The sequence below is a fragment of the Strongylocentrotus purpuratus genome, unplaced genomic scaffold (genome assembly GCF_000002235.5).
Source record: "Strongylocentrotus purpuratus isolate Spur 01 unplaced genomic scaffold, Spur_5.0 spur5_scaffold_21, whole genome shotgun sequence".
Taxonomy (NCBI): Eukaryota; Metazoa; Echinodermata; class Echinoidea; order Camarodonta; family Strongylocentrotidae; genus Strongylocentrotus; species Strongylocentrotus purpuratus.
In genome coordinates this window covers 43,387,264-43,459,352 of record NW_022145607.1, presented here as the reverse complement: position 1 = coordinate 43,459,352, position 72,089 = coordinate 43,387,264, and the positions used below count along the sequence as shown (strand labels likewise).

General features: G+C 37.7%; 2 long non-coding RNA genes across 7 annotated transcripts; both read right to left on the bottom strand.

Moving 5' to 3' along the window:
- Positions 1 to 24,682: 24,682 nt before the first annotated feature.
- LOC115928116 lies at positions 24,683 to 28,872 on the bottom strand. Of its 3 annotated transcripts, none has more exons than XR_004065892.1 (5): positions 28,554 to 28,872; positions 27,632 to 27,725; positions 26,874 to 27,004; positions 26,122 to 26,236; positions 24,683 to 24,978 (listed from the first exon to the last, which is right to left on the bottom strand). It is a non-coding gene; the product is annotated as an uncharacterized LOC115928116 (long non-coding RNA). The 3 variants fall into 3 exon arrangements; XR_004065890.1 differs by having other exon boundaries at positions 26,883 to 27,004; XR_004065891.1 differs by having other exon boundaries at positions 26,883 to 27,004; positions 27,632 to 27,722.
- Positions 28,873 to 53,396: 24,524 nt separating this feature from the next.
- Positions 53,397 to 57,944, bottom strand: LOC115928114. 4 transcript variants are annotated; one of them, XR_004065887.1, is made up of 5 exons: positions 57,629 to 57,679; positions 56,297 to 56,390; positions 55,613 to 55,740; positions 54,846 to 54,960; positions 53,397 to 53,694 (listed from the first exon to the last, which is right to left on the bottom strand). It is a non-coding gene; the product is annotated as an uncharacterized LOC115928114 (long non-coding RNA). The 4 variants fall into 4 exon arrangements; XR_004065888.1 differs by having other exon boundaries at positions 56,297 to 56,387; positions 57,629 to 57,678; XR_004065889.1 differs by lacking the exon at positions 56,297 to 56,390 and having other exon boundaries at positions 57,629 to 57,944.
- Positions 57,945 to 72,089: the final 14,145 nt, after the last annotated feature.

Sequence of the window (72,089 nt, the reverse complement as noted above, 5' to 3'; positions counted from 1 at the left end):
AACAAACCTAAATGTTTGGCGCATATAACGTCTAGAGTATAAAGAAAGTGGTGGGGGTTTATACATTCGTTGCTGATTTCCCATTTGCTTTAAATGTGCTGAAACTCACATGAAATGTAGATTATTATATACCTCATCGAATAAGAGGTGCAAAAATTCTAGCAGCCGACAATAAAAAGGTATTATTTGAGCGCATATCAACCAATGTCCAAAACAAACCTAAACGTTTGGCGCATATAACGTCTAGAGCTTATAAAAGGGGGCGGGGTTTATACATTCGTTGTTGATTTCCCAGTTGCTTTAATGTGCTGAAACTCACATGAAATGTAGATTATTATATACCTCATCGAATACGGGGTGCAAAATTTCTAGCAGCCGACATTAACAAGGTCTTATTTGAGCGCATATCAACCAATGTGGCAGAACAAACCTTAACGTATAGTGCATAACATGTAGAGTATATCGGTGAAGGGGGTTTCGGGCTTTAATACAGTCGCCGATATTTCCAATTTGCCTTAATTTTGCTAAAATCACATGAAATGTAGATTATTATATACCTCATCGAATACGGGGTGCAAAAATTCTAGCAGCCGATAATAAAAATGTTTTATTTGAGCGCATATCAACCAATGTCCAAAACATACCTAAACGTTTGGCGCATATAACGTCTAGAGCATATAGAAGGGGGTGGGGTTTATACATTCGTTGCTGATTTCCCAGTTGCTTTAAATGTGCTGAAACTCACATGAAATGTAGATAATTATATACCTCATCGAATACGGGATGCAAAATTTTTAGCAGCCGACATTAAAAAGGTCTTATTTGAGCGCATATCAACCAATGTGGCAGAACAAACCTTAACGTATAGTGCATAACATGTAGAGTATATCGGTGAAGGGGGTTTCGGGCTTTAATACACTCGCCGATATTTCCCATTTGCCTTAAATTTGCTGAAAATCACATGAAATGTAGATTATTATATACCTCATCGAATAAGAGGTGCAAAAATTCTAGCAGCCGACAATAAAAAGGTCTTATTTGAGCGCATATCAACCAATGTCCAGAACAAACTTAAACTTTTGGTGCATATAACGTCCAGAGTATATACAAGGGGGTAGGGTTAATACAATCGTTGCTAATTTTCCATTTGCTTTAAATGTGCTTAAACTCACATGAAATGTAGATTATTATATACCTCATCGAATGCGGGGTGCAAAAATTCTAGCAGCCGCCTTTAAAAAAGGTCTTATTTGAGCGCATATCAACCAATGTGGCAGAACAAACCTTAACGTATAGTGCATAACATGTAGAGTATATCGGTGAAGGGGGTTTCGGGCTTTAATACACTCGCCGATATTTCCCAATTGCCTTAAATTTGCTGAAAATCACATGAAATGTAGATTATTATATACCTCATCGAATACGGGGTGCAAAAATTCTAGCAGCCGATATAAAAATGTTTTATTTGAGCGCATATCAACCAATGTCCAAAACAAACCTAAACGTTTGGCGCATATAACGTCTAGAGCTTATAAAAGGGGGCGGGGTTTATACATTCGTTGTTGATTTTCCAGTTGCTTTAAATGTGCTGAAACTCACATGAAATGTAGATTATTATATACCTCATCGAATAGGGGGTGCGAAAATTCTAGCAGCCGACATTAAAAAGGTCTTATTTGAGCGCATATCAACCAATGTGGCAGAACAAACCTAAACGTTTGGCGCATATAACGTCTAGAGTATATAAAAGGGGATAGGGGTTAATACATTTGTTGCTGATTTCCCATTTGCTTTAAATGTGCTGAAACTCACACGAAATGTAGATTATTATACCTCATCGAATACGGGGTGCAAAAATTCTAGCAGCCGATAATAAAAAGGTCTTATTTGAGCGCATATCAACCAATGTGGCAGAACAAACCTAAACGTATAGCGCATAACATGTTGAGTATATCGGTGAAGGGGGTTTCGGGCTTTAATACAGTCGCCGCTATTTCCCATTTGCCTTAAATTTGCTGAAAATCACATGAAATGTAGATTATTATATACCTCACCCAATACGGGGTGCACAAATTCTAGCAGCTGACAATAAAAAGGTTTTATTTGAGCGCATATCAACCAATGTCCAGAACAAACTTAAACGTTTGGCGCATATAACGTCTAGAGTATATAAAGGGGATTGGGGTTAATACATTCGTTGCTGATTTCCCATTTGCTTTAAATGTGCTGAAACTCACATGAAATGTAGATTATTATATACCTGACCCAATACGGGGTGCAAAATTTCTAGCAGCCGACAATAAAAAGGTCTAATTTGAGCGCATTTTAACCAATGTCCAGAACAAACCTAAATGTTTGGCGCATATAACGTCTAGAGTATAAAGAAAGTGGTGGGGGTTATACATTCGTTGCTGATTTCCCATTTGCTTTAAATGTGCTGAAACTCACATGAAATGTAGATTATTATATACCTCATCGAATAAGAGGTGCAAAAATTCTAGCAGCCGACAATAAAAAGGTATTATTTGAGCGCATATCAACCAATGTCCAAAACAAACCTAAACGTTTGGCGCATATAACGTCTAGAGCTTATAAAAGGGGGCGGGGTTTATACATTCGTTGTTGATTTCCCAGTTGCTTTAAATGTGCTGAAACTCACATGAAATGTAGATTATTATATACCTCATCGAATACGGGGTGCAAAATTTCTAGCAGCCGACATTAAAAAGGTCTTATTTGAGCGCATATCAACCAATGTGGCAGAACAAACCTTAACGTATAGTGCATAACATGTAGAGTATATCGGTGAAGGGGTTTCGGGCTTTAATACACTCGCCGATATTTCCCATTTGCCTTAAATTTGCTGAAAATCACATGAAATGTAGATTATTATATACCTCATCGAATAAGAGGTGCAAAAATTCTAGCAGCCGACAATAAAAAGGTCTTATTTGAGCGCATATCAACCAATGTCCAGAACAAACTTAAACTTTTGGTGCATATAACGTCCAGAGTATATACAAGGGGGTAGGGTTAATACAATCGTTGCTAATTTTCCATTTGCTTTAAATGTGCTTAAACTCACATGAAATGTAGATTATTATATACCTCATCGAATGCGGGGTGCAAAAATTCTAGCAGCCGCCTTTAAAAAAGGTCTTATTTGAGCGCATATCAACCAATGTGGCAGAACAAACCTTAACGTATAGTGCATAACATGTAGAGTATATCGGTGAAGGGGGTTTCGGGCTTTAATACACTCGCCGATATTTCCCAATTGCCTTAAATTTGCTGAAAATCACATGAAATGTAGATTATTATATACCTCATCGAATACGGGGTGCAAAAATTCTAGCAGCCGATAATAAAAATGTTTTATTTGAGCGCATATCAACCAATGTCCAAAACAAACCTAAACGTTTGGCGCATATAACGTCTAGAGCTTATAAAAGGGGGCGGGGTTTATACATTCGTTGTTGATTTTCCAGTTGCTTTAAATGTGCTGAAACTCACATGAAATGTAGATTATTATATACCTCATCGAATACGGGGTGCGAAAATTCTAGCAGCCGACATTAAAAAGGTCTTATTTGAGCGCATATCAACCAATGTGGCAGAACAAACCTAAACGTTTGGCGCATATAACGTCTAGAGTATATAAAAGGGGATAGGGGTTAATACATTTGTTGCTGATTTCCCATTTGCTTTAAATGTGCTGAAACTCACACGAAATGTAGATTATTATACCTCATCGAATACGGGGTGCAAAAATTCTAGCAGCCGATAATAAAAAGGTCTTATTTGAGCGCATATCAACCAATGTGGCAGAACAAACCTAAACGTATAGCGCATAACATGTTGAGTATATCGGTGAAGGGGGTTTCGGGCTTTAATACAGTCGCCGCTATTTCCCATTTGCCTTAAATTTGCTGAAAATCACATGAAATGTAGATTATTATATACCTCACCCAATACGGGGTGCACAAATTCTAGCAGCTGACAATAAAAAGGTTTTATTTGAGCGCATATCAACCAATGTCCAGAACAAACTTAAACGTTTGGCGCATATAACGTCTAGAGTATATAAAAGGGGATTGGGGTTAATACATTCGTTGCTGATTTCCCATTTGCTTTAAATATGCTGAAACTCACATGAAATGTAGATTATTATATACCTGACCCAATACGGGGTGCAAAATTTCTAGCAGCCGACAATAAAAAGGTCTAATTTGAGCGCATTTTAACCAATGTCCAGAACAAACCTAAATGTTTGGCGCATATAACGTCTAGAGTATAAAGAAAGTGGTGGGGGTTTATACATTCGTTGCTGATTTCCCATTTGCTTTAAATGTGCTGAAACTCACATGAAATGTAGATTATTATATACCTCATCGAATAAGAGGTGCAAAAATTCTAGCAGCCGACAATAAAAAGGTATTATTTGAGCGCATATCAACCAATGTCCAAAACAAACCTAAACGTTTGGCGCATATAACGTCTAGAGCTTATAAAAGGGGGCGGGGTTTATACATTCGTTGTTGATTTCCCAGTTGCTTTAAATGTGCTGAAACTCACATGAAATGTAGATTATTATATACCTCATCGAATACGGGGTGCAAAATTTCTAGCAGCCGACATTAAAAAGGTCTTATTTGAGCGCATATCAACCAATGTGGCAGAACAAACCTTAACGTATAGTGCATAACATGTAGAGTATATCGGTGAAGGGGGTTTCGGGCTTTAATACACTCGCCGATATTTCCCATTTGCCTTAAATTTGCTGAAAATCACATGAAATGTAGATTATTATATACCTCATCGAATAAGAGGTGCAAAAATTCTAGCAGCCGACAATAAAAAGGTCTTATTTGAGCGCATATCAACCAATGTCCAGAACAAACTTAAACTTTTGGTGCATATAACGTCCAGAGTATATACAAGGGGGTAGGGTTAATACAATCGTTGCTAATTTTCCATTTGCTTTAAATGTGCTTAAACTCACATGAAATGTAGATTATTATATACCTCATCGAATGCGGGGTGCAAAAATTCTAGCAGCCGCCTTTAAAAAAGGTCTTATTTGAGCGCATATCAACCAATGTGGCAGAACAAACCTTAACGTATAGTGCATAACATGTAGAGTATATCGGTGAAGGGGGTTTCGGGCTTTAATACACTCGCCGATATTTCCCAATTGCCTTAAATTTGCTGAAAATCACATGAAATGTAGATTATTATATACCTCATCGAATACGGGGTGCAAAAATTCTAGCAGCCGATAATAAAAATGTTTTATTTGAGCGCATATCAACCAATGTCCAAAACAAACCTAAACGTTTGGCGCATATAACGTCTAGAGCTTATAAAAGGGGGCGGGGTTTATACATTCGTTGTTGATTTTCCAGTTGCTTTAAATGTGCTGAAACTCACATGAAATGTAGATTATTATATACCTCATCGAATACGGGGTGCGAAAATTCTAGCAGCCGACATTAAAAAGGTCTTATTTGAGCGCATATCAACCAATGTGGCAGAACAAACCTAAACGTTTGGCGCATATAACGTCTAGAGTATATAAAAGGGGATAGGGGTTAATACATTTGTTGCTGATTTCCCATTTGCTTTAAATGTGCTGAAACTCACACGAAATGTAGATTATTATACCTCATCGAATACGGGGTGCAAAAATTCTAGCAGCCGATAATAAAAAGGTCTTATTTGAGCGCATATCAACCAATGTGGCAGAACAAACCTAAACGTATAGCGCATAACATGTTGAGTATATCGGTGAAGGGGGTTTCGGGCTTTAATACAGTCGCCGCTATTTCCCATTTGCCTTAAATTTGCTGAAAATCACATGAAATGTAGATTATTATATACCTCACCCAATACGGGGTGCACAAATTCTAGCAGCTGACAATAAAAAGGTTTTATTTGAGCGCATATCAACCAATGTCCAGAACAAACTTAAACGTTTGGCGCATATAACGTCTAGAGTATATAAAGGGGATTGGGGTTAATACATTCGTTGCTGATTTCCCATTTGCTTTAAATGTGCTGAAACTCACATGAAATGTAGATTATTATATACCTGACCCAATACGGGGTGCAAAATTTCTAGCAGCCGACAATAAAAAGGTCTAATTTGAGCGCATTTTAACCAATGTCCAGAACAAACCTAAATGTTTGGCGCATATAACGTCTAGAGTATAAAGAAAGTGGTGGGGGTTTATACATTCGTTGCTGATTTCCCATTTGCTTTAAATGTGCTGAAACTCACATGAAATGTAGATTATTATATACCTCATCGAATAAGAGGTGCAAAAATTCTAGCAGCCGACAATAAAAAGGTATTATTTGAGCGCATATCAACCAATGTCCAGAACAAACTTAAACTTTTGGTGCATATAACGTCCAGAGTATATACAAGGGGGTGGGGGTTAATAAAATCGTTGCTAATTTCCCATTTGCTTTAAATGTGCTTAAACTCACATGAAATGTAGATTATTATATACCTCATCGAATGCGGGGTGCAAAAATTCTAGCAGCCACCTTTAAAAAAGGTCTTATTTGAGCGCATATCAACCAATGTCCAGAACAAACTTAAACGTTTGGCGCATAACATGTAGAGTATATCGGTGAAGGGGGTTTCGGGCTTTAATACAGTCGCCGATATTTCCAATTTGCCTTAATTTTGCTAAAAATCACATGAAATGTAGATTATTATATACCTCATCGAATACGGGGTGCAAAAATTCTAGCAGCCGATAATAAAAATGTTTTATTTGAGCGCATATCAACCAATGTCCAAAACATACCTAAACGTTTGGCGCATATAACGTCTAGAGCATATAGAAGGGGGGGGGGTTTATACATTCGTTGCTGATTTCCCAGTTGCTTTAAATGTGCTGAAACTCACATGAAATGTAGATAATTATATACCTCATCGAATACGGGATGCAAAATTTTTAGCAGCCGACATTAAAAAGGTCTTATTTGAGCGCATATCAACCAATGTGGCAGAACAAACCTTAACGTATAGTGCATAACATGTAGAGTATATCGGTGAAGGGGGTTTCGGGCTTTAATACACTCGCCGATATTTCCCATTTGCCTTAAATTTGCTGAAAATCACATGAAATGTAGATTATTATATACCTCATCGAATAAGAGGTGCAAAAATTCTAGCAGCCGACAATAAAAAGGTCTTATTTGAGCGCATATCAACCAATGTCCAGAACAAACTTAAACTTTTGGTGCATATAACGTCCAGAGTATATACAAGGGGGTAGGGTTAATACAATCGTTGCTAATTTTCCATTTGCTTTAAATGTGCTTAAACTCACATGAAATGTAGATTATTATATACCTCATCGAATGCGGGGTGCAAAAATTCTAGCAGCCGCCTTTAAAAAAGGTCTTATTTGAGCGCATATCAACCAATGTGGCAGAACAAACCTTAACGTATAGTGCATAACATGTAGAGTATATCGGTGAAGGGGGTTTCGGGCTTTAATACACTCGCCGATATTTCCCAATTGCCTTAAATTTGCTGAAAATCACATGAAATGTAGATTATTATATACCTCATCGAATACGGGGTGCAAAAATTCTAGCAGCCGATAATAAAAATGTTTATTTGAGCGCATATCAACCAATGTCCAAAACAAACCTAAACGTTTGGCGCATATAACGTCTAGAGCTTATAAAAGGGGGCGGGGTTTATACATTCGTTGTTGATTTTCCAGTTGCTTTAAATGTGCTGAAACTCACATGAAATGTAGATTATTATATACCTCATCGAATAGGGGGTGCGAAAATTCTAGCAGCCGACATTAAAAAGGTCTTATTTGAGCGCATATCAACCAATGTGGCAGAACAAACCTAAACGTTTGGCGCATATAACGTCTAGAGTATATAAAAGGGGATAGGGGTTAATACATTTGTTGCTGATTTCCCATTTGCTTTAAATGTGCTGAAACTCACACGAAATGTAGATTATTATACCTCATCGAATACGGGGTGCAAAAATTCTAGCAGCCGATAATAAAAAGGTCTTATTTGAGCGCATATCAACCAATGTGGCAGAACAAACCTAAACGTATAGCGCATAACATGTTGAGTATATCGGTGAAGGGGGTTTCGGGCTTTAATACAGTCGCCGCTATTTCCCATTTGCCTTAAATTTGCTGAAAATCACATGAAATGTAGATTATTATATACCTCACCCAATACGGGGTGCACAAATTCTAGCAGCTGACAATAAAAAGGTTTTATTTGAGCGCATATCAACCAATGTCCAGAACAAACTTAAACGTTTGGCGCATATAACGTCTAGAGTATATAAAAGGGGATTGGGGTTAATACATTCGTTGCTGATTTCCCATTTGCTTTAAATGTGCTGAAACTCACATGAAATGTAGATTATTATATACCTGACCCAATACGGGGTGCAAAATTTCTAGCAGCCGACAATAAAAAGGTCTAATTTGAGCGCATTTTAACCAATGTCCAGAACAAACCTAAATGTTTGGCGCATATAACGTCTAGAGTATAAAGAAAGTGGTGGGGGTTTATACATTCGTTGCTGATTTCCCATTTGCTTTAAATGTGCTGAAACTCACATGAAATGTAGATTATTATATACCTCATCGAATAAGAGGTGCAAAAATTCTAGCAGCCGACAATAAAAAGGTATTATTTGAGCGCATATCAACCAATGTCCAAAACAAACCTAAACGTTTGGCGCATATAACGTCTAGAGCTTATAAAAGGGGGCGGGGTTTATACATTCGTTGTTGATTTCCCAGTTGCTTTAAATGTGCTGAAACTCACATGAAATGTAGATTATTATATACCTCATCGAATACGGGGTGCAAAATTTCTAGCAGCCGACATTAAAAAGGTCTTATTTGAGCGCATATCAACCAATGTGGCAGAACAAACCTTAACGTATAGTGCATAACATGTAGAGTATATCGGTGAAGGGGGTTTCGGGCTTTAATACACTCGCCGATATTTCCCATTTGCCTTAAATTTGCTGAAAATCACATGAAATGTAGATTATTATATACCTCATCGAATAAGAGGTGCAAAAATTCTAGCAGCCGACAATAAAAAGGTCTTATTTGAGCGCATATCAACCAATGTCCAGAACAAACTTAAACTTTTGGTGCATATAACGTCCAGAGTATATACAAGGGGGTAGGGTTAATACAATCGTTGCTAATTTTCCATTTGCTTTAAATGTGCTTAAACTCACATGAAATGTAGATTATTATATACCTCATCGAATGCGGGGTGCAAAAATTCTAGCAGCCGCCTTTAAAAAGGTCTTATTTGAGCGCATATCAACCAATGTGGCAGAACAAACCTTAACGTATAGTGCATAACATGTAGAGTATATCGGTGAAGGGGGTTTCGGGCTTTAATACACTCGCCGATATTTCCCAATTGCCTTAAATTTGCTGAAAATCACATGAAATGTAGATTATTATATACCTCATCGAATACGGGGTGCAAAAATTCTAGCAGCCGATTATAAAAATGTTTTATTTGAGCGCATATCAACCAATGTCCAAAACAAACCTAAACGTTTGGCGCATATAACGTCTAGAGCTTATAAAAGGGGGCGGGGTTTATACATTCGTTGTTGATTTTCCAGTTGCTTTAAATGTGCTGAAACTCACATGAAATGTAGATTATTATATACCTCATCGAATACGGGGTGCGAAAATTCTAGCAGCCGACATTAAAAAGGTCTTATTTGAGCGCATATCAACCAATGTGGCAGAACAAACCTAAACGTTTGGCGCATATAACGTCTAGAGTATATAAAAGGGGATAGGGGTTAATACATTTGTTGCTGATTTCCCATTTGCTTTAAATGTGCTGAAACTCACACGAAATGTAGATTATTATACCTCATCGAATACGGGGTGCAAAAATTCTAGCAGCCGATAATAAAAAGGTCTTATTTGAGCGCATATCAACCAATGTGGCAGAACAAACCTAAACGTATAGCGCATAACATGTTGAGTATATCGGTGAAGGGGGTTTCGGGCTTTAATACAGTCGCCGCTATTTCCCATTTGCCTTAAATTTGCTGAAAATCACATGAAATGTAGATTATTATATACCTCACCCAATACGGGGTGCACAAATTCTAGCAGCTGACAATAAAAAGGTTTTATTTGAGCGCATATCAACCAATGTCCAGAACAAACTTAAACGTTTGGCGCATATAACGTCTAGAGTATATAAAAGGGGATTGGGGTTAATACATTCGTTGCTGATTTCCCATTTGCTTTAAATATGCTGAAACTCACATGAAATGTAGATTATTATATACCTGACCCAATACGGGGTGCAAAATTTCTAGCAGCCGACAATAAAAAGGTCTAATTTGAGCGCATTTTAACCAATGTCCAGAACAAACCTAAATGTTTGGCGCATATAACGTCTAGAGTATAAAGAAAGTGGTGGGGGTTTATACATTCGTTGCTGATTTCCCATTTGCTTTAAATGTGCTGAAACTCACATGAAATGTAGATTATTATATACCTCATCGAATAAGAGGTGCAAAAATTCTAGCAGCCGACAATAAAAAGGTATTATTTGAGCGCATATCAACCAATGTCCAAAACAAACCTAAACGTTTGGCGCATATAACGTCTAGAGCTTATAAAAGGGGGCGGGGTTTATACATTCGTTGTTGATTTCCCAGTTGCTTTAAATGTGCTGAAACTCACATGAAATGTAGATTATTATATACCTCATCGAATACGGGGTGCAAAATTTCTAGCAGCCGACATTAAAAAGGTCTTATTTGAGCGCATATCAACCAATGTGGCAGAACAAACCTTAACGTATAGTGCATAACATGTAGAGTATATCGGTGAAGGGGGTTTCGGGCTTTAATACACTCGCCGATATTTCCCATTTGCCTTAAATTTGCTGAAAATCACATGAAATGTAGATTATTATATACCTCATCGAATAAGAGGTGCAAAAATTCTAGCAGCCGACAATAAAAGGTCTTATTTGAGCGCATATCAACCAATGTCCAGAACAAACTTAAACTTTTGGTGCATATAACGTCCAGAGTATATACAAGGGGGTAGGGTTAATACAATCGTTGCTAATTTTCCATTTGCTTTAAATGTGCTTAAACTCACATGAAATGTAGATTATTATATACCTCATCGAATGCGGGGTGCAAAAATTCTAGCAGCCGCCTTTAAAAAAGGTCTTATTTGAGCGCATATCAACCAATGTGGCAGAACAAACCTTAACGTATAGTGCATAACATGTAGAGTATATCGGTGAAGGGGGTTTCGGGCTTTAATACACTCGCCGATATTTCCCAATTGCCTTAAATTTGCTGAAAATCACATGAAATGTAGATTATTATATACCTCATCGAATACGGGGTGCAAAAATTCTAGCAGCCGATAATAAAAATGTTTTATTTGAGCGCATATCAACCAATGTCCAAAACAAACCTAAACGTTTGGCGCATATAACGTCTAGAGCTTATAAAAGGGGGCGGGGTTTATACATTCGTTGTTGATTTTCCAGTTGCTTTAAATGTGCTGAAACTCACATGAAATGTAGATTATTATATACCTCATCGAATACTGGGTGCGAAAATTCTAGCAGCCGACATTAAAAAGGTCTTATTTGAGCGCATATCAACCAATGTGGCAGAACAAACCTAAACGTTTGGCGCATATAACGTCTAGAGTATATAAAAGGGGATAGGGGTTAATACATTTGTTGCTGATTTCCCATTTGCTTTAAATGTGCTGAAACTCACACGAAATGTAGATTATTATACCTCATCGAATACGGGGTGCAAAAATTCTAGCAGCCGATAATAAAAAGGTCTTATTTGAGCGCATATCAACCAATGTGGCAGAACAAACCTAAACGTATAGCGCATAACATGTTGAGTATATCGGTGAAGGGGGTTTCGGGCTTTAATACAGTCGCCGCTATTTCCCATTTGCCTTAAATTTGCTGAAAATCACATGAAATGTAGATTATTATATACCTCACCCAATACGGGGTGCACAAATTCTAGCAGCTGACAATAAAAAGGTTTTATTTGAGCGCATATCAACCAATGTCCAGAACAAACTTAAACGTTTGGCGCATATAACGTCTAGAGTATATAAAAGGGGATTGGGGTTAATACATTCGTTGCTGATTTCCCATTTGCTTTAAATGTGCTGAAACTCACATGAAATGTAGATTATTATATACCTGACCCAATACGGGGTGCAAAATTTCTAGCAGCCGACAATAAAAAGGTCTAATTTGAGCGCATTTTAACCAATGTCCAGAACAAACCTAAATGTTTGGCGCATATAACGTCTAGAGTATAAAGAAAGTGGTGGGGGTTTATACATTCGTTGCTGATTTCCCATTTGCTTTAAATGTGCTGAAACTCACATGAAATGTAGATTATTATATACCTCATCGAATAAGAGGTGCACAAATTCTAGCAGCCGACAATAAAAAGGTATTATTTGAGCGCATATCAACCAATGTCCAGAACAAACTTAAACTTTTGGTGCATATAACGTCCAGAGTATATACAAGGGGGTGGGGGTTAATAAAATCGTTGCTAATTTCCCATTTGCTTTAAATGTGCTTAAACTCACATGAAATGTAGATTATTATATACCTCATCGAATGCGGGGTGCAAAAATTCTAGCAGCCACCTTTAAAAAGGTCTTATTTGAGCGCATATCAACCAATGTCCAGAACAAACTTAAACGTTTGGCGCATATAACGTCTAGAGTATATAAAAGGGGATAGTGGTTAATACATTCGTTGCTGATTTCCCATTTGCTTTAAATGTGCTGAAACTCACATGAAATGTAGATTAATATATACCTCATCGAATACGGGGTGCAAAAATTCTAGCAGCCGATAATAAAAAGGTCTTATTTGAGCGCATATCAACCAATGTGGCAGAACAAACCTAAACGTATAGCGCATAACATGTTGAGTATATCGGTGAAGGGGGTTTCGGGCTTTAATACAGTCGCCGCTATTTCACATTTGCTTTAAATGTGCTGAAAATCACATGAAATGTAGATTATTATATACCTCACCCAATACGGGGTGCACAAATTCTAGCAGCTGACAATAAAAAGGTCTTATTTGAGCGCATATCAACCAATGGCCAGAACAAACTTAAACGTTTGGCGCATATAACGTCTAGAGTATATAAAAGGGGATAGGGGTTAATACATTCGTTGCTGATTTCCCATTTGCATTAAATGTGCTGAAACTCACATGAAATGTAGATTATTATATACCTCATCGAATGCGGGGTGCAAAAATTCTAGCAGCCGACTTTAAAAAGGTTTTATTTGAGCGCATATCAACCAATGTGGCAGAACAAACCTAAACGTATAGCGCATAACATGCTGAGTATATCGGTTAAGGGGTTTCGGGCTTTAATACAGTCGCCGCTATTTCCCATTTGCCTTAAATTTGCTGAAAATCACATGAAATGTAGATTATTATATACCTCACCCAATACGGGGTGCACAAATTTTAGCAGCTGACAATAAAAAGGTCTTATTTGAGCGCATATCAACCAATGTCCAGAACAAACTTAAACGTTTGGCGCATATAACGTCTAGAGTATATAAAAGGGGATAGGGGTTAATACATTCGTTGCTGATTTCCCATTTGCTTTAAATGTGCTGAAACTCACATGAAATGTAGATTATTATATACCTGACCCAATACGGGGTGCAAAGTTTCTAGCAGCCGGCAATAAAAAGGTCTAATTTGAGCGCATTTTAACCAATGTCCAGAACAAACCTAAACGTTTGGCGCATATAACGTCTAGAGCTTATAAAAGGGGGCGGGGTTTATACATTCGTTGTTGATTTCCCAGTTGCTTTAAATGTGCTGAAACTCACATGAAATGTAGATTATTATATACCTCATCGAATACGGGGTGCAAAAATTCTAGCAGCCGACAATAAAAAGGTCTTATTTGAGCGCATATCAACCAATGTGGCAGAACAAACCTTAACGTATAGTGCATAACATGTAGAGTATATCGGTGAAGGGGGTTTCGGGCTTTAATACACTCGCCGATATTTCCCATTTGCCTTAAATTTGCTGAAAATCACATGAAATGTAGATTATTATATACCTCATCGAATAAGAGGTGCAAAAATTCTAGCAGCCGACAATAAAAAGGTCTTATTTGAGCGCATATCAACCAATGTCCAGAACAAACTTAAACTTTTGGTGCATATAACGTCCAGAGTATATACAAGGGGGTGGGGTTAATACAATCGTTGCTAATTTTCCATTTGCTTTAAATGTGCTTAAACTCACATGAAATGTAGATTATTATATACCTCATCGAATACGGGGTGCGAAAATTCTAGCAGCCGACATTAAAAAGGTCTTATTTGAGCGCATATCAACCAATGTGGCAGAACAAACCTAAATGTTTGGCGCATATAACGTCTAGAGTATATAAAAGGGGATAGGGGTTAATACATTTGTTGCTGATTTCCCATTTGCTTTAAATGTGCTGAAACTCACACGAAATGTAGATTATTATACCTCATCGAATACGGGGTGCAAAAATTCTAGCAGCCGATAATAAAAAGGTCTTATTTGAGCGCATATCAACCAATGTGGCAGAACAAACCTAAACGTATAGCGCATAACATGTTGAGTATATCGGTGAAGGGGGTTTCGGGCTTTAATACAGTCGCCGCTATTTCCCATTTGCCTTAAATTTGCTGAAAATCACATGAAATGTAGATTATTATATACCTCACCCAATACGGGGTGCACAAATTCTAGCAGCTGACAATAAAAAGGTTTATTTGAGCGCATATCAACCAATGTCCAGAACAAACTTAAACGTTTAGCGCATATAACGTCTAGAGTATATAAAAGGGGATTGGGGTTAATACATTCGTTGCTGATTTCCCATTTGCTTTAAATGTGCTGAAACTCACATGAAATGTAGATTATTATATACCTGATCCAATACGGGGTGCAAAATTTCTAGCAGCCGACAATAAAAAGGTCTAATTTGAGCGCATTTTAACCAATGTCCAGAACAAACCTAAATGTTTGGCGCATATAACGTCTAGAGTATAAAGAAAGTGGTGGGGGTTTATACATTCGTTGCTGATTTCCCATTTGCTTTAAATGTGCTGAAACTCACATGAAATGTAGATTATTATATACCTCATCGAATAAGAGGTGCAAAAATTCTAGCAGCCGACAATAAAAAGGTATTATTTGAGCGCATATCAACCAATGTCCAGAACAAACTTAAACTTTTGGTGCATATAACGTCCAGAGTATATACAAGGGGGTGGGGTTAATAAAATCGTTGCTAATTTCCCATTTGCTTTAAATGTGCTTAAACTCACATGAAATGTAGATTATTATATACCTCATCGAATGCGGGGTGCAAAAATTCTAGCAGCCACCTTTAAAAAAGGTCTTATTTGAGCGCATATCATCCAATGTCCAGAACAAACTTAAACGTTTGGCGCATATAACGTCTAGAGTATATAAAAGGGGATAGTGGTTAATACATTCGTTGCTGATTTCCCATTTGCTTTAAATGTGCTGAAACTCACATGAAATGTAGATTAATATATACCTCATCGAATACGGGGTGCAAAAATTCTAGCAGCCGATAATAAAAAGGTCTTATTTGAGCGCATATCAACCAATGTGGCAGAACAAACCTAAACGTATAGCGCATAACATGTTGAGTATATCGGTGAAGGGGGTTTCGGGCTTTAATACAGTCGCCGCTATTTCACATTTGCTTTAAATGTGCTGAAAATCACATGAAATGTAGATTATTATATACCTCATCCAATACGGGGTGCACAAATTCTAGCAGCTGACAATAAAAAGGTCTTATTTGAGCGCATATCAACCAATGGCCAGAAGAAACTTAAACGTTTGGCGCATATAACGTCTAGAGTATATAAAAGGGGATAGGGGTTAATACATTCGTTGCTGATTTCCCATTTGCATTAAATGTGCTGAAACTCACATGAAATGTAGATTATTATATACCTCATCGAATGCGGGGTGCAAAAATTCTAGCAGCCGACTTTAAAAAGGTTTTATTTGAGCGCATATCAACCAATGTGGCAGAACAAACCTAAACGTATAGCGCATAACATGCTGAGTATATCGGTTAAGGGGGTTTCGGGCTTTAATACAGTCGCCGCTATTTCCCATTTGCCTTAAATTTGCTGAAAATCACATGAAATGTAGATTATTATATACCTCACCCAATACGGGGTGCACAAATTTTAGCAGCTGACAATAAAAAGGTCTTATTTGAGCGCATATCAACCAATGTCCAGAACAAACTTAAACGTTTGGCGCATATAACGTCTAGAGTATATAAAAGGGGATAGGGGTTAATACATTCGTTGCTGATTTCCCATTTGCTTTAAATGTGCTGAAACTCACATGAAATGTAGATTATTATATACCTGACCCAATACGGGGTGCAAAGTTTCTAGCAGCCGGCAATAAAAAGGTCTAATTTGAGCGCATTTTAACCAATGTCCAGAACAAACCTAAACGTTTGGCGCATATAACGTCTAGAGTATAAAGAAGGGGGTGGGGGTTTATACATTCGTTGCTGATTTCCCATTTGCTTTAAATGTGCTGAAACTCACATGAAATGTAGATTATTATATACCTCATCGAATAAGAGGTGCAAAAATTCTAGCAGCCGACAATAAAAAGGTATTATTTGAGCGCATATCAACCAATGTCCAAAACAAACCTAAACGTTTGGCGCATATAACGTCTAGAGCTTATAAAAGGGGGCGGGGTTTATACATTCGTTGTTGATTTCCCAGTTGCTTTAAATGTGCTGAAACTCACATGAAATGTAGATTATTATATACCTCATCGAATACGGGGTGCAAAATTTCTAGCAGCCGACATTAAAAAGGTCTTATTTGAGCGCATATCAACCAATGTGGCAGAACAAACCTTAACGTATAGTGCATAACATGTAGAGTATATCGGTGAAGGGGGTTTCGGGCTTTAATACACTCGCCGATATTTCCCATTTGCCTTAAATTTGCTGAAAATCACATGAAATGTAGATTATTATATACCTCATCGAATAAGAGGTGCAAAAATTCTAGCAGCCGACAATAAAAAGGTCTTATTTGAGCGCATATCAACCAATGTCCAGAACAAACTTAAACTTTTGGTGCATATAACGTCCAGAGTATATACAAGGGGGTGGGGTTAAAACAATCGTTGCTAATTTTCCATTTGCTTTAAATGTGCTTAAACTCACATGAAATGTAGATTATTATATACCTCATCGAATGCGGGGTGCAAAAATTCTAGCAGCCGCCTTTAAAAAAGGTCTTATTTGAGCGCATATCAACCAATGTGGCAGAACAAACCTTAACGTATAGTGCATAACATGTAGAGTATATCGGTGAAGGGGGTTTCGGGCTTTAATACACTCGCCGATATTTCCCAATTGCCTTAAATTTGCTGAAAATCACATGAAATGTAGATTATTATATACCTCATCGAATACGGGGTGCAAAAATTCTAGCAGCCGACAATAAAAAGGTCTTATTTGAGCGCATATCAACCAATGTCCAGAACAAACTTAAACTTTTGGTGCATATAACGTCCAGAGTATATACAAGGGGGTGGGGTTAAAACAATCGTTGCTAATTTTCCATTTGCTTTAAATGTGCTTAAACTCACATGAAATGTAGATTATTATATACCTCATCGAATGCGGGGTGCAAAAATTCTAGCAGCCGCCTTTAAAAAAGGTCTTATTTGAGCGCATATCAACCAATGTGGCAGAACAAACCTTAACGTATAGTGCATAACATGTAGAGTATATCGGTGAAGGGGGTTTCGGGCTTTAATACACTCGCCGATATTTCCCAATTGCCTTAAATTTGCTGAAAATCACATGAAATGTAGATTATTATATACCTCATCGAATACGGGGTGCAAAAATTCTAGCAGCCGATAATAAAAATGTTTTATTTGAGCGCATATCAACCAATGTCCAAAACAAACCTAAACGTTTGGCGCATATAACGTCTAGAGCTTATAAAAGGGGGTGGGGTTAATACAATCGTTGCTAATTTTCCATTTGCTTTAAATGTGCTTAAACTCACATGAAATGTAGATTATTATATACCTCATCGAATACGGGGTGCGAAAATTCTAGCAGCCGACATTAAAAAGGTCTTATTTGAGCGCATATCAACCAATGTGGCAGAACAAACCTAAATGTTTGGCGCATATAACGTCTAGAGTATATAAAAGGGGATAGGGGTTAATACATTTGTTGCTGATTTCCCATTTGCTTTAAATGTGCTGAAACTCACACGAAATGTAGATTATTATACCTCATCGAATACGGGGTGCAAAAATTCTAGCAGCCGATAATAAAAAGGTCTTATTTGAGCGCATATCAACCAATGTGGCAGAACAAACCTAAACGTATAGCGCATAACATGTTGAGTATATCGGTGAAGGGGGTTTCGGGCTTTAATACAGTCGCCGCTATTTCCCATTTGCCTTAAATTTGCTGAAAATCACATGAAATGTAGATTATTATATACCTCACCCAATACGGGGTGCACAAATTCTAGCAGCTGACAATAAAAAGGTTTTATTTGAGCGCATATCAACCAATGTCCAGAACAAACTTAAACGTTTAGCGCATATAACGTCTAGAGTATATAAAAGGGGATTGGGGTTAATACATTCGTTGCTGATTTCCCATTTGCTTTAAATGTGCTGAAACTCACATGAAATGTAGATTATTATATACCTGATCCAATACGGGGTGCAAAATTTCTAGCAGCCGACAATAAAAAGGTCTAATTTGAGCGCATTTTAACCAATGTCCAGAACAAACCTAAATGTTTGGCGCATATAACGTCTAGAGTATAAAGAAAGTGGTGGGGGTTTATACATTCGTTGCTGATTTCCCATTTGCTTTAAATGTGCTGAAACTCACATGAAATGTAGATTATTATATACCTCATCGAATAAGAGGTGCAAAAATTCTAGCAGCCGACAATAAAAAGGTATTATTTGAGCGCATATCAACCAATGTCCAGAACAAACTTAAACTTTTGGTGCATATAACGTCCAGAGTATATACAAGGGGGTGGGGGTTAATAAAATCGTTGCTAATTTCCCATTTGCTTTAAATGTGCTTAAACTCACATGAAATGTAGATTATTATATACCTCATCGAATGCGGGGTGCAAAAATTCTAGCAGCCACCTTTAAAAAAGGTCTTATTTGAGCGCATATCATCCAATGTCCAGAACAAACTTAAACGTTTGGCGCATATAACGTCTAGAGTATATAAAAGGGGATAGTGGTTAATACATTCGTTGCTGATTTCCCATTTGCTTTAAATGTGCTGAAACTCACATGAAATGTAGATTAATATATACCTCATCGAATACGGGGTGCAAAAATTCTAGCAGCCGATAATAAAAAGGTCTTATTTGAGCGCATATCAACCAATGTGGCAGAACAAACCTAAACGTATAGCGCATAACATGTTGAGTATATCGGTGAAGGGGGTTTCGGGCTTTAATACAGTCGCCGCTATTTCACATTTGCTTTAAATGTGCTGAAAATCACATGAAATGTAGATTATTATATACCTCATCCAATACGGGGTGCACAAATTCTAGCAGCTGACAATAAAAAGGTCTTATTTGAGCGCATATCAACCAATGGCCAGAAGAAACTTAAACGTTTGGCGCATATAACGTCTAGAGTATATAAAAGGGGATAGGGGTTAATACATTCGTTGCTGATTTCCCATTTGCATTAAATGTGCTGAAACTCACATGAAATGTAGATTATTATATACCTCATCGAATGCGGGGTGCAAAAATTCTAGCAGCCGACTTTAAAAAGGTTTTATTTGAGCGCATATCAACCAATGTGGCAGAACAAACCTAAACGTATAGCGCATAACATGCTGAGTATATCGGTTAAGGGGGTTTCGGGCTTTAATACAGTCGCCGCTATTTCCCATTTGCCTTAAATTTGCTGAAAATCACATGAAATGTAGATTATTATATACCTCACCCAATACGGGGTGCACAAATTTTAGCAGCTGACAATAAAAAGGTCTTATTTGAGCGCATATCAACCAATGTCCAGAACAAACTTAAACGTTTGGCGCATATAACGTCTAGAGTATATAAAAGGGGATAGGGGTTAATACATTCGTTGCTGATTTCCCATTTGCTTTAAATGTGCTGAAACTCACATGAAATGTAGATTATTATATACCTGACCCAATACGGGGTGCAAAGTTTCTAGCAGCCGGCAATAAAAAGGTCTAATTTGAGCGCATTTTAACCAATGTCCAGAACAAACCTAAACGTTTGGCGCATATAACGTCTAGAGTATAAAGAAGGGGGTGGGGGTTTATACATTCGTTGCTGATTTCCCATTTGCTTTAAATGTGCTGAAACTCACATGAAATGTAGATTATTATATACCTCATCGAATAAGAGGTGCAAAAATTCTAGCAGCCGACAATAAAAAGGTATTATTTGAGCGCATATCAACCAATGTCCAAAACAAACCTAAACGTTTGGCGCATATAACGTCTAGAGCTTATAAAGGGGGCGGGGTTTATACATTCGTTGTTGATTTCCCAGTTGCTTTAAATGTGCTGAAACTCACATGAAATGTAGATTATTATATACCTCATCGAATACGGGGTGCAAAATTTCTAGCAGCCGACATTAAAAAGGTCTTATTTGAGCGCATATCAACCAATGTGGCAGAACAAACCTTAACGTATAGAGCATAACATGTAGAGTATATCGGTGAAGGGGGTTTCGGGCTTTAATACACTCGCCGATATTTCCCATTTGCCTTAAATTTGCTGAAAATCACATGAAATGTAGATTATTATATACCTCATCGAATAAGAGGTGCAAAAATTCTAGCAGCCGACAATAAAAAGGTCTTATTTGAGCGCATATCAACCAATGTCCAGAACAAACTTAAACTTTTGGTGCATATAACGTCCAGAGTATATACAAGGGGGTGGGGTTAAAACAATCGTTGCTAATTTTCCATTTGCTTTAAATGTGCTTAAACTCACATGAAATGTAGATTATTATATACCTCATCGAATGCGGGGTGCAAAAATTCTAGCAGCCGCCTTTAAAAAAGGTCTTATTTGAGCGCATATCAACCAATGTGGCAGAACAAACCTTAACGTATAGTGCATAACATGTAGAGTATATCGGTGAAGGGGGTTTCGGGCTTTAATACACTCGCCGATATTTCCCAATTGCCTTAAATTTGCTGAAAATCACATGAAATGTAGATTATTATATACCTCATCGAATACGGGGTGCAAAAATTCTAGCAGCCGACAATAAAAAGGTCTTATTTGAGCGCATATCAACCAATGTCCAGAACAAACTTAAACTTTTGGTGCATATAACGTCCAGAGTATATACAAGGGGGTGGGGTTAAAACAATCGTTGCTAATTTTCCATTTGCTTTAAATGTGCTTAAACTCACATGAAATGTAGATTATTATATACCTCATCGAATGCGGGGTGCAAAAATTCTAGCAGCCGCCTTTAAAAAAGGTCTTATTTGAGCGCATATCAACCAATGTGGCAGAACAAACCTTAACGTATAGTGCATAACATGTAGAGTATATCGGTGAAGGGGGTTTCGGGCTTTAATACACTCGCCGATATTTCCCAATTGCCTTAAATTTGCTGAAAATCACATGAAATGTAGATTATTATATACCTCATCGAATACGGGGTGCAAAAATTCTAGCAGCCGATAATAAAAATGTTTTATTTGAGCGCATATCAACCAATGTCCAAAACAAACCTAAACGTTTGGCGCATATAACGTCTAGAGCTTATAAAAGGGGGCGGGGTTTATACATTCGTTGTTGATTTCCCAGTTGCTTTAAATGTGCTGAAACTCACATGAAATGTAGATTATTATATACCTCATCGAATACGGGGTGCGAAAATTCTAGCAGCCGACATTAAAAAGGTCTTATTTGAGCGCATATCAACCAATGTGGCAGAACAAACCTAAACGTTTGGCGCATATAACGTCTAGAGTATATAAAAGGGGATAGGGGTTAATACATTTGTTGCTGATTTCCCATTTGCTTTAAATGTGCTGAAACTCACACGAAATGTAGATTATTATACCTCATCGAATACGGGGTGCAAAAATTCTAGCAGCCGATAATAAAAAGGTCTTATTTGAGCGCATATCAACCAATGTGGCAGAACAAACCTAAACGTATAGCGCATAACATGTTGAGTATATCGGTGAAGGGGGTTTCGGGCTTTAATACAGTCGCCGCTATTTCCCATTTGCCTTAAATTTGCTGAAAATCACATGAAATGTAGATTATTATATACCTCACCCAATACGGGGTGCACAAATTCTAGCAGCTGACAATAAAAAGGTCTTATTTGAGCGCATATCAACCAATGTCCAGAACAAACTTAAACTTTTGGTGCATATCGTCACCGTTTTCACGAAGTGTCCCAAGAGCGTTTTAGCGTACAGAAACAAATTTTGAGATAAACGCGTTTAAAGTTTCACTTTTTTACAATCGCTGTTTTCACGGGGAAAAAGTATGTGATGGTATTCATTTTTTTGGATATCTTGATAGTACACTATCTACAGAATGAAATGATATAAGTTTTACGTGGAAATAATGTTTATTTAAACAATAATTAGACCTCAATCACAGAGGACAGTCAGGGGACGGTTCGTGAAAACGAAAAACTTGACATCCACGCTTAGGCTCGTCTTCACGTAGTGGCCCCGCAGCTTACGCGGCCCCGTTTCCCCTGTTGGTTATGTGAAATTTCGTTTTTACGAACCGTCCCAGTTGACGTGCGCGCTGTGCAAAGCAATGCCCATTTGCGTACCCCCCCCCCCCCCCACCAATAAAACTATATTTGTCATACCTAGCTGATTCTGTTTCCTCGAAATCACAGCACTATATTCAATGTTAGACTCGCATCACTCTGCCCCATCCAGAAATTCATCTTGAATCCTTCACATAATGCAGGAAATGCAATAATTTGTTAATGACTCTGAATGCCTGTTATGGAAATTGTATATACTGTCCTGCTTCATATGTGATTTAAGTTTAATTGAATATTTTTGTCAATGATCAATAGCATATTTGTATACTTTTTGTTTGGGGGGGGGGGCACACCAAGCACTATGTACAACTTCTTCTCGATTCTTTCTTTCTCTCTCTCTCTCTCTCTCTCTCTCCTCTCTAGCTCTCTCATGCAAACAAGAACATCCCCCTCCTTCTCTTTCTTTCTCTCTCTTTATCTCTCTTTTTGTCGTTTATTACCCCTCTTTGTTGTCACATAAGTCATTATCATTTTAGTACATTACTCTCTCAGACACATTTCTCCTATAAACAAATCTAACTAAATAAGAATAAACGTTGAATAGCACAAAGCAATCAAATCTTAAGATTAATACTTTCGTCTTGATTATGACTGCATTTATTTCTTTGCAATATACAGTAACTGGAATCGTTTTTGTACAGTTCATTTCACAATTACATGTACAATCATTAAAAATTGATAAATCATAATAATAATAATAATAATAATAATAATAATAGCTTAATAGTTCACTCAAAATTTTATTAAACCGAAACGGAAATTCTTTTTGCCCAATTGATCGTGAGCCCGGCAGCCACTGAGCAGCGCCAGATCGACGTTGCTCTATCCCTTATTGTTGAACGCCAAACAAGGTAGCAACAACTCCCATCTTTTAACGTCTTTTGGTATGACGCGGCCGGGATTCGAACCCACGACCTCCCGGTTGTGAGGCGGATGCTCTACTGACTGAGCCAACACTCCGGTGTAATGAATCATGTTTGAATATCAAAATTGCAACTTATTTAACTGTAGCCCACACTCATGGCAAAAAATACAACATGGTAGCTCTATAGAAGGGGGGTACCGGTGTTCTTGGAAAATTCTGAAATGCAAATTCACAAGGCCACTGATTAGGGGGAGAGAGGGTTACAATATAGTTTGAGTACTGCCACAATGGAAGAGGAGCTTAAAAGAAAATCATTAATTATTTATATTTTTTGTGTATGACATACAAAGTTGTCAGCTGCATACGTCCCTGTTGCCTCATAAAATTGCAGATCTGAGATTTACATAGATGTTGTAATCTAACTTTTCAAACATTATTTCTTATTCTATGTCTGATTTCCTTCAAACTTTCACCAGTCTATTACACTCATTTTGTTCTGCTTTAACATAAATCAACTTGTTACAAAGGTTGGATTGCCCTTTGAAATATAAACTATTAGCAATTAATATTAGTCCTACATGCCAAATCCTTCTAAAAACATACAACACTGTAAGTTTATGGGATTAAAACTTCTTACATGCAACTTTCATATGATGGATGACCTTAGTCTGTGCTGTTCTTAGTGAGGAAGGAGGGAGGTTGTCACTGTCAAAATAATAATAACAATATGCTCAAGGCGCTCCAACTATTACCCTGGCTCTGCTAGGCAGCCACTTTCGGTGCTCACAGCAGAGTGGCAAATGTAGATTAATATCTTGCCAAAAGACATTACTGCTGTGGCGGGACTTGAACCATGGATCCTGTGATCCACAGTCCAACGACTTATCCACTAGACCACAAAACCTCTAAATGGAGGCACATTTGGAGTCAGAGTCTACTGTCAGCGTTGCAGTCCCCGTCCAGTCCACATCCATCTAGCTCATAGTGACTCTTGAACCCACCCTAAGCCTTCCGTTATATCGAAGATCTCGTTTCTTGCCACAATTGATCTCTCCATCACGATCCCACCTAACAATAACTTCTGTATTTTTGTCCATCCTAAGAGGTAATTGACAAAAGATTGTTACAATCAAGTTATCAATAACTCTGTTCAATGATAAGTAGAGAGGACATAGTAATTTTATTTCATAAAATAGGAATGAAACCTAGAAACGGGTATTAAATAAAAAGTGGTTTTACTCTGTCCTAAATTGATATTTTGAAATATACAGTAACTATAAATGAAAATCAGAATATGAATTTAAGGTCTACTTTTAACAGAAAAAAAGCGAAGCATGCACCGAGTAGAAAAGCAGATTTGCAATTGTTTTATAAATACTGTTGCACCATTTATTCACTTAGAATGCAATTTGTGACATTGTGGCACTAAATTCCTGGTAGGAAATCAGAGTGGTATAACTCCTATTTAAAAATATGAATGCCTTTCCTGTGTTCAACACTTTTAGGTTGGGAGGATTGGTATATTGTTTAAAAAATTGTGACAGCATACTCCATGGTCTGTATGGTACTATTGTATTCCATTTCAATAAAAAATGTAGCGGACATCTATACAGTATTTATCAACCACTGAAGATGATATGATAGGGTTCCATATGTATTACTGGGTTTGTTGTCAATCATTGAATTGATATGTTCATATCTAAAGAAGATATAAAATCTGCAGGTTATCAGCAAATTTGTGATGAATGTTATAAACCCAGTAAGTAACAATGAATGCACTTGCATGTACTTGTCTGCCAGATTGAAAGAAACTTTATTATATCAACTTTCAGAAAGACCACTCAATAAGGATCAATATTCAAAGTTAGTCAAGCGTATAATATCATTCATTATTATTTATGGTGCAATTATCGCATAAAGACACGCGTGATGTAGCAGCGGATAATATAAGAGCATATTACCATACGTTTCACATCTGGGTACTTGTACATGATACATGTATAAGTGATACTTGAAATATAACAAGAGGATAATTGATAATAATAACATTGACTGGCTCACATTTTGGTTGATATGAGACAATATTGCCCTCAACTTAACCATATTGCCCTCGTCTTCGACCCGGCCAATATGATTATATTTGGGCAATATAGTTTCATATTCCCATTAAAGCCAGTCAAAATTATAAAAATATTTCATATATAAACAATATAAAATGTAACAAATTAGGTTAAAACTTACCTTTGATGACTGAGGGGACTTAGCTATTCAGTCAGTCGGTCTGTCAGTCGTTTGGTCTGACCTCCAAACCTTGGTATTGGAAAAGCAATCAGTTCAAGGGCAGAGGGTGAAGATGCTGGGTTAAAAGGAGAATATGTTTGATAACTCATGATGGATGCAGAAAACCCCCAACACAGCTCGTACAGGAAGCTATACTGGGATGATATGATTTTAAAATCGCATCTCTTCAAAAAATTACAGGCATCAGGTTAATGCATATTATTTTATTTTTTCTGTGATAAAACAACACAAATTAGTGTAACTCTCCTTCTTCACCCCCTTCCCCCTATGAAAAAAAGACAATAAGAAAAATAAAAAATATAAGATGAAGCCTGTCATCTTGTAAGTTGATACACCATAAGTAGCTCAAACATGACATGCTGGCAAAATGAATGTCTGTCACGCACATTAAAGAGCGAGGAACTTGTGTTTGATGCCTTACAATACCATCAACTGCCTAAAACCTTTCAAAGCAAGATCAGTCATGCGTTTATGAAAAAAATTGAGTGTTTGGGAACCCGTCATCTTTGGAGGGCCCTCCTAGCACCCCCACCACTTTGCGCACATTAGAAAATTACTTCCCAGCATAGTTTTGTCCATGGATCATTGTTATGTAAATGAAAATAGTTCATTTGTTTGCTAAAGATTGGCCCCTCCCCCTCGCCAGCCCAACTCCCAATCTATAACTTTTCTTTTGGAGCTAATTTCCTTACCACACATACCTTGTCAATTTGCTAAAAGCTCTCCACATCAGCTGCACAAACTCCTACATGGACATCAACAACTGGGGGTGCTAGTGGTCCCTCATCTCTTGCGTATCCCAGCTGTCTATTCTACTGGTAAACTATGAAAAAATATGAAAAGTATTTGTTTAATTTTTCTGCATTTGTTCAAACAAGCCACTTCATCTCACGGTTGGATATCCCTTTAACTTATTAGCAAGCACATCATTATCTAAAGCAATTAAGAAGACCTTGCATAATTAAGTCTCAGTCTTGCAAACATGGGATGAAACAACCCAAATTAGTGCTAACTCCCCCCCCCCCCTCACAACGTGACGGACATGTGCGCTATACCAGAAGCAACTACGGTAGTACTAATATTATAAGCAAACCCCCCCCCCAGCAAAACAAAAAGCCTGTCATCCTCTAAGTCCAAGGCAAAAGGTAATATTATAAGCAACCCCCCCCCCCCAGCAAAACAAAAAGCCTGTCATCCTCTAAGTCCAAGGCAAAAGGTACACCTTAAGTAGCTCAACCACAACTTTGGTGGCAAAATGAAATTATCATGCACAATAAAGAGGGAGGAATTTGTAGTGGACGTCTTCCCATACCATCAGCTTTATCTTTGTCTTTAAAGCAAATTAATTAATGGGGCATGCGTTTATGAGCATAAAGCCGAGTGTATAAGAAGCCGCTCCAGCCTATGCTAGGTTGACCCCCCCCCTTCCCCCCCCCCCATCCATTAGTACCTCAACAACATGCTAAAAGCTCTCCACGTCAAACTCCTACTTAGACATCAGCCACTGGGAGTGCTAGTGATGGTCCTCTCAGCCGGCTATTCTACTGGTAAAACCGGGAAGAAACATGAAATGTATTTGCTTCATTTTTCTGCATTTGCTGAAATTAAGCCACTTCATCTCAATTCTCATGGTTAGATTTCCCTTTAGATTATTAGCAAGCACAAAATTGTTTATTCATTCAAGCATACCTGGCTTTACTATTCAAGTCTCAGTCTCGTATTTATAACATGAACATGGAAAGAGCTTACGAGGGGGTCATGTAACATTTAAATCTAGTACTAGGAGTACGTAAGTACTAACGTAGTAGATCTAGACTCTAGGCTCGCGCTCGAGCCTAGACTCAACTCCTACGTCGCAATTGCCATTTTATGATTTGGCAGTGTCATATCAACATTGACATTGAATTTTAACCAAAATGTGCCCTTGGCTAATTGGGCCTTGCCTTGGAGGCTTGGGCTGGTACTGCTTAATCAGTTAACATAGTTAATGTAATAGTGATATCTCCCCTGCCCTGGCCTGGGCTTCACTCTTCAGCGAATTCGCCTTGTGACTCGTGACATTGTTGTTATTGCATGTAACTGCTCCTGCACTTATACATGTTCAAGCTTATCTAAGATACTGTGTTACTTAATACTTAGTAGCACTCTGTTGATAGTACTAGTAGTAGTAAGCGAGTACTACGTACTACTAGATCTGCATACTAGTAGACCGACAATACAACTCACGCAGAAAACAGTGCGTGGGACTGTAATGACCTATCTCGCCATTTCGTAACTTGATATCCGTTTAGAATATGAGTTTGTTTATACTGCTACAGACGATATTATTGAACGATGCATAACATTGTTTTAAAATAAGTAAAAATAATTACCTAGGGCTGTCAGATTCCTCTAACAATTCCGCCAGAAGCACCGGCATCTGTGACAAAGGCTCGCGGAGCCGGTTCGTGTACGATTATCAATAGCAGACTACATTTGCGCGTAAGAGGCCACTTCGTGAAAACGGTGTTTGCCAGTTGTACCGCTTGTGATACGTTTCGTGACGTCACGTATGACGTAATTAAGCAAGATTAGACTTTGAAAATTACTGAAGTTGTAGACATTTATATACATTGCTCAAAAACGGTCAAAACTCGAAATTAAAAATTTCAACGATTTTGGCCACTGAGGCCACTTCGTGAAAACGGTGACGATATAACGTCCAGAGTATATACAAGGGGGTGGGGGTTAATAAAATCGTTGCTAATTTTCCATTTGCTTTAAATGTGCTTAAACTCACATGAAATGTAGATTATTATATACCTCATCGAATGCGGGGTGCAAAAATTCTAGCAGCCACCTTTAAAAAAGGTCTTATTTGAGCGCATATCAACCAATGTCCAGAACAAACTTAAACGTTTGGCGCATATAACGTCTAGAGTATATAAAAGGGGATAGTGGTTAATACATTCGTTGCTGATTTCCCATTTGCTTTAAATGTGCTGAAACTCACATGAAATGTAGATTAATATATACCTCATCGAATACGGGGTGCAAAAATTCTAGCAGCCGATAATAAAAAGGTCTTATTTGAGCGCATATCAACCAATGTGGCAGAACAAACCTAAACGTATAGCGCATAACATGTTGAGTATATCGGTGAAGGGGGTTTCGGGCTTTAATACAGTCGCCGCTATTTCACATTTGCTTTAAATGTGCTGAAAATCACATGAAATGTAGATTATTATATACCTCACCCAATACGGGGTGCACAAATTCTAGCAGCTGACAATAAAAAGGTCTTATTTGAGCGCATATCAACCAATGTCCAGAACAAACTTAAACGTTTGGCGCATATAACGTCTAGAGTATATAAAAGGGGATAGGGGTTAATACATTCGTTGCTGATTTCCCATTTGCATTAAATGTGCTGAAACTCACATGAAATGTAGATTATTATATACCTCATCGAATGCGGGGTGCAAAAATTCTAGCAGCCGACTTTAAAAAGGTTTTATTTGAGCGCATATCAACCAATGTGGCAGAACAAACCTAAACGTATAGCGCATAACATGTTTAGTATATCGGTGAAGGGGGTTTCGGGCTTTAATACAGTCGCCGATATTTCCCATTTGCCTTAATTTTGCTCAAAATCACATGAAATGTAGATTATTATATACCTCACCAAATACAGGGTGCAAAAATTCTAGCAGCTGAAAATAAAAAGGTCTTATTTGAAGGCATATCAACCAATGTCCAGAACAAACCTAAACGTTTGGCGCATATAACGTCTAGAGTATATAAAAGGGGATAGGGGTTAATACATTCGTTGCTGATTTCCCATTTGCTTCAAATGTGCTGAAAATCACATGAAATGTAGATTATTATATACCTCATCGAATAAGAGGTGCAAAAATTCTAGCAGCCGACAATAAAAAGGTATTATTTGAGCGCATATCGACCAATGTCCAGAACAAACTTAAACTTTTGGTGCATATAACGTCCAGAGTATATATAAGGGGGTGGGGTTAATACAATCGTTGTTGATTTCCCAGTTGCATTAAATGTGCTGAAACTCACATGAAATGTAGATTATTATATACCTCATCGAATACGGGGTGCAAAATTTCTAGCAGCCGACATTAAAAAGGTCTTATTTGAGCGCATATCAACCAATGTGGCAGAACAAACCTAAACGTATAGCGCATAACATGTTGAGTAAATCGGTGAAGGGGGTTTTGGGCTTTAATACAGTCGCCGCTATTTCCCATTTGCCTTAAATTTGCTGAAAATCTCATGAAATGTAGATTATTATATACCTCATCGAATACGGGGTGCAAAAATTCTAGCAGCCGATAATAAAAATGTTTTATTTGAGCGCATATCAACCAATGTCCAAAACAAACCTAAACGTTTGGCGCATATAACGTCTAGAGCATATAGAAGGGGGCGGGGGTTTATACATTCGTTGTTAATTTCCCAGTTGCTTTAAATGTGCTGAAACTCACATGAAATGTAGATTATTATATACCTCATCGAATACGGGGTGCAAAATTTCTAGCAGCCGACATTAAAAAGGTCTTATTTGAGCGCATATCAACCAATGTGGCAGAACAAACCTAAACGTATAGCGCATAACATGTTGAGTATATCGGTGAAGGGGGTTTTGGGCTTTAATACAGTCGCCGCTATTTCCCATTTGCCTTAAATTTGCTGAAAATCTCATGAAATGTAGATTATTATATACCTGACCCAATACGGGGTGCAAAATTTCTAGCAGCCGACAATAAAAAGGTCTAATTTGAGCGCATTTTAACCAATGTCCAGAACAAACCTAAACTTTTGGCGCATATAACGTCTAGAGTATAAAGAAGGGGGTGGGGGTTTATACATTCGTTGCTGATTTCCCATTTTCTTTAAATGTGCTGAAACTCACATGAAATGTAGATTATTATATACCTCATCGAATACGGGGTGCAAAAATTCTAGCAGCCGACAATAAAAAGGTATTATTTGAGCGCATATCAACAAATGTCCAGAACAAACTTAAACTTTTGGTGCATATAACGTCCAGAGTATATAGAAGGGGGTGGGGGTTAATACAATCGTTGCTAATTTTCCATTTGCTTTAAATGTGCTTAAACTCACATGAAATATAGATTATTATATACCTCATCGAATACGGGGTGCGAAAATTCTAGCAGCCGACAATAAAAAGGTCTTATTTGAAGGCATATCAACCAATGTTCAGAACAAACCTTAACGTTTGGCGCATATAACGTCTAGAGTATATAAAAGGGGATAGGGGTTAATACATTCGTTGCTGATTTCCCATTTGCTTTAAATGTGCTGAAACTCACACGAAATGTAGATTATTATACCTCATCGAATACGGGGCGCAAAAATTCTAGCAGCCGATAATAAAAAGGTCTTATTTGAGCGCATATCAACCAATGTGGCAGAACAAACCTAAACGTATAGCGCATAACATGTTGAGTATATCGGTGAAGGGGGTTTCGGGCTTTAATACAGTCGCCGCTATTTCCCATTTGCCTTAAATTTGCTGAAAATCACATGAAATGTAGATTATTATATACCTCACCCAATACGGGGTGCACAAATTCTAGCAGCTGACAATAAAAAGGTCTTATTTGAGCGCATATCAACCAATGTCCAGAACAAACTTAAATGTTTGGCGCATATAACGTCTAGAGTATATAAAGGGGATAGGGGTTAATACATTCGTTGCTGATTTCCCATTTGCTTTAAATGTGCTGAAACTCACATGAAATGTAGATTATTATATACCTGACCCAATACGGGGTGCAAAATTTCTAGCAGCCGACAATAAAAAGGTCTAATTTGAGCGCATTTTAACCAATGTCCAGAACAAACCTAAACGTTTGGCGCATATAACGTCTAGAGTATAAAGAAGGGGGTGGGGGTTTATACATTCGTTGCTGATTTCCCATTTGCTTTAAATGTGCTGAAACTCACATGAAATGTAGATTATTATATACCTCATCGAATACGGGGTGCAAAAATTCTAGCAGCCGATAATAAAAATGTTTTATTTGAGCGCATATCAACCAATGTCCAAAACAAACCTAAACGTTTGGCGCATATAACGTCTAGAGCTTATAAAAGGGGGCGGAGGTTTATACATTCGTTGTTGATTTCCCAGTTGCTTTAAATGTGCTGAAACTCACATGAAATGTAGATTATTATATACATCATCGAATACGGGGTGCAAAATTTCTAGCAGCCGACATTAAAAAGGTCTTATTTGAGCGCATATCAACCAATGTGGCAGAACAAACCTAAACGTATAGCGCATAACATGTTGAGTATATCGGTGAAGGGGGTTTCGGGCTTTAATACAGTCGCCGCTATTTCCCATTTGCCTTAAATTTGCTGAAAATCACATGAAATGTAGATTATTATATACCTCACCCAATACGGGGTGCACAAATTCTAGCAGCTGACAATAAAAAGGTCTTATTTGAGCGCATATCAACCAATGTCCAGAACAAACTTAAATGTTTGGCGCATATAACGTCTAGAGTATATAAAAGGGGATAGGGGTTAATACATTCGTTGCCGATTTCCCATTAGCTTTGAATGTGCTAAAACTCACATGAAATGTAGATTATTATATACCTGACCCAATACGGGGTGCAAAATTTCTAGCAGCCGACAATAAAAAGGTCTAATTTGAGCGCATTTTAACCAATGTCCAGAACAAACCTAAACGTTTGGCGCATATAACGTCTAGAGTATAAAGAAGGGGGTGGGGGTTTATACATTCGTTGCTGATTTCCCATTTGCTTTAAATGTGCTGAAACTCACATGAAATGTAGATTATTATATACCTCATCGAATACGGGGTGCAAAAATTCTAGCAGCCGATAATAAAAATGTTTTATTTGAGCGCATATCAACCAATGTCCAAAACAAACCTAAACGTTTGGCGCATATAACGTCTAGAGCATATAGAAGGGGGCGGGGGTTTATACATTCGTTGTTGATTTCCCAGTTGCTTTAAATGTGCTGAAACTCACATGAAATGTAGATTATTATATACCTCATCGAATACGGGGTGCAAAATTTCTAGCAGCCGACATTAAAAAGGTATTATTTGAGCGCATATCAACCAATGTGGCAGAACAAACCTAAACGTATAGCGCATAACATGTTGAGTATATCGGTGAAGGGGGTTTCGGGCTTTAATACAGTCGCCGCTATTTCCCATTTGCCTTAAATTTGCTGAAAATCTCATGAAATGTAGATTATTATATACCTGACCCAATACGGGGTGCAAAATTTCTAGCAGCCGACAATAAAAAGGTCTAATTTGAGCGCATTTTAACCAATGTCCAGAACAAACCTAAACGTTTGGCGCATATAACGTCTAGAGTATAAAGAAGGGGGTGGGGGTTTATACATTCGTTGCTGATTTCCCATTTGCTTTAAATGTGCTGAAACTCACATGAAATGTAGATTATTATATACCTCATCGAATAAGAGGTGCAAAAATTCTAGCAGCCGACATTCAAAAGGTATTATTTAAGCGCATATCAACCAATGTCCAGAACAAACTTAAACTTTTGGTGCATATAACGTCCAGAGTATATACAAGGGGGTGGGGGTTAATACAATCGTTGCTAATTTTCCATTTGCTTTAAATGTGCTTAAACTCACATGAAATGTAGATTATTATATACCTCATCGAATGCGGGGTGCGAAAATTCTAGCAGCCGCCTTTAAAAAAGGTCTTATTTGAGCGCATATCAACCAATGTGGCAGAACAAACCTTAACGTATAGTGCATAACATGTAGAGTATATCGGTGAAGGGGGTTTCGGGCTTTAATACAGTCGCCGATATTTCCCATTTGCCTTAATTTTGCTGAAAATCACATGAAATGTAGATTATTATATACCTCATCGAATACGGGGTGCAAAAATTCTAGCAGCCGATAATAAAAATGTTTTATTTGAGCGCATATCAACCAATGTCCAAAACAAACCTAAACGTTTGGCGCATATAACGTCTAGAGCATATAGAAGGGGGCGGGGGTTTATACATTCGTTGTTGATTTCCCAGTTGCTTTAAATGTGCTGAAACTCACATGAAATGTAGATTATTATATACCTCATCGAATACGGGGTGCAAAATTTCTAGCAGCCGACATTAAAAAGGTCTTATTTGAGCGCATATCAACCAATGTGGCAGAACAAACCTAAACGTATAGCGCATAACATGTTGAGTATATCGGTGAAGGGGGTTTCGGGCTTTAATACAGTCGCCGCTATTTCCCATTTTTCCTTAAATTTGCTGAAAATCTCATGAAATGTAGATTATTATATACCTGACCCAATACGGGGTGCAAAATTTCTAGCAGCCGACAATAAAAAGGTCTAATTTGAGCGCATATCAACAAATGTCCAGAACAAACTTAAACTTTTGGTGCATATAACGTCCAGAGTATATAGAAGGGGGTGGGGGTTAATACATTCGTTGCTGATTTCCCATTTGCTTTAAATGTGCTGAAACTCACATGAAATGTAGATTATTATATACCTCATCGAATACGGGGTGCAAAATTTCTAGCAGCCGACATTAAAAAGGTCTTATTTGAGCGCATATCAACCAATGTCCAGAACAAACCTAAACGTTTGGCGCATATAACGTCTAGAGTATAAAGAAGGGGGTGGGGGTTTATACATTCGTTGCTGATTTCCCATTTGCTTTAAATGTGCTGAAACTCACATGAAATGTAGATTATTATATACCTCATCGAATACGGGGTGCAAAAATTCTAGCAGTCGACAATAAAAAGGTATTATTTGAGCGCATATCAACAAATGTCCAGAACAAACTTAAACTTTTGGTGCATATAACGTCCAGAGTATATAGAAGGGGGTGGGGGTTAATACATTCGTTGCTGATTTCCCATTTGCTTTAAATGTGCTGAAACTCACACGAAATGTAGATTATTATACCTCATCGAATACGGGGTGCAAAAATTCTAGCAACCGATAATAAAAAGGTCTTATTTGAGCGCATATCAACCAATGTGGCAGAACAAACCTAAACGTATAGCGCATAACATGTTGAGTATATCGGTGAAGGGGGTTTCGGGCTTTAATACAGTCGCCGCTATTTCCCATTTGCCTTAAATTTGCTGAAAATCACATGAAATGTAGATTATTATATACCTCACCCAATACGGGGTGCACGAATTCTAGCAGCTGACAATAAAAAGGTCTTATTTGAGCGCATATCAACCAATGTCCAGAACAAACTTAAATGTTTGGCGCATATAACGTCTAGAGTATATAAAAGGGGATAGGGGTTAATACATTCGTTGCTGATTTCCCATTTGCTTTAAATGTGCTGAAACTCACATGAAATGTAGATTATTATATACCTGACCCAATACGGGGTGCAAAATTTCTAGCAGCCGACAATAAAAAGGTCTAATTTGAGCGCATTTTAACCAATGTCCAGAACAAACTTAAACTTTTGGTGCATATAACGTCCAGAGTATATACAAGGGGGTGGGGGTTAATACAATCGTTGCTAATTTTCCATTTGCTTTAAATGTGCTTAAACTCACATAAAATGTAGATTATTATATACCTCATCGAATGCGGGGTGCGAAAATTCTAGCAGCCGCCTTTAAAAAAGGTCTTATTTGAGCGCATATCAACCAATGTGGCAGAACAAACCTTAACGTATAGTGCATAACATGTAGAGTATATCGGTGAAGGGGGTTTCGGGCTTTAATACAGTCGCCGATATTTCCCATTTGCCTTAATTTTGCTGAAAATCACATGAAATGTAGATTATTATATACCTCATCGAATACGGGGTGCAAAAATTCTAGCAGCCGATAATAAAAATGTTTTATTTGAGCGCATATCAACCAATGTCCAAAACAAACCTAAACGTTTGGCGCATATAACGTCTAGAGCATATAGAAGGGGGCGGGGGTTTATACATTCGTTGTTGATTTCCCAGTTGCTTTAAATGTGCTGAAACTCACATGAAATGTAGATTATTATATACCTCATCGAATACGGGGTGCAAAATTTCTAGCAGCCGACATTAAAAAGGTATTATTTGAGCGCATATCAACCAATGTGGCAGAACAAACCTAAACGTATAGCGCATAACATGTTGAGTATATCGGTGAAGGGGGTTTCGGGCTTTAATACAGTCGCCGATATTTCCCATTTGCCTTAATTTTGCTGAAAATCACATGAAATGTAGATTATTATATACCTCATCGAATACGGGGTGCAAAAATTCTAGCAGCCGATAATAAAAATGTTTTATTTGAGCGCATATCAACCAATGTCCAAAACAAACCTAAACGTTTGGCGCATATAACGTCTAGAGCATATAGAAGGGGGCGGGGGTTTATACATTCGTTGTTGATTTCCCAGTTGCTTTAAATGTGCTGAAACTCACATGAAATGTAGATTATTATATACCTCATCGAATACGGGGTGCAAAATTTCTAGCAGCCGACATTAAAAAGGTATTATTTGAGCGCATATCAACCAATGTGGCAGAACAAACCTAAACGTATAGCGCATAACATGTTGAGTATATCGGTGAAGGGGGTTTCGGGCTTTAATACAGTCGCCGCTATTTCCCATTTGCCTTAAATTTGCTGAAAATCTCATGAAATGTAGATTATTATATACCTGACCCAATACGGGGTGCAAAATTTCTAGCAGCCGACAATAAAAAGGTCTAATTTGAGCGCATTTTAACCAATGTCCAGAACAAACCTAAACGTTTGGCGCATATAACGTCTAGAGTATAAAGAAGGGGGTGGGGGTTTATACATTCGTTGCTGATTTCCCATTTGCTTTAAATGTGCTGAAACTCACATGAAATGTAGATTATTATATACCTCATCGAATACGGGGTGCGAAAATTCTAGCAGCCGACAATAAAAAGGTATTATTTGAGCGCATATCAACAAATGTCCAGAACAAACTTAAACTTTTGGTGCATATAACGTCCAGAGTATATAGAAGGGGGTGGGGGTTAATACATTCGTTGCTGATTTCCCATTTGCTTTAAATGTGCTGAAACTCACACGAAATGTAGATTATTATACCTCATCGAATACGGGGTGCAAAAATTCTAGCAACCGATAATAAAAAGGTCTTATTTGAGCGCATATCAACAAATGTGGCAGAACAAACCTAAACGTATAGCGCATAACATGTTGAGTATATCGGTGAAGGGGGTTTCGGGCTTTAATACAGTCGCCGCTATTTCCCATTTGCCTTAAATTTGCTGAAAATCACATGAAATGTAGATTATTATATACCTCACCCAATACGGGATGCACAAAATCTAGCAGCTGACAATAAAAAGGTCTTATTTGAGCGCATATCAACCAATGTCCAGAACAAACTTAAATGTTTGGCGCATATAACGTCTAGAGTATATAAAAGGGGATAGGGGTTAATACATTCGTTGCTGATTTCCCATTTGCTTTAAATGTGCTGAAACTCACATGAAATGTAGATTATTATATACCTGACCCAATACGGGGTGCAAAATTTCTAGCAGCCGACAATAAAAAGGTCTAATCTGAGCGCATTTTAACCAATGTCCAGAACAAACCTAAACGTTTGGCGCATATAACGTCTAGAGTATAAAGAAGGGGGTGGGGGTTTATACATTCGTTGCTGATTTCCCATTTGCTTTAAATGTGCTGAAACTCACATGAAATGTAGATTATTATATACCTCATCGAATACGGGGTGCAAAAATTCTAGCAGTCGACAATAAAAAGGTATTATTTGAGCGCATATCAACAAATGTCCAGAACAAACTTAAACTTTTGGTGCATATAACGTCCAGAGTATATAGAAGGGGGTGGGGGTTAATACATTCGTTGCTGATTTCCCATTTGCTTTAAATGTGCTGAAACTCACACGAAATGTAGATTATTATACCTCATCGAATACGGGGTGCAAAAATTCTAGCAACCGATAATAAAAAGGTCTTATTTGAGCGCATATCAACCAATGTGGCAGAACAAACCTAAACGTATAGCGCATAACATGTTGAGTATATCGGTGAAGGGGGTTTCGGGCTTTAATACAGTCGCCGCTATTTCCCATTTGCCTTAAATTTGCTGAAAATCACATGAAATGTAGATTATTATATACCTCACCCAATACGGGGTGCACGAATTCTAGCAGCTGACAATAAAAAGGTCTTATTTGAGCGCATATCAACCAATGTCCAGAACAAACTTAAATGTTTGGCGCATATAACGTCTAGAGTATATAAAAGGGGATAGGGGTTAATACATTCGTTGCTGATTTCCCATTTGCTTTAAATGTGCTGAAACTCACATGAAATGTAGATTATTATATACCTGACCCAATACGGGGTGCAAAATTTCTAGCAGCCGACAATAAAAAGGTCTAATTTGAGCGCATTTTAACCAATGTCCAGAACAAACTTAAACTTTTGGTGCATATAACGTCCAGAGTATATACAAGGGGGTGGGGGTTAATACAATCGTTGCTAATTTTCCATTTGCTTTAAATGTGCTTAAACTCACATAAAATGTAGATTATTATATACCTCATCGAATGCGGGGTGCGAAAATTCTAGCAGCCGCCTTTAAAAAAGGTCTTATTTGAGCGCATATCAACCAATGTGGCAGAACAAACCTTAACGTATAGTGCATAACATGTAGAGTATATCGGTGAAGGGGGTTTCGGGCTTTAATACAGTCGCCGATATTTCCCATTTGCCTTAATTTTGCTGAAAATCACATGAAATGTAGATTATTATATACCTCATCGAATACGGGGTGCAAAAATTCTAGCAGCCGATAATAAAAATGTTTTATTTGAGCGCATATCAACCAATGTCCAAAACAAACCTAAACGTTTGGCGCATATAACGTCTAGAGCATATAGAAGGGGGCGGGGGTTTATACATTCGTTGTTGATTTCCCAGTTGCTTTAAATGTGCTGAAACTCACATGAAATGTAGATTATTATATACCTCATCGAATACGGGGTGCAAAATTTCTAGCAGCCGACATTAAAAAGGTATTATTTGAGCGCATATCAACCAATGTGGCAGAACAAACCTAAACGTATAGCGCATAACATGTTGAGTATATCGGTGAAGGGGGTTTCGGGCTTTAATACAGTCGCCGATATTTCCCATTTGCCTTAATTTTGCTGAAAATCACATGAAATGTAGATTATTATATACCTCATCGAATACGGGGTGCAAAAATTCTAGCAGCCGATAATAAAAATGTTTTATTTGAGCGCATATCAACCAATGTCCAAAACAAACCTAAACGTTTGGCGCATATAACGTCTAGAGCATATAGAAGGGGGCGGGGGTTTATACATTCGTTGTTGATTTCCCAGTTGCTTTAAATGTGCTGAAACTCACATGAAATGTAGATTATTATATACCTCATCGAATACGGGGTGCAAAATTTCTAGCAGCCGACATTAAAAAGGTATTATTTGAGCGCATATCAACCAATGTGGCAGAACAAACCTAAACGTATAGCGCATAACATGTTGAGTATATCGGTGAAGGGGGTTTCGGGCTTTAATACAGTCGCCGCTATTTCCCATTTGCCTTAAATTTGCTGAAAATCTCATGAAATGTAGATTATTATATACCTGACCCAATACGGGGTGCAAAATTTCTAGCAGCCGACAATAAAAAGGTCTAATTTGAGCGCATTTTAACCAATGTCCAGAACAAACCTAAACGTTTGGCGCATATAACGTCTAGAGTATAAAGAAGGGGGTGGGGGTTTATACATTCGTTGCTGATTTCCCATTTGCTTTAAATGTGCTGAAACTCACATGAAATGTAGATTATTATATACCTCATCGAATACGGGGTGCGAAAATTCTAGCAGCCGACAATAAAAAGGTATTATTTGAGCGCATATCAACAAATGTCCAGAACAAACTTAAACTTTTGGTGCATATAACGTCCAGAGTATATAGAAGGGGGTGGGGGTTAATACATTCGTTGCTGATTTCCCATTTGCTTTAAATGTGCTGAAACTCACACGAAATGTAGATTATTATACCTCATCGAATACGGGGTGCAAAAATTCTAGCAACCGATAATAAAAAGGTCTTATTTGAGCGCATATCAACAAATGTGGCAGAACAAACCTAAACGTATAGCGCATAACATGTTGAGTATATCGGTGAAGGGGGTTTCGGGCTTTAATACAGTCGCCGCTATTTCCCATTTGCCTTAAATTTGCTGAAAATCACATGAAATGTAGATTATTATATACCTCACCCAATACGGGATGCACAAAATCTAGCAGCTGACAATAAAAAGGTCTTATTTGAGCGCATATCAACCAATGTCCAGAACAAACTTAAATGTTTGGCGCATATAACGTCTAGAGTATATAAAAGGGGATAGGGGTTAATACATTCGTTGCTGATTTCCCATTTGCTTTAAATGTGCTGAAACTCACATGAAATGTAGATTATTATATACCTGACCCAATACGGGGTGCAAAATTTCTAGCAGCCGACAATAAAAAGGTCTAATTTGAGCGCATTTTAACCAATGTCCAGAACAAACCTAAACGTTTGGCGCATATAACGTCTAGAGTATAAAGAAGGGGGTGGGGGTTTATACATTCGTTGCTGATTTCCCATTTGCTTTAAATGTGCTGAAACTCACATGAAATGTAGATTATTATATACCTCATCGAATGCGGGGTGCGAAAATTCTAGCAGCCGCCTTTAAAAAAGGTCTTATTTGAGCGCATATCAACCAATGTGGCAGAACAAACCTTAACGTATAGTGCATAACATGTAGAGTATATCGGTGAAGGGGGTTTCGGGCTTTAATACAGTCGCCGATATTTCCCATTTGCCTTAATTTTGCTGAAAATCACATGAAATGTAGATTATTATATACCTCATCGAATACGGGGTGCAAAAATTCTAGCAGCCGATAATAAAAATGTTTTATTTGAGCGCATATCAACCAATGTCCAAAACAAACCTAAACGTTTGGCGCATATAACGTCTAGAGCATATAGAAGGGGGCGGGGGTTTATACATTCGTTGTTGATTTCCCAGTTGCTTTAAATGTGCTGAAACTCACATGAAATGTAGATTATTATATACCTCATCGAATACGGGGTGCAAAATTTCTAGCAGCCGACATTAAAAAGGTCTTATTTGAGCGCATATCAACCAATGTGGCAGAACAAACCTAAACGTATAGCGCATAACATGTTGAGTATATCGGTGAAGGGGGTTTCGGGCTTTAATACAGTCGCCGCTATTTCCCATTTGCCTTAAATTTGCTGAAAATCTCATGAAATGTAGATTATTATATACCTGACCCAATACGGGGTGCAAAATTTCTAGCAGCCGACAATAAAAAGGTCTAATTTGAGCGCATTTTAACCAATGTCCAGAACAAACTTAAACGTTTGGCGCATATAACGTCTAGAGTATAAAGAAGGGGGTGGGGGTTTATACATTCGTTGCTGATTTCCCATTTGCTTTAAATGTGCTGAAACTCACATGAAATGTAGATTATTATATACCTCATCGAATAAGAGGTGCAAAAATTCTAGCAGCCGACATTCAAAAGGTATTATTTAAGCGCATATCAACCAATGTCCAGAACAAACTTAAACTTTTGGTGCATATAACGTCCAGAGTATATACAAGGGGGTGGGGGTTAATACAATCGTTGCTAATTTTCCATTTGCTTTAAATGTGCTTAAACTCACATGAAATGTAGATTATTATATACCTCATCGAATGCGGGGTGCGAAAATTCTAGCAGCCGCCTTTAAAAAAGGTCTTATTTGAGCGCATATCAACCAATGTGGCAGAACAAACCTTAACGTATAGTGCATAACATGTAGAGTATATCGGTGAAGGGGGTTTCGGGCTTTAATACAGTCGCCGATATTTCCCATTTGCCTTAATTTTGCTGAAAATCACATGAAATGTAGATTATTATATACCTCATCGAATACGGGGTGCAAAAATTCTAGCAGCCGATAATAAAAATGTTTTATTTGAGCGCATATCAACCAATGTCCAAAACAAACCTAAACGTTTGGCGCATATAACGTCTAGAGCATATAGAAGGGGGCGGGGGTTTATACATTCGTTTTTGATTTCCCAGTTGCTTTAAATGTGCTGAAACTCACATGAAATGTAGATTATTATATACCTCATCGAATACGGGGTGCAAAATTTCTAGCAGCCGACATTAAAAAGGTCTTATTTGAGCGCATATCAACCAATGTGGCAGAACAAACCTAAACGTATAGCGCATAACATGTTGAGTATATCGGTGAAGGGGGTTTCGGGCTTTAATACAGTCGCCGCTATTTCCCATTTTCCTTAAATTTGCTGAAAATCTCATGAAATGTAGATTATTATATACCTGACCCAATACGGGGTGCAAAATTTCTAGCAGCCGACAATAAAAAGGTCTAATTTGAGCGCATTTTAACCAATGTCCAGAACAAACTTAAACGTTTGGCGCATATAACGTCTAGAGTATAAAGAAGGGGGTGGGGGTTTATACATTCGTTGCTGATTTCCCATTTGCTTTAAATGTGCTGAAACTCACATGAAATGTAGATTATTATATACCTCATCGAATACGGGGTGCAAAAATTCTAGCAGCCGACAATAAAAAGGTATTATTTGAGCGCATATCAACAAATGTCCAGAACAAACTTAAACTTTTGGTGCATATAACGTCCAGAGTATATAGAAGGGGGTGGGGGTTAATACAATCGTTGCTAATTTCCCATTTGCTTTAAATGTGCTGAAACTCACACGAAATGTAGATTATTATACCTCATCGAATACGGGGTGCAAAAATTCTAGCAGCCGATAATAAAAAGGTCTTATTTGAGCGCATATCAACAAATGTGGCAGAACAAACCTAAACGTATAGCGCATAACATGTTGAGTATATCGGTGAAGGGGGTTTCGGGCTTTAATACAGTCGCCGCTATTTCCCATTTGCCTTAAATTTGCTGAAAATCACATGAAATGTAGATTATAATATATACCTCACCCAATACGGGGTGCAAAAATTCTAGCAGCTGACAATAAAAAGGTCTTATTTGAAGGCATATCAACCAATGTCCAGAACAAACCTAAACGTTTGGCGCATATAACGTCTAGAGTATATAAAAGGGGATAGGGGTTAATACATTCGTTGCTAATTTCCCATTTGCTTTAAATGTGCTGAAACTCACACGAAATGTAGATTATTATACCTCATCGAATACGGGGTGCAAAAATTCTAGCAGCCGATAATAAAAAGGTCTTATTTGAGCGCATATCAACAAATGTGGCAGAACAAACCTAAACGTATAGCGCATAACATGTTGAGTATATCGGTGAAGGGGGTTTCGGGCTTTAATACAGTCGCCGCTATTTCCCATTTGCCTTAAATTTGCTGAAAATCACATTAAATGTAGATTATTATATACCTCACCCAATACGGGGTGCAAAAATTCTAGCAGCTGACAATAAAAAGGTCTTATTTGAGCGCATATCAACCAATGTCCAGAACAAACTTAAACGTTTGGCGCATATAACGTCTAGAGTATATAGAAGGGGGTGGGGGTTAATACAATCGTTGCTAATTTTCCATTTGCTTTAAATGTGCTTAAACTCACATGAAATATAGATTATTATATACCTCATCGAATACGGGGTGCGAAAATTCTAGCAGCCGACAATAAAAAGGTCTTATTTGAAGGCATATCAACCAATGTTCAGAACAAACCTAAACGTATAGCGCATAACATGTTGAGTATATCGGTGAAGGGGGTTTCGGGCTTTAATACAGTCGCCGCTATTTCCCATTTGCCTTAAATTTGCTGAAAATCACATGAAATGTAGATTATAATATATACCTCACCCAATACGGGGTGCAAAAATTCTAGCAGCTGACAATAAAAAGGTCTTATTTGAAGGCATATCAACCAATGTTCAGAACAAACCTAAACGTTTGGCGCATATAACGTCTAGAGTATATAAAAGGGGATAGGGGTTAATACATTCGTTGCTAATTTCCCATTTGCTTTAAATGTGCTGAAACTCACACGAAATGTAGATTATTATACCTTATCGAATACGGGGTGCAAAAATTCTAGCAGCCGATAATAAAAAGGTCTTATTTGAGCGCATATCAACAAATGTGGCAGAACAAACCTTAACGTATAGTGCATAACATGTAGAGTATATCGGTGAAGGGGGTTTCGGGCTTTAATACAGTCGCCGATATTTCCCATTTGCCTTAATTTTGCTGAAAATCACATGAAATGTAGATTATTATATACCTCATCGAATACGGGGTGCAAAAATTCTAGCAGCCGATAATAAAAATGTTTTATTTGAGCGCATATCAACCAATGTCCAAAACAAACCTAAACGTTTGGCGCATATAACGTCTAGAGCATATGGAAGGGCCGGGGGTTTATACATTCGTTGTTGATTTCCCAGTTGCTTTAAATGTGCTGAAACTCACATGAAATGTAGATTATTATATACCTCATCGAATACGGGGTGCAAAATTTCTAGCAGCCGACATTAAAAAGGTCTTATTTGAGCGCATATCAACCAATGTGGCAGAACAAACCTAAACGTATAGCGCATAACATGTTAAGTATATCGGTGAAGGGGGTTTCGGGCTTTAATACAGTCGCCGCTATTTCCCATTTGCCTTAAATTTGCTGAAAATCTCATGAAATGTAGATTATTATATACCTGACCCAATACGGGGTGCAAAATTTCTAGCAGCCGACAATAAAAAGGTCTAATTTGAGCGCATTTTAACCAATGTCCAGAACAAACCTAAACGTTTGGCGCATATAACGTCTAGAGTATAAAGAAGGGGGTGGGGGTTTATACATTCGTTGCTGATTTCCCATTTGCTTTAAATGTGCTGAAACTCACATGAATTGTAGATTATTATATACCTCATCAAATACGGGGTGCAAAAATTCTAGCAGCCGACAATAAAAAGGTATTATTTGAGCGCATATCAACAAATGTCCAGAACAAACTTAAACATTGGTGCATATAACGTCCAGAGTATATAGAAGGGGGTGGGGGTTAATACAATCGTTGCTAATTTTCCATTTGCTTTAAATGTGCTTAAACTCACATTAAATATAGATTATTATATACCTCATCGAATACGGGGTGCGAAAATTCTAGCAGCCGACAATAAAAAGGTCTTATTTGAGCGCATATCAACAAATGTGGCAGAACAAACCTAAACGTATAGCGCATAACATGTTGAGTATATCGGTGAAGGGGGTTTCGGGCTTTAATACAGTCGCCGCTATTTCCCATTTGCCTTAAATTTGCTGAAAATCACATGAAATGTAGATTATAATATATACCTCACCCAATACGGGGTGCAAAAATTCTAGCAGCTGACAATAAAAAGGTCTTATTTGAAGGCATATCAACCAATGTTCAGAACAAACCTAAACGTTTGGCGCATATAACGTCTAGAGTATATAAAAGGGGATAGGGGTTAATACATTCGTTGCTAATTTCCCATTTGCTTTAAATGTGCTGAAACTCACACGAAATGTAGAGTATTATACCTCATCGAATACGGGGTGCAAAAATTCTAGCAGCCGATAATAAAAAGGTCTTATTTGAGCGCATATCAACAAATGTGGCAGAACAAACCTAAACGTATAGCGCATAACATGTTGAGTATATCGGTGAAGGGGGTTTCGGGCTTTAATACAGTCGCCGCTATTTCCCATTTGCCTTAAATTTGCTGAAAATCACATGAAATGTAGATTATTATATACCTCACCCAATACGGGGTGCAAAAATTCTAGCAGCTGACAATAAAAAGGTCTTATTTGAGCCCATATCAACCAATGTCCAGAACAAACTTAAACTTTTGGTGCATATAAAGTCCAGAGTATATACAAGGGGGTGGGGGTTAATACAATCGTTGCTAATTTTCCATTTGCATTAAATGTGCTTAAACTCACATGAAATGTAGATTATTATACCTCATCGAATACGGGGTGCAAAAATTCTAGCAGCCGATAATAAAAAGGTCTTATTTGAGGGCATATCAACCAATGTGGCAGAACAAACCTAAACGTATAGCGCATAACATGTTGAGTATATCGGTGAAGGGGGTTTCGGGCTTTAATACAGTCGCCGATATTTCCCATTTGCCTTAATTTTGCTGAAAATCACATGAAGTGTAGATTATTATATACCTCATCGAATACGGGGTGCAAAAATTCTAGCAGCCGACAATAAAAAGGTATTATTTGAGCGCATATCAACAAATGTCCAGAACAAACTTAAACTTTTGGTGCATATAACGTCCAGAGTATATAGAAGGGGGTGGGGGTTAATACAATCGTTGCTAATTTTCCATTTGCTTTAAATGTGCTTAAACTCACATGAAATATAGATTATTATATACCTCATCGAATACGGGGTGCAAAAATTCTAGCAGCCGACAATAAAAAGGTCTTATTTGAAGGCATATCAACCAATGTTCAGAACAAACCTAAACGTTTGGCGCATATAACGTCTAGAGTATATAAAAGGGGATTGGGGTTAATACATTTGTTGCTGATTTCCCATTTGCTTTAAATGTGCTGAAACTCACACGAAATGTAGATTATTATACCTCATCGAATACGGGGTGCAAAAATTCTAGCAGCCGATAATAAAAAGGTCTTATTTGAGCGCATATCAACCAATGTGGCAGAACAAACCTAAACGTATAGCGCATAACATGTTGAGTATATCGGTGAAGGGGGTTTCGGGCTTTAATACAGTCGCCGCTATTTCCCATTTGCCTTAAATTTGCTGAAAATCACATGAAATGTAGATTATTATATACCTCACCCAATACGGGGTGCACAAATTCTAGCAGCTGACAATAAAAAGGTCTTATTTGAACGCATATCAACCAATGTCCAGATCAAACTTAAACGTTTGGCGCATATAACGTCTAGAGTATATAAAAGGGGATAGGGGTTAATACATTCGTTGCTGATTTCCCATTTGCTTTAAATGTGCTGAAACTCACATGAAATGTAGATTATTATATACCTGACCCAATACGGGGTGCAAAATTTCTAGCAGCCGACAATAAAAAGGTCTAATTTGAGCGCATTTTAACCAATGTCCAGAACAAACCTAAACGTTTGGCGCATATAACGTCTAGAGTATAAAGAAGGGGGTGGGGGTTTTTACATTCGTTGCTGATTTCCCAGTTGCTTTAAATGTGCTTAAACTCACATGAAATCTAGATTATTATATACCTCATCAAATGCGGGGTGCAAAAATTCTAACAGCCGACTTTAAAAAGGGCTTATTTGAGCGCATATCAACCAATGTGGCAGAACAAACCTTAACAAATAGCGCATAACATGTAGAGTATATCGGTGAAGGGGGTTTCGGGCTTTAATACGGTCGCCGATATTTCCCATTTGTCTTAATTTTGCTGAAAATCACATGAAATGTAGATTATTATATACCTCACCCAATACGCGGTGCAAAAATTCTAGCAGCTGACAATAAAAAGGTCTTATTTGAAGGCATATCAACCAATGTCCAGAACAAACCTAAATTTTTGGCGCATATAACGTCTAGAGTATATAAAATGGGTTGGGGTTAATTATACATTCGTTGCTGATATCCCATTTGCTTTAAATGTGCTGAAACTCACATGAAATGTAGATTATTATATACCTCATCGAATACGGGGTGCAAACATTCTAGCAGCCGACAATAAAAATGTTTTATTTGAGCGCATATCATCCAATGTCCAGAACAAACCTAAACGTTTGGCGCATATAACGTCGAGAGTATATAGAAGGGGGGTGGGGGTTTATACATTCTTTGCTGATTTCCCAGTTGCTTTAGATGTGCTGAAACTCACATGAAATGTAGATTATTATATACCTCATCGAATACGGGGTGCATAATTTCTAGCAGCCGACATTAAAAAGGTCTTATTTGAGCGCATATCAACCAATGTGGCAGAACAAACCTAAACGTATAGCGCATAACATGTTGAGTATATCGGTGAAGGGGGTTTCGGGCTTTAAGGCAAATGGGAAATAGCGGCGACTGTATTAAAGCACGAAACCCCCTTCACCGATATACTCAACATGTTATGCGCTATACGTTTAGGTTTGTTCTGCCACATTGGTTGATATGCGCTCAAATAAGACCTTTTTAATGTCGGCTGCTAGAATTTTTGCATCCCGTATTCGATGAGGTATATAATAATCTACATTTCATGTGAGTTTCAGCACATTTAAAGCAACTGGGAAATCAGCAACGAATGTATAAACCCCCACCCCTTTCTATATACTCTAGACGTTATATGCGCCAAACATTCAGGTTTGTTCTGGACATTGGTTAATATGCGCTCAAATAAAACATTTTTATTGTCGGCTGCTAGAATGTTTGCACCCTGTATTCGATGAGGTGTATAATAATCTACATTTCATGTGAGTTTCAGGACATTTAAAGCAAATGGGAAATCAGCAACGAATGTATTAACCCCCACCCCTTCTACATACTTTAGACGTTATATGCGCCAAACGTTTAGGTTTGTTCTGGACATTGGTTGATATGCGCTCAAATAAAACATTTTTATTGTCAGCTTCTAGAATTTTTGCACTCTGTATTGGGTAAGGTATATAATAATCTACATTTCATGTGATTTTCAGCAAATTTAAGGCAAATGGGAAATAGCGGCCACTGTATTAAAGCCCGAAACCCCCTTTACCGATATACTCAACATGTTATGCGCTATACGTTTAGGTTTGTTCTGCCACATTGGTTGATATGCGCTCAAATAAGACCTTTTTAATGTCGGCTGCTAGAAATTATGCACCCCGTATTCGATGAGGTATATAATAATCTACATTTCATGTGAGTTTCAGCACATTTAAAGCAACTGGGAAATCAGCAACGAATGTATAAACCCCCACCCCCTTCTATATACTCTAGACGTTATATGCGCCAAACATTCAGGTTTGTTCTGGACATTGGTTAATATGCGCTCAAATAAAACATTTTTATTGTCGGCTGCTAGAATGTTTGCACCCCGTATTCGATGAGGTGTATAATAATCTACATTTCATGTGAGTTTCAGCACATTTAAAGCAAATGGGAAATCAGCAACGAATGTATTAACCCCCACCCCCTTCTACATACTCTAGATGTTATATGCGCCAAACGTTTAGGTTTGTTCTGGACATTGGTTGATATGCGCTCAAATAAAACATTTTTATTGTCAGCTTCTAGAATTTTTGCAATCTGTATTGGGTAAGGTATATAATAATCTACATTTCATGTGATTTTCAGCAAATTTAAGGCAAATGGGAAATAGCGGCGACTGTATTAAAGCCCGAAACCCCCTTCACCGATATACTCAACATGTTATGCGCTATACGTTTAGGTTTGTTCTGCCACATTGGTTGATATGCGCTCAAATAAGACCTTTTTAATGTCGGCTGCTAGAAATTATGCACCCCGTATTCGATGAGGTATATAATAATCTACATTTCATGTGAGTTTCAGCACATTTAAAGCAACTGGGAAATCAGCAACGAATGTATAAACCCCCACCCCCTTCTATATACTCTAGACGTTATATGCGCCAAACATTCAGGTTTGTTCTGGACATTGGTTAATATGCGCTCAAATAAAACATTTTTATTGTCGGCTGCTAGAATGTTTGCACCCCGTATTCGATGAGGTGTATAATAATCTACATTTCATGTGAGTTTCAGCACATTTAAACCAAATGGGAATTCAGCAACGAATGTATTAACCCCTATCCCCTTTTATATACTCTAGACGTTATATGCGCCAAACGTTTAGGTTTGTTCTGCCACATTGGTTGATATGCGCTCAAATAAGACCTTTTTAATGTCTGCTGCTAGAAATTATGCACCCCGTATTCGATAAGGTATATAATAATCTAGATTTCATGTGAGTTTCAGCACTTTTAAAGCAACTGGGAAATCAGCAACGAATGTATAAACCCCCACCCCCTTCTATATACTCTAGACGTTATATGCGCCAAACGTTCAGGTTTGTTCTGGACATTGGTTGATATGCGCTCAAATAAAACATTTTTATTGTCGGCTGCTAGAATATTTGCACCCCGTATTCGATGAGGTGTATAATAATTTACATTTCATGTGAGTTTTAGGACATTTAAAGCAAATGGGAAATCAGCAACGAATGTATTAACCCCCATCCCCTTTTATATACTCTAGACGTTATATGCGCCAAACGTTTAGGTTTGTTCTGGACATTGGTTGATTTGCCTTCAAATAAGACCTTTTTATTGTCAGCTTCTAGAATGTTTGCACCCCGTATTCGATGAGGTGTATTATAATCTACATTTCATGTGATTTTCAGCAAAATTAAGGCAAATGGGAAATATCGGCGACTGTATTAAAGCCCGAAGCCCCCTTTACCGATATACTCTACATGTTATGCGCTATACGTTAAGGTTTGTTTTGCCACATTGGTTGATATGCGCTCAAATAAGACCTTTTTAAAGTCGGCTGCTAGAATTTTTGCACCCCGCATTTGATGAGATATATAATAATCTAGATTTCATGTGAGTTTAAGCACATTTAAAGCAACTGGGAAATCAGCAACGAATGTATAAACCCCCACCCCCTTCTATATACTCTAGACGTTATATGCGCCAAACGTTCAGGTTTGTTCTGGACATTGGTTGATATGCGCTCAAATAAAACATTTTTATTGTCGGCTGCTAGAATGTTTGCACCCCGTATTCGATGAGGTGTATAATAATCTACATTTCATGTGAGTTTCAGCACATTTAAAGCAAATGGGAATTCAGCAACGAATGTATTAACCCCTATCCCCTTTTATATACTCTAGACGTTATATGCGCCAAACGTTTAGGTTTTTTCTGGACATTGGATGATACGCGCTCAAATAAAACATTTTTATTGTCGGCTGCTAGAATGTTTGCACCCCGTATTCGATGAAGTATATAATAATCTACATTTCATGTGAGTTTCAGCACATTTAAAGCAAATGGGATATCAGCAACGAATGTATAACGTCACCGTTTTCACGAAGTGTCCCAAGAGCGTTTTAGCGTACAGAAACAAATTTTGAGATAAACGCGTTTAAAGTTTCACTTTTTTACAATCGCTGTTTTCATGGGGAAAAAGTATGTGATGGTATTCATTTTTTTGGATATCTTGATAGTACACTATCTACAGAATGAAATGATATAAGTTTTACGTGGAAATAATGTTTATTTAAACAATAATTAGACCTCAATCACAGAGGACAGTCAGAGGACGGTTCGTGAAAACGAAAAACTTGACATCCACGCTTAGGCTCGTCTTCACGTAGTGGCCCCGCAGCTTACGCGGCCCCGTTTCCCCTGTTGGTTATGTGAAATTTCGTTTTTACGAACCGTCCCAGTTGACGTGCGCGCTGTGCAAAGCAATGCCCATTTGCGTACCCCCCCCCCCCCCCACCACCCATAAAAATATATTTGTCATACCTAGCTGATTCTGTTTCCTCGAAATCACAGCACTATATTCAATGTTAGACTCGCATCACTCTGCCCCATCCAGAAATTCATCTTGAATCCTTCACATAATGCAGGAAATGCAATAATTTGTTAGTGACTCTGAATGCCTGTTATGGAAATTGTATATACTGTCCTGCTTCATATGTGATTTAAGTTTAATTGAATATTTTTGTCAATGATCAATAGCATATTTGTATACTTTTTGTTTATGTACAACTTCTTCTCAATTCTTTCCTTCTCTCTCTCTCTCTCTCCTCTCTAGCTCTCTCATGCAAACAAGAACATCCCCCTCCTTCTCTTTCTTTCTCTCTCTTTATCTCTCTTTTTTGTCGTTTATTACCCCTCTTTGTTGTCACATAAGTCATTATCATTTTAGTACATTACTCTCTCAGACATTTCTCCTATAAACAAATCTAACTAAATAAGAATAAACGTTGAATAGCACAAAGCAATCAAATCTTAAGATTAATACTTTCGTCTTGATTATGACTGCATTTATTTCTTTGCAATATACAGTAACTGAAATCGTTTTTGTACAGTTCATTTCACAATTACATGTACAATCATTAAAAATTGATAAATCATAATAATAATAATAATAATAATAATAATAATAGCCTAATAGTTCACTCAAAATTTTATTAAACCGAAACGGAAATTCTTTTTGCCAAATTGATCGTGAGCCCGGCAGCCACTGAGCAGCGCCAGATCGACGTTGCTCTATCCCTTATTGTTGAACGCCAAACAAGGTAGCAACAACTCCCATCTTTTAACGTCTTTTGGTATGACGCGGCCGGGATTCGAACCCACGACCTCCCAGTTGTGAGGCGGACGCTCTACTGACTGAGCCAACACTCCGGTGTAATGAATCATGTTTGAATATCAAAATTGCAACTTATTTAACTGTAGCCCACACTCATGGCAAAAAATACAACATGGTAGCTCTATAAAGAAGGGGGGTACCGGACAGGTGTTCTTGGAAAATTCTGAAATGCAAATTCACAAGGCCACTGATTAGGGGGAGGGAGGGTTACAATATAGTTTGAGTACTGCCACAATGGAAGAGGAGCTTAAAAGAAAATCATTAATTATTTATATTTTTTGTGTATGACATACAAAGTTGTCAGCTGCATACGTCCCTGTTGCCTCATAAAATTGCAGATCTGAGATTTAGATGTTGTAATGTAACTTTTCAAACATTATTTCTTATTCTATGTCTGATTTCTTTCAAACTTTCACCAGTCTATTACACTCATTTTGTTCTGCTTTAACATAAATCAACTTGTTACAGAGGTTGGATTGCCCTTTGAAATATAAACTATTAGCAATTAATATTAGTCCTACATGCCAAATCCTTCTAAAAACATACAACACTGTAAGTTTATGGGATTAAAACTTCTTACATGCAACTTTCATATGATGGATGACCTTAGTCTGTGCTGTTCTTAGTGAGGAAGGAGGGAGGTTGTCACTGTCAAAATAATAATAACAATATGCTCAAGGCGCTCCAACTATTACCCTGGCTCTGCTAGGCAGCCGCTTTCGGTGCTCACAGCAGAGTGGCAAATGTAGATTAATATCTTGCCAAAAGACATTACTGCTGTGGCGGGACTTGAACCATGGATCCTGTGATCCACAGTCCAACGACTTATCCACTAGACCACAAAACCTCTAAATGGAGGCACATTCGGAGTCAGAGTCTCCTGTCAGCGTTGCAGTCCCCGTCCAGTCCACATCCATCTAGCTCATAGTGACTCTTGAACCCACCCTAAGCCTTCCATTATATCGAAGATCTCGTTTCTTGCCACAATTGATCTCTCCATCACGATCCCACCTAACAATAACTTCTGTATTTTTGTCCATCCTAAGAGGTAATTGACAAAAGATTGTTACAATCAAGTTATCAATAACTCTGTTCAATGATAAGTAGAGAGGACATAGTAATTTTATTTCATAAAACAGGAATGAAACCTAGAAACAGGTATTAAATAAAAAGTGGTTTTACTCTGTCCTAAATTGATATTTTGAAATATACATTACAGTAACTATAAATGAAAATCAGAATATGAATTTAAGGTCTACTTTTAACAGAAAAAAAGCGAAGCATGCACCGAGTAGAAAAGCAGATTTGCAATTGTTTTATAAATACTGTTGCACCATTTATTCACTTAGAATGCAATTTGTGACATTGTGGCACTAAATTCCTGGTAGGAAATCAGAGTGGTATAACTCCTATTTAAAAATATGAATGGCTTTCCTGTGTTCAACACTTTTAGGTTGGGAGGATTGGTATATTGTTTAAAAAATTGTGACAGCATACTCCATGGTCTGTATGGTACTATTGTATTCCATTTCAATAAAAAAAATTGTAGCGGACATCTATACAGTATTTATCAACCACTGAAGATGATATGATAGGGTTCCATATGTGTTACTGGGTTTGTTGTCAATCATTGAATTGATATGTTCATATCTAAAGAAGATATAAAATCTGCAGGTTATCAGCAAATTTGTGATGAATGTTATAAACCCAGTAAGTAACAATGAATGCACTTGCATGTACTTGTCTGCCAGATTGAAAGAAACTTTATTATATCAACTTTCAGAAAGACCACTCAATAAAGATCAATATTCAAAGTTAGTCAAGCGTATAATATCATTCATTATTATTTATGGTGCAATTATTGCATAAAGACACGCGTGATGTAGCAGCGGGTAATATAAGAGCATATTACCATACGTTTCACATCTGAGTACTTGTACATGATACATGTATAAGTGATACTTGAAATATAAGAAGAGGATAATTGATAATAATAACATTGACTGGCTCACATTTTGGTTGATATGAGACAATATTGCCCTCAACATAACCATGTTGCCCTCGTCTTTGACCCGGCCAATATGATTATATTTGGGCAATATAGTTTCATATTCCCATTAAAGCCAGTCAAAATTATAAAAATATTTCATATATAAACAATATAAAATGTAACAAATTAGGTTAAAACTTACCTTTGATGACTGAGGGGACTTAGCTATTCAATCGGTCGGTCTGTCAGTCGTTTGGTCTGACCTCCAAACCGTGGTATTGGAAAAGCAATCAGTTCAAGGGCAGAGGGTGAAGATGCTGGGTTAAAAGGAGAATATATTTGATAACTCATGATGGATGCAGAAAACCCCCAACACAGCTCGTACAGGAAGCTATACTGGGATGATATGATTTTAAAATCGCATCTCTTCAAAAAATTACAGGCATCAGGTTAATGCATATTATTTTATTTTTTCTGTGATGAAACAACACAAATTAGTGTAACTCTCCTTCTTCACCCCCTTCCCCCTATGAAAAAAAGACAATAAGAAAAATAAAAAATATAAGATGAAGCCTGTCATCTTGTGAAGTTGATACACCATAAGTAGCTCAAACATGACATGTTGGCAAAATGAATGTCTGTCACGCACATTAAAGAGCGAGGAACTTGTGTTTGATGCCTTACAATACCATCAACTGCCTAAAACCTTTCAAAGCAAGATCAGTCATGCGTTTATGAAAAAAAATTGAGTGTTTGGGAACCCGTCATCTTTGGAGGGCCCTCCTAGCACCCCCACCACTTTGCGCACATTAGAAAATTACTTCCCAGCATAGTTTTGTCCATGGATTGGATCATTGTTATGTAAATGAAAATAGTTCATTTGTTTGCTAAAGATTGACCCCTCCCCTCGCCAGCCCAACTCCCAATCTATAACTTTTCTTTTGGAGCTAATTTCCTTACCACACATACCTTGTCAATTTGCTAAAAGCTCTCCACATCAGCTGCACAAACTCCTACATGTAAATGGACATCAACCACTGGGGGTGCTAGTGGTCCCTCATCTCTTGCGTATCCCAGCTGTCTATTCTACTGGTAAACTATGAAAAAATATGAAAAGTATTTGTTTAATTTTTCTGCATTTGTTCAAACAAGCCACTTCATCTCACGGTTGAATATCCCTTTAACTTTTTAGCAAGCACATCATTATCTAAAGCAATTAAAAAGACCTTGCATAATTAAGTCTCAGTCTTGCAAACATGGGATGAAACAACCCAAATTAGTGCTAACTCCCCCCCCCCCACAACGTGACGGACATGTGCGCTATACCAGAAGCAACTACGGTAGTACTATTATTATAAGCAAACCCCCCCCCCCCCCCAACAAAACAAAAAGCCTGTCATCCTCTAAGTCCAAGGCAAAAGGTACACCTTAAGTAGCTCAACCACAACTTTGGTGGCAAAATGAAATTATCATGCACAATAAAGAGGGAGGAATTTGTAGTGGACGTCTTCCCATACCATCAGCTTTATCTTTGTCTTTAAAGCAAATTAATTAAGAGCAGGCATGCGTTTATGAGCATAAAGCCGAGTATATAAGAAGCCGCTCCAGCCTATGCTAGGTTGACCCCCTTCCCCCCCCCCCATCCATTAGTACCTCAACAACATGCTTAAAGCTCTCCACGTCAAACTCCTACTTAGACATCAGCCAATGGGAGTGCTAGTGATGGTCCTCTCAGCCGGCTATTCTACTGGTAAAACCGGGAAGAAACATGAAATGTATTTGCTTCATTTTTCTGCATTTGCTGAAATTAAGCCACTTCATCTCAATTCTCATGGTTGGATTTCCCTTTAAATTATTAGCAAGCACAAAATTGTTTATTCATTCAAGCATACCTGGCTTTACTATTCAAGTCTCAGTCTCGTATTTATAACATGAACATGAAAAGAGCTTACGAGGGGGTCATGTAACATTTAAATCTAGTACTAGGAGTACGTAAGTACTAATGTAGTAGATCTAGACTCTAGGCTCGCGCTCGAGCCTAGACTCAACTCCTACGTCGCAATTGCCATTTTATGATCTGGCATTGTCATATCAACATTGACATTGAATTTTAACCAAAATGTGCCCTTGGCTAATTGGGCCTTGCCTTGGAGGCTTGGGCTGGTACTGCTTAATCAGTTAACATAGTTAATGTAAAATTATTATTAATGATATCTCCCCTGCCCTGGCCGCGAATATTTTTTTTACATGCTAGTCTGGCCAGTTTCGCCGTAATACTAGTAAAAGTGCGCTGGAGGTAAAGCCTACATATAGGCATGCACTAGGCCTAACGCAGTTTAACTTGATTGCTCTCTAGCTGAACGTTCGGTCGTTCGTGTCTCAAGCTTAGATCAAGATTAATGTAAAGTTCCTAAATTAAATTAGTCTAAAATAGATTAAGTTTTTGATTTCCATCGCCCAATGGCTGAGATGGCCGTCTCATTTAAAAGGGCCAGCTATGTCTTTATCTGATGATTGTCATGCACGATGTACATGTTTATCATCATGCTCCTCGCATGTAGGCTGCTAGACTAATATTAGTCGTTTCAATGGTGTTTATCATAGAAATGGCCAGGCTAGCGTGTAAAAAAAAATTGCGCGCCCTGGCCTGGGCTTCACTCTTCAGCGAATTCGCCTTGTGACTCGTGACAATGTTGTTATTGCATGTAACTGCTCCTGCACTTATACATGTTCAAGCTTATCTAAGATACTGTATTACTCTGTTGATAGTACTAGTAGTAGTAGGCGAGTACTACGTACTACTAGATCTGCATACTAGTAGACCGACAATACAACTCACGCAGAAAACAGTGCGTGGGACTGTAATGACCTATCTCGACATTTCGTAACTTGATATCCGTTTAAAATATGAGTTTGTTTATAATGCTACAGACGATATTATTAAACGATGCATAACATTGTTTTAAAATAAGTGAAAATAATTACCTAGGGCTGTCAGATTCCTCTAACAATTCCGCCAGAAGCACCGGCATCTGACAAAGGCTTCGCGGAGCCGGTTCGTGTACGATTATCAATAGCAGACTACATTTGCGCGTAAGAGGCCACTTCGTGAAAACGGTGTTTGCCAGTTGTACCGCTTGTGATACGTTTCGTGACGTCACGTATGACGTAATTAAGCAAGATTAGACTTTGAAAATTACTGAAGTTGTAGACATTTATATACATTGCTCAAAAACGGTCAAAACTCGAAATTAAAAATTTCAACGATTTTGGCCACTGAGGCCACTTCGTGAAAACGGTGACGATAATTAACCCCAACCCCTTTTATATACTCTAGACGTTATATGCGCCAAACGTTTAGGTTTGTTCTGGACATTGGTTGATATGCGCTCAAATAAAACATTTTTATTGTCAGCTTCTAGAATTTTTGCACTCTGTATTGGGTAAGGTATATAATAATCTACATTTCATGTGATTTTCAGCAAATTTAAGGCAAATGGGAAATAGCGGCCACTGTATTAAAGCCCGAAACCCCCTTCACCGATATACTCAACATGTTATGCGCTATACGTTTAGGTTTGTTCTGCCACATTGGTTGATATGCGCTCAAATAAGACCTTTTTAATGTCGGCTGCTGGAAATTATGCACCCCGTATTCGATGAGGTATATAATAATCTACATTTCATGTGAGTTTCAGCACATTTAAAGCAACTGGGAAATCAGCAACGAATGTATAAACCCCCACCCCCTTCTATATACTCTAGACGTTATATGCGCCAAACATTCAGGTTTGTTCTGGACATTGGTTAATATGCGCTCAAATAAAACATTTTTATTGTCGGCTGCTAGAATGTTTGCACCCCGTATTCGATGAGGTGTATAATAATCTACATTTCATGTGAGTTTCAGCACATTTAAAGCAAATGGGAAATCAGCAACGAATGTATTAACCCCCACCCCCTTCTACATACTCTAGACGTTATATGCGCCAAACGTTTAGGTTTGTTCTGGACATTGGTTGATATGCGCTCAAATAAAACATTTTTATTGTCAGCTTCTAGAATTTTTGCAATCTGTATTGGGTAAGGTATATAATAATCTACATTTCATGTGATTTTCAGCAAATTTAAGGCAAATGGGAAATAGCGGCGACTGTATTAAAGCCCGAAACCCCCTTCACCGATATACTCAACATGTTATGCGCTATACGTTTAGGTTTGTTCTGCCATATTGGTTGATATGCGCTCAAATAAGACCTTTTTAATGTCGGCTGCTAGAAATTATGCACCCCGTATTCGATGAGGTATATAATAATCTACATTTCATGTGAGTTTCAGCACATTTAAAGCAACTGGGAAATCAGCAACGAATGTATAAACCCCCACCCCCTTCTATATACTCTAGACGTTATATGCGCCAAACATTCAGGTTTGTTCTGGACATTGGTTAATATGCGCTCAAATAAAACATTTTTATTGTCGGCTGCTAGAATGTTTGCACCCCGTATTCGATGAGGTGTATAATAATCTACATTTCATGTGAGTTTCAGCACATTTAAACCAAATGGGAATTCAGCAACGAATGTATTAACCCCTATCCCCTTTTATATACTCTAGACGTTATATGCGCCAAACGTTTAGGTTTGTTCTGCCACATTGGTTGATATGCGCTCAAATAAGACCTTTTTAATGTCTGCTGCTAGAAATTATGCACCCCGTATTCGATAAGGTATATAATAATCTAGATTTCATGTGAGTTTCAGCACATTTAAAGCAACTGGGAAATCAGCAACGAATGTATAAACCCCCACCCCCTTCTATATACTCTAGACGTTATATGCGCCAAACGTTCAGGTTTGTTCTGGACATTGGTTGATATGCGCTCAAATAAAACATTTTTATTGTCGGCTGCTAGAATATTTGCACCCCGTATTCGATGAGGTGTATAATAATTTACATTTCATGTGAGTTTTAGGACATTTAAAGCAAATGGGAAATCAGCAAAGAATGTATTAACCCCCATCCCCTTTTATATACTCTAGACGTTATATGCGCCAAACGTTTAGGTTTGTTCTGGACATTGGTTGATTTGCCTTCAAATAAGACCTTTTTATTGTCAGCTTCTAGAATGTTTGCACCCCGTATTCGATGAGGTGTATTATAATCTACATTTCATGTGATTTTCAGCAAAATTAAGGCAAATGGGAAATATCGGCGACTGTATTAAAGCCCGAAGCCCCCTTTACCGATATACTCTACATGTTATGCGCTATACGTTAAGGTTTGTTTTGCCACTTTGGTTGATATGCGCTCAAATAAGACCTTTTTAAAGTCGGCTGCTAGAATTTTTGCACCCCGCATTTGATGAGATATATAATAATCTAGATTTCATGTGAGTTTAAGCACATTTAAAGCAACTGGGAAATCAGCAACGAATGTATAAACCCCCACCCCCTTCTATATACTCTAGACGTTATATGCGCCAAACGTTCAGGTTTGTTCTGGACATTGGTTGATATGCGCTCAAATAAAACATTTTTATTGTCGGCTGCTAGAATGTTTGCACCCCGTATTCGATGAGGTGTATAATAATCTACATTTCATGTGAGTTTCAGCACATTTAAAGCAAATGGGAATTCAGCAACGAATGTATTAACCCCTATCCCCTTTTATATACTCTAGACGTTATATGCGCCAAACGTTTAGGTTTTTTCTGGACATTGGATGATATGCGCTCAAATAAAACATTTTTATTGTCGGCTGCTAGAATGTTTGCACCCCGTATTCGATGAAGTATATAATAATCTACATTTCATGTGAGTTTCAGCACATTTAAAGCAAATGGGATATCAGCAACGAATGTATAATTAACCCCAACCCCTTTTATATACTCTAGACGTTATATGCGCCAAACGTTTAGGTTTGTTCTGGACATTGGTTGATATGCGCTCAAATAAAACATTTTTATTGTCAGCTTCTAGAATTTTTGCACTCTGTATTGGGTAAGGTATATAATAATCTACATTTCATGTGATTTTCAGCAAATTTAAGGCAAATGGGAAATAGCGGCCACTGTATTAAAGCCCGAAACCCCCCTTACCGATATACTCAACATGTTATGCGCTATACGTTTAGGTTTGTTCTGCCACATTGGTTGATATGCGCTCAAATAAGACCTTTTTAATGTCGGCTGCTAGAAATTATGCACCCCGTATTCGATGAGGTATATAATAATCTACATTTCATGTGAGTTTCAGCACATTTAAAGCAACTGGGAAATCAGCAACGAATGTATAAACCCCCACCCCCTTCTATATACTCTAGACGTTATATGCGCCAAACATTCAGGTTTGTTCTGGACATTGGTTAATATGCGCTCAAATAAAACATTTTTATTGTCGGCTGCTAGAATGTTTGCACCCCGTATTCGATGAGGTGTATAATAATCTACATTTCATGTGAGTTTCAGCACATTTAAAGCAAATGGGAAATCAGCAACGAATGTATTAACCCCTATCCCCTTTTATATACTCTAGACGTTATATGCGCCAAACGTTTAGGTTTTTTCTGGACATTGGATGATACGCGCTCAAATAAAACATTTTTATTGTCGGCTGCTAGAATGTTTGCACCCCGTATTCGATGAAGTATATAATAATCTACATTTCATGTGAGTTTCAGCACATTTAAAGCAAATGGGATATCAGCAACGAATGTATAATTAACCCCAACCCCTTTTATATACTCTAGACGTTATATGCGCCAAACGTTTAGGTTTGTTCTGGACATTGGTTGATATGCGCTCAAATAAAACATTTTTATTGTCAGCTTCTAGAATTTTTGCACTCTGTATTGGGTAAGGTATATAATAATCTACATTTCATGTGATTTTCAGCAAATTTAAGGCAAATGGGAAATAGCGGCCACTGTATTAAAGCCCGAAACCCCCTTCACCGATATACTCAACATGTTATGCGCTATACGTTTAGGTTTGTTCTGCCACATTGGTTGATATGCGCTCAAATAAGACCTTTTTAATGTCGGCTGCTGGAAATTATGCACCCCGTATTCGATGAGGTATATAATAATCTACATTTCATGTGAGTTTCAGCACATTTAAAGCAACTGGGAAATCAGCAACGAATGTATAAACCCCCACCCCCTTCTATATACTCTAGACGTTATAGGCGCCAAACATTCAGGTTTGTTCTGGACATTGGTTAATATGCGCTCAAATAAAACATTTTTATTGTCGGCTGCTAGAATGTTTGCACCCCGTATTCGATGAGGTGTATAATAATCTACATTTCATGTGAGTTTCAGCACATTTAAAGCAAATGGGAAATCAGCAACGAATGTATTAACCCCCACCCCCTTCTACATACTCTAGACGTTATATGCGCCAAACGTTTAGGTTTGTTCTGGACATTGGTTGATATGCGCTCAAATAAAACATTTTTATTGTCAGCTTCTAGAATTTTTGCAATCTGTATTGGGTAAGGTATATAATAATCTACATTTCATGTGATTTTCAGCAAATTTAAGGCAAATGGGAAATAGCGGCGACTGTATTAAAGCCCGAAACCCCCTTCACCGATATACTCAACATGTTATGCGCTATACGTTTAGGTTTGTTCTGCCATATTGGTTGATATGCGCTCAAATAAGACCTTTTTAATGTCGGCTGCTAGAAATTATGCACCCCGTATTCGATGAGGTATATAATAATCTACATTTCATGTGAGTTTCAGCACATTTAAAGCAACTGGGAAATCAGCAACGAATGTATAAACCCCCACCCCCTTCTATATACTCTAGACGTTATATGCGCCAAACATTCAGGTTTGTTCTGGACATTGGTTAATATGCGCTCAAATAAAACATTTTTATTGTCGGCTGCTAGAATGTTTGCACCCCGTATTCGATGAGGTGTATAATAATCTACATTTCATGTGAGTTTCAGCACATTTAAACCAAATGGGAATTCAGCAACGAATGTATTAACCCCTATCCCCTTTTATATACTCTAGACGTTATATGCGCCAAACGTTTAGGTTTGTTCTGCCACATTGGTTGATATGCGCTCAAATAAGACCTTTTTAATGTCTGCTGCTAGAAATTATGCACCCCGTATTCGATAAGGTATATAATAATCTAGATTTCATGTGAGTTTCAGCACATTTAAAGCCACTGGGAAATCAGCAACGAATGTATAAACCCCCACCCCCTTCTATATACTCTAGACGTTATATGCGCCAAACGTTCAGGTTTGTTCTGGACATTGGTTGATATGCGCTCAAATAAAACATTTTTATTGTCGGCTGCTAGAATATTTGCACCCCGTATTCGATGAGGTGTATAATAAATTACATTTCATGTGAGTTTTAGGACATTTAAAGCAAATGGGAAATCAGCAAAGAATGTATTAACCCCCATCCCCTTTTATATACTCTAGACGTTATATGCGCCAAACGTTTAGGTTTGTTCTGGACATTGGTTGATTTGCCTTCAAATAAGACCTTTTTATTGTCAGCTTCTAGAATGTTTGCACCCCGTATTCGATGAGGTGTATTATAATCTACATTTCATGTGATTTTCAGCAAAATTAAGGCAAATGGGAAATATCGGCGACTGTATTAAAGCCCGAAGCCCCCTTTACCGATATACTCTACATGTTATGCGCTATACGTTAAGGTTTGTTTTGCCACATTGGTTGATATGCGCTCAAATAAGACCTTTTTAAAGTCGGCTGCTAGAATTTTTGCACCCCGCATTTGATGAGATATATAATAATCTAGATTTCATGTGAGTTTAAGCACATTTAAAGCAACTGGGAAATCAGCAACGAATGTATAAACCCCCACCCCCTTCTATATACTCTAGACGTTATATGCGCCAAACGTTCAGGTTTGTTCTGGACATTGGTTGATATGCGCTCAAATAAAACATTTTTATTGTCGGCTGCTAGAATGTTTGCACCCCGTATTCGATGAGGTGTATAATAATCTACATTTCATGTGAGTTTCAGCACATTTAAAGCAAATGGGAATTCAGCAACGAATGTATTAACCCCTATCCCCTTTTATATACTCTAGACGTTATATGCGCCAAACGTTTAGGTTTTTTCTGGACATTGGATGATATGCGCTCAAATAAAACATTTTTATTGTCAGCTTCTAGAATTTTTGCACTCTGTATTGGGTAAGGTATATAATAATCTACATTTCATGTGATTTTCAGCAAATTTAAGGCAAATGGGAAATAGCGGCCACTGTATTAAAGCCCGAAACCCCCCTTACCGATATACTCAACATGTTATGCGCTATACGTTTAGGTTTGTTCTGCCACATTGGTTGATATGCGCTCAAATAAGACCTTTTTAATGTCGGCTGCTAGAAATTATGCACCCCGTATTCGATGAGGTATATAATAATCTACATTTCATGTGAGTTTCAGCACATTTAAAGCAACTGGGAAATCAGCAACGAATGTATAAACCCCCACCCCCTTCTATATACTCTAGACGTTATATGCGCCAAACATTCAGGTTTGTTCTGGACATTGGTTAATATGCGCTCAAATAAAACATTTTTATTGTCGGCTGCTAGAATGTTTGCACCCCGTATTCGATGAGGTGTATAATAATCTACATTTCATGTGAGTTTCAGCACATTTAAAGCAAATGGGAAATCAGCAACGAATGTATTAACCCCCACCCCCTTCTACATACTCTAGACGTTATATGCGCCAAACGTTTAGGTTTGTTCTGGACATTGGTTGATATGCGCTCAAATAAAACATTTTTATTGTCAGCTTCTAGAATTTTTGCAATCTGTATTGGGTAAGGTATATAATAATCTACATTTCATGTGATTTTCAGCAAATTTAAGGCAAATGGGAAATAGCGGCGACTGTATTAAAGCCCGAAACCCCCTTCACCGATATACTCAACATGTTATGCGCTATACATTTAGGTTCGTTCTGCCACATTGGTTGATATGCGCTCAAATAAGACCTTTTTAATGTCGGCTGCTAGAAATTATGCACCCCGTATTCGATGAGGTATATAATAATCTACATTTCATGTGAGTTTCAGCACATTTAAAGCAACTGGGAAATCAGCAACGAATGTATAAACCCCACCCCCTTCTATATACTCTAGACGTTATATGCGCCAAACATTCAGGTTTGTTCTGGACATTGGTTAATATGCGCTCAAATAAAACATTTTTATTGTCGGCTGCTAGAATGTTTGCACCCCGTATTCGATGAGGTGTATAATAATCTACATTTCATGTGAGTTTCAGCACATTTAAACCAAATGGGAATTCAGCAACGAATGTATTAACCCCTATCCCCTTTTATATACTCTAGACGTTATATGCGCCAAACGTTTAGGTTTGTTCTGCCACATTGGTTGATATGCGCTCAAATAAGACCTTTTTAATGTCTGCTGCTAGAAATTATGCACCCCGTATTCGATAAGGTATATAATAATCTAGATTTCATGTGAGTTTCAGCACATTTAAAGCAACTGGGAAATCAGCAACGAATGAATAAACCCCCACCCCCTTCTATATACTCTAGACGTTATATGCGCCAAACGTTCAGGTTTGTTCTGGACATTGGTTGATATGCGCTCAAATAAAACATTTTTATTGTCGGCTGCTAGAATATTTGCACCCCGTATTCGATGAGGTGTATAATAATTTACATTTCATGTGAGTTTTAGGACATTTAAAGCAAATGGGAAATCAGCAACGAATGTATTAACCCCCATCCCCTTTTATATACTCTAGACGTTATATGCGCCAAACGTTTAGGTTTGTTCTGGACATTGGTTGATTTGCCTTCAAATAAGACCTTTTTATTGTCAGCTTCTAGAAATTTTGCACCCCGTATTCGATGAGGTGTATTATAATCTACATTTCATGTGATTTTCAGCAAAATTAAGGCAAATGGGAAATATCGGCGACTGTATTAAAGCCCGAAGCCCCCTTTACCGATATACTCTACATGTTATGCGCTATACGTTAAGGTTTGTTTTGCCACATTGGTTGATATGCGCTCAAATAAGACCTTTTTAAAGTCGGCTGCTAGAATTTTTGCACCCCGCATTTGATGAGATATATAATAATCTAGATTTCATGTGAGTTTAAGCACATTTAAAGCAACTGGGAAATCAGCAACGAATGTATAAACCCCCACCCCCTTCTATATACTCTAGACGTTATATGCGCCAAACGTTCAGGTTTGTTCTGGACATTGGTTGATATGCGCTCAAATAAAACATTTTTATTGTCGGCTGCTAGAATGTTTGCACCCCGTATTCGATGAGGTGTATAATAATCTACATTTCATGTGAGTTTCAGCACATTTAAAGCAAATGGGAATTCAGCAACGAATGTATTAACCCCTATCCCCTTTTATATACTCTAGACGTTATATGCGCCAAACGTTTAGGTTTTTCTGGACATTGGATGATATGCGCTCAAATAAAACATTTTTATTGTCGGCTGCTAGAATGTTTGCACCCCGTATTCGATGAAGTATATAATAATCTACATTTCATGTGAGTTTCAGCACATTTAAAGCAAATGGGATATCAGCAACGAATGTATAATTAACCCCAACCCCTTTTATATACTCTAGACGTTATATGCGCCAAACGTTTAGGTTTGTTCTGGACATTGGTTGATATGCGCTCAAATAAAACATTTTTATTGTCAGCTTCTAGAATTTTTGCACTCTGTATTGGGTAAGGTATATAATAATCTACATTTCATGTGATTTTCAGCAAATTTAAGGCAAATGGGAAATAGCGGCCACTGTATTAAAGCCCGAAACCCCCTTTACCGATATACTCAACATGTTATGCGCTATACGTTTAGGTTTGTTCTGCCACATTGGTTGATATGCGCTCAAATAAGACCTTTTTAATGTCGGCTGCTAGAAATTATGCACCCCGTATTCGATGAGGTATATAATAATCTACATTTCATGTGAGTTTCAGCACATTTAAAGCAACTGGGAAATCAGCAACGAATGTATAAACCCCCACCCCCTTCTATATACTCTAGACGTTATATGCGCCAAACATTCAGGTTTGTTCTGGACATTGGTTAATATGCGCTCAAATAAAACATTTTTATTGTCGGCTGCTAGAATGTTTGCACCCCGTATTCGATGAGGTGTATAATAATCTACATTTCATGTGAGTTTCAGCACATTTAAACCAAATGGGAATTCAGCAACGAATGTATTAACCCCTATCCCCTTTTATATACTCTAGACGTTATATGCGCCAAACGTTTAGGTTTGTTCTGCCACATTGGTTGATATGCGCTCAAATAAGACCTTTTTAATGTCTGCTGCTAGAAATTATGCACCCCGTATTCGATAAGGTATATAATAATCTAGATTTCATGTGAGTTTCAGCACATTTAAAGCAACTGGGAAATCAGCAACGAATGTATAAACCCCCACCCCCTTTTATATACTCTAGACGTTATATGCGCCAAACGTTCAGGTTTGTTCTGGACATTGGTTGATATGCGCTCAAATAAAACATTTTTATTGTCGGCTGCTAGAATATTTGCACCCCGTATTCGATGAGGTGTATAATAATTTACATTTCATGTGAGTTTTAGCACATTTAAAGCAAATGGGAAATCAGCAACGAATGTATAAACCCCCATCCCCTTTTATATACTCTAGACGTTATATGCGCCAAACGTTTAGGTTTGTTCTGGACATTGGTTGATTTGCCTTCAAATAAGACCTTTTTATTGTCAGCTTCTAGAATGTTTGCACCCCGTATTCGATGAGGTGTATAATAATCTACATTTCATGTGATTTTCAGCAAAATTAAGGCAAATGGGAAATATCGGCGACTGTATTAAAGCCCGAAGCCCCCTTTACCGATATACTCTACATGTTATGCGCTATACGTTAAGGTTTGTTTTGCCACATTGGTTGATATGCGCTCAAATAAGACCTTTTTAAAGTCGGCTGCTAGAATTTTTGCACCCCGCATTTGATGAGGTATATAATAATCTAGATTTCATGTGAGTTTAAGCACATTTAAAGCAACTGGGAAATCAGCAACGAATGTATAAACCCCCACCCCCTTCTATATACTCTAGACGTTATATGCGCCAAACGTTCAGGTTTGTTCTGGACATTGGTTGATATGCGCTCAAATAAAACATTTTTATTGTCGGCTGCTAGAATGTTTGCACCCCGTATTCGATGAGGTGTATAATAATCTACATTTCATGTGAGTTTCAGCACATTTAAAGCAAATGGGAATTCAGCAACGAATGTATTAACCCCTATCCCCTTTTATATACTCTAGACGTTATATGCGCCAAACGTTTAGGTTTTTTCTGGACATTGGATGATATGCGCTCAAATAAAACATTTTTATTGTCGGCTGCTAGAATGTTTGCACCCCGTATTCGATGAAGTATATAATAATCTACATTTCATGTGAGTTTCAGCACATTTAAAGCAAATGGGATATCAGCAACGAATGTATAATTAACCCCAACCCCTTTTATATACTCTAGACGTTATATGCGCCAAACGTTTAGGTTTGTTCTGGACATTGGTTGATATGCGCTCAAATAAAACATTTTTATTGTCAGCTTCTAGAATTTTTGCACTCCGTATTGGGTAAGGTATATAATAATCTACATTTCATGTGATTTTCAGCAAATTTAAGGCAAATGGGAAATAGCGGCCACTGTATTAAAGCCCGAAACCCCCTTTACCGATATACTCAACATGTTATGCGCTATACGTTTAGGTTTGTTCTGCCACATTGGTTGATATGCGCTCAAATAAGACCTTTTTAATGTCGGCTGCTAGAAATTATGCACCCCGTATTCGATGAGGTATATAATAATCTACATTTCATGTGAGTTTCAGCACATTTAAAGCAACTGGGAAATCAGCAACGAATGTATAACCCCCACCCCCTTTTATATACTCTAGACGTTATATGCGCCAAACGTTCAGGTTTGTTCTGGACATTGGTTGATATGCGCTCAAATAAAACATTTTTATTGTCGGCTGCTAGAATATTTGCACCCCGTATTCGATGAGGTGTATAATAATTTACATTTCATGTGAGTTTTAGGACATTTAAAGCAAATGGGAAATCAGCAACGAATGTATAAACCCCCATCCCCTTTTATATACTCTAGACGTTATATGCGCCAAACGTTTAGGTTTGTTCTGGACATTGGTTGATTTGCCTTCAAATAAGACCTTTTTATTGTCAGCTTCTAGAATGTTTGCACCCCGTATTCGATGAGGTGTATTATAATCTACATTTCATGTGATTTTTAGCAAAATTAAGGCAAATGGGAAATATCGGCGACTGTATTAAAGCCCGAAGCCCCCTTTACCGATATACTCTACATGTTATGCGCTATACGTTAAGGTTTGTTTTGCCACATTGGTTGATATGCGCTCAAATAAGACCTTTTTAAAGTCGGCTGCTAGAATTTTTGCACCCCGCATTTGATGAGATATATAATAATCTAGATTTCATGTGAGTTTAAGCACATTTAAAGCAACTGGGAAATCAGCAACGAATGTATAAACCCCCACCCCCTTCTATATACTCTAGACGTTATATGCGCCAAACGTTCAGGTTTGTTCTGGACATTGGTTGATATGCGCTCAAATAAAACATTTTTATTGTCGGCTGCTAGAATGTTTGCACCCCGTATTCGATGAGGTGTATAATAATCTACATTTCATGTGAGTTTCAGCACATTTAAAGCAAATGGGAATTCAGCAACGAATGTATTAACCCCTATCCCCTTTTATATACTCTAGACGTTATATGCGCCAAACGTTTAGGTTTTTTCTGGACATTGGATGATATGCGCTCAAATAAAACATTTTTATTGTCGGCTGCTAGAATGTTTGCACCCCGTATTCGATGAAGTATATAATAATCTACATTTCATGTGAGTTTCAGCACATTTAAAGCAAATGGGATATCAGCAACGAATGTATAATTAACCCCAACCCCTTTTATATACTCTAGACGTTATATGCGCCAAACGTTTAGGTTTGTTCTGGACATTGGTTGATATGCGCTCAAATAAAACATTTTTATTGTCAGCTTCTAGAATTTTTGCACTCTGTATTGGGTAAGGTATATAATAATCTACATTTCATGTGATTTTCAGCAAATTTAAGGCAAATGGGAAATAGCGGCCACTGTATTAAAGCCCGAAACCCCTTTACCGATATACTCAACATGTTATGCGCTATACGTTTAGGTTTGTTCTGCCACATTGGTTGATATGCGCTCAAATAAGACCTTTTTAATGTCGGCTGCTAGAAATTATGCACCCCGTATTCGATGAGGTATATAATAATCTACATTTCATGTGAGTTTCAGCACATTTAAAGCAACTGGGAAATCAGCAACGAATGTATAAACCCCCACCCCCTTCTATATACTCTAGACGTTATATGCGCCAAACGTTCAGGTTTGTTCTGGACATTGGTTGATATGCGCTCAAATAAAACATTTTTATTGTCGGCTGCTAGAATGTTTGCACCCCGTATTCGATGAGGTGTATAATAATCTACATTTCATGTGAGTTTCAGCACATTTAAAGCAAATGGGAAATCAGCAACGAATGTATTAACCCCTATCCCCTTTTATATACTCTAGACGTTATATGCGCCAAACGTTTAGGTTTTTTCTGGACATTGGTTGATATGCGCTCAAATAAAACATTTTTATTGTCGGCTGCTAGAATGTTTGCACCCCGTATTCGATGAAGTATATAATAATCTACATTTCATGTGAGTTTCAGCACATTTAAAGCAAATGGGAAATCAGCAACGAATGTATAATTAACCCCAACCCCTTTTATATACTCTAGACGTTATATGCGCCAAACGTTCAGGTTTGTTCTGGACATTGGTTGATATGCGCTCAAATAAAACATTTTTATTGTCGGCTGCTAGAATGTTTGCACCCCGTATTCGATGAGGTGTATAATAATCTACATTTCATGTGAGTTTCAGCACATTTAAAGCAAATGGGAATTCAGCAACGAATGTATTAACCCCTATCCCCTTTTATATACTCTAGACGTTATATGCGCCAAACGTTTAGGTTTTTTCTGGACATTGGATGATATGCGCTCAAATAAAACATTTTTATTGTCGGCTGCTAGAATGTTTGCACCCCGTATTCGATGAAGTATATAATAATCTACATTTCATGTGAGTTTCAGCACATTTAAAGCAAATGGGATATCAGCAACGAATGTATAATTAACCCCAACCCCTTTTATATACTCTAGACGTTATATGCGCCAAACGTTTAGGTTTGTTCTGGACATTGGTTGATATGCGCTCAAATAAAACATTTTTATTGTCAGCTGCTAGAATTTTTGCACTCTGTATTGGGTAAGGTATATAATAATCTACATTTCATGTGATTTTCAGCAAATTTAAGGCAAATGGGAAATAGCGGCGACTGTATTAAAGCCCGAAACCCCCTTTACCGATATACTCAACATGTTATGCGCTATACGTTTAGGTTTGTTCTGCCACATTGGTTGATATGCGCTCAAATAAGACCTTTTTAATGTCGGCTGCTAGAAATTATGCACCCCGTATTCGATGAGGTATATAATAATCTACATTTCATGTGAGTTTCAGCACATTTAAAGCAACTGGGAAATCAGCAACGAATGTATAAACCCCCACCCCCTTCTATATACTCTAGACGTTATATGCGCCAAACATTAAGGTTTGTTCTGGACATTGGTTGATATGCGCTCAAATAAAACATTTTTATTGTCGGCTGCTAGAATGTTTGCACCCCGTATTCGATGAGGTGTATAATAATCTACATTTCATGTGAGTTTCAGCACATTTAAAGCAAATGGGAAATCAGCAACGAATGTATTAACCCCCACCCCCTTTTATATACTCTAGACGTTATATGCGCCAAACGTTTAGGTTTGTTCTGCCACATTGGTTGATATGCGCTCAAATAAGACCTTTTTAATGTCTGCTGCTAGAAATTTTGCACCCCGTATTCGATAAGGTATATAATAATCTAGATTTCATGTGAGTTTCAGCACATTTAAAGCAACTGGGAAATCAGCAACGAATGTATAAACCCCACCCCCTTCTATATACTCTAGACGTTATATGCGCCAAACGTTCAGGTTTGTTCTGGACATTGGTTGATATGCGCTCAAATAAAACATTTTTATTGTCGGCTGCTAGAATATTTGCACCCCGTATTCGATGAGGTGTATAATAATTTACATTTCATGTGAGTTTTAGGACATTTAAAGCAAATGGGAAATCAGCAACGAATGTATTAACCCCCATCCCCTTTTATATACTCTAGACGTTATATGCGCCAAACGTTTAGGTTTGTTCTGGACAT